This window comes from Somniosus microcephalus, chromosome 20 (genome assembly GCF_052327205.1).
Source record: "Somniosus microcephalus isolate GS21.2 chromosome 20, FLI_Smic_1.0, whole genome shotgun sequence".
Taxonomy (NCBI): domain Eukaryota; kingdom Metazoa; phylum Chordata; class Chondrichthyes; order Squaliformes; family Somniosidae; genus Somniosus; species Somniosus microcephalus.
This window is the reverse complement of record NC_141006.1, coordinates 18,482,692-18,554,780: the sequence shown is the minus strand read 5'-3', so window position 1 is coordinate 18,554,780 and position 72,089 is coordinate 18,482,692. Positions and strand designations below refer to the sequence as shown.

Sequence of the window (72,089 nt, the reverse complement as noted above, 5' to 3'; positions counted from 1 at the left end):
GTCAGGAGAGGGGGGTGGAAGGGATCAGGGGTCAGGAGAGGGGGGTGGAAGGGATCAGGGGTCAGGAGAGGGGGGTGGAATGGATCAGGGGTCAGGAGAGGGGGTGGAAGGGATCAGGGGTCAGGGGAGTGGGGTGGAATCAGGTGGGCATTGCTGGGTGGAGGGGCAGGGGGTAGAATCCGGTGGGCAGTGCTGGATGGAGGGGCAGGGGGTAGAATCCGGTGGGCAGGGCCGGATGGAGGGGCAAGGGGTAGAATCAGGTGGGCAGGGCCGGATGGAGGGGCAAGGGGTAGAATCATGTCAGCAGGGCTGGCTGGAGGGGGAGGGGGAGGGGCAGGGGGTAGAATCAGGTGGGCAGGGCTGGATGGAGGGGCAGGGGGTAGAATCCGGTGGGCAGTACTGGATGGAGTGGCAGGGGATAGAATCAGGTGGGCTGGGCTGGATGGAGGGGCAGGGGGTAGAATCAGGTGGGCTGGGCTGGATGGAGGGGCAGGGGGTAGAATCAGGTGGGCTGGGCTGGGTGGAGTGGCAGGGGGTAGAATCAGGTACACAGGGCTGGATGGAGGGGCAGGGGGTAGAATCAGGTCGGCAGGGCTGGATGGAGGGGCAGGAGGTAGAATCAGGTGGGCAGGGCTGGGTGGAGGGGCAGGGGGTAGAATCAGGTGGGCAGTGCTGGATGGAGGGGCAGGGGGTAGAATCAGGTCGGCAGGGCTGGATGGAGGGGCAGGGGGTAGAATCAGGTGGGCAGGGCTGGGTGGAGGGGCAGGGGGTAGAATCAGGTCGGCAGGGCTGGATGGATGGGCAGGAGGTAGAATCAGGTCGGCAGGGCTGGGCGGAGGGGCTCGAGGTAGAATCAGGTGGGCAGGGCTGATGGAGGGGCAGGAGGTAGAATCAGGTCGGCAGGGCTGGATGGAGGGGCAGGAGGTAGAATCAGGTCGGCAGGGCTGGATGGCGGGGCGTGAGGTAGAATCAGGTGGGCAGGGCTGATGGAGGGGCTCGAGGTGGAATCAGGTGGACAGGGCTGGATGGAGGGGCTCGAGGTAGAGTCAGGTCGGCAGTGCTGGGTGGAGGGGCTCGAGGTAGAATCAGGTGGGCAGGGCTGGATGGAGGGGCAGGAGGTAGAATCAGGTGGGCAGGGCTGGATGGAGGGGCAGGAGGTAGAATCAGGTCAGCAGGGCTGATGGAGGGGCTCGAGGTAGAGTCAGGTGGGCAGTGCTGGGTGGAGGGGCAGGAGGTAGAATCAGGTGGGCAGGGCTGGATGGAGGGGCTCGAGGTAGAATCAGGTGGGCAGGGCTGGGTGGAGGGGCTCGAGGTAGAATCAGGTCAGCAGGGCTGATGTAGGGGCTCGAGGTAGAATCAGGTCGGCAGGGCTGATGGAGGGGCTCGAGGTAGAATCAGGTGGGCAGGGCTGATGGAGGTGCTCGAGGTAGAGTCAGGTTGGCAGAGCTGGATGGAGGGGCTCGAGGTAGAGTCAGGTTGGCAGGGCTGGATGGAGGGGCTCGAGGTAGAGTCAGGTGGGCAGGGCTGATGGAGGGGCTCGAGGTAGAATCAGGTCAGCAGGGCTGATGGAGGGGCTCGAGGTAGAGTCAGGTTGGCAGTGCTGGGTGGAGGGGCTCGAGGTAAAATCAGGTGGGCAGGGCTGGATGGAGGGGCTCGAGGTAGAGTCAGGTTGGCAGGGCTGGATGGAGGGGCTCGCGGTAGAGTCAGGTGGGCAGGGCTGATGGAGGGGCTCGAGGTAGAATCAGGTCAGCAGGGCTGATGGAGGGGCTCGAGGTAGAGTCAGGTTGGCAGGGCTGATGGAGGGGCAGGAGCAGATCAGAAGAGTTGGGCTGCAGACAGCAGCTGTACTTGAGTTGAGTGGTCGGATGGAGCAGGCTGGGGAAGCTGAGTTTGAGGCAATGGTGGAGCTAGGGAGTCGGTAGAAGTTCGATGTAACTGAAATGCAACCAGTGTGTCGGGACGGTTCGTACATTCAGCCTGGGCTGTTCAATCATTTCAAATGGTCTGAAAATCATGGGAATATGCAAGAAAAAGATTTGTGCAGTGATATTTTATTCATTCAATTCTCCAGTTAAGGGAAAATGATTCTCTGTGGGAAACGCATTTAAATATGAGTTGAATGAAGTAAATTTAGGACTTACTCATCAAATGAACATAATGCCTGGTGCCTCATCAGCATCTCGTTTTAATTCACACTGCTCTTGTGTTGAATGTCCAAACTCACATTGAACAGGAGGGCGAGATGTGTAACAGGTGGGAGCCCATTCCCAGAGGGGCATTTGGCAGCAATAGTACAATTATCAGGGAGTGAAACTCTGGAAGCAGCCATTCCTTGGGAGGCTGAGGTTGCATAGACCACCTGTCACAGACCATAATAATCATATGGTCCATGATTCACGCCATATGTAACATCATGAGCTCCATACACACTGACTATTCACAACACAATGCCCAGTGGACATGTACTCCGCACGTCCCATCTGCTCTCTTCACAGACCTGGTGATCTTCAGCAATGCAGCCAAGGAGGGATAGTCACTGTTGCAGCATAAGAACATAAGAAGTAGGAGCAGGAGTAGGCCATACGGCCCCTCGGGCCTGCTCCGCCATTCAATAGGATCATGGCTGATCCGAATCTAGACTCACGTCCACTTCCCTGCCCTCTCCCCGTAACCCCTAATTCCCTTATCTGCTAGGAAACTGTCTATCTCCATTTTAAATCTATTTAATGTTGCAGCTTCCACAGCTCTCTGGGGTAGCAAATTCCATAGATTTACTACCCTCTCAGTGAAGAAGTTTCTCCTCATCTCAGTTTTGAAAGGGCAGCCCCTTATTCGTAGATTATGCCCCCTAGTTCTAGTCTCACCCATCAGTGGAAACATCCTCCCCGCATCCACCCGATCAAGCCCCCTCACAATCTTATATGTTTCGATAAGATCGCCTCTCATTCTTCTGAACTCCAATGAGCAGAGTCCCAACCTACTCAACCTTTCCTCATACGTCAACCCCCTCATCTCCGGAATCAACCGAGTGAACCTTCTCTGAACCGCCTCGAGAGCAAGTATATCTTTTCTTAAATATGGAAACCAAAACTGCACGCAGTATTCCAGGTGTGGCCTCACCAATACCCTGTATAACTGCAGCAAGACTTCCCTGTTTTTATACTCCATCCCCCTTGCAATAAAAGCCAAGATTCCATTGGCCTTCCTGATCACCTGCTGCACCTGCATACTAACTTTTTGTGTTTCATGCACCAGGACCCCCAGATCCCTTTGTACTGTAGCACTTTGCAGTTTCTCTCCATTTAGATAATAACTTGCTCTTTGATTTTTTCTGCCAAAGTGCATAACCTCACACTTTCCAACATTATATTGCATCTGCCAAATCTCTGCCCACTCACTTAGCCTGTCTATGTCCTTTTGCAGGTTTTTTATGTCATCCTCACTCATTGCTTTCCCTCCCATCTTTGTATCGTCGGCAAACTTGGATATGTTGCACTCGGTCCCTTCCTCCAAATCGTTAATATAGATTGTAAAGCAGCCATCATCATCCTCTCTTCCACATCAGTCCCCCGATACACACCCCACCCCCATGTCCATTATTTAGTGTTGAAGACGAGGCAGCACAGGGTGAAGTGCAGGTGATGATGGGTTCACAGAGGTTGTGACTAATGAGGGGGATTCAACAGGTATAGGGTGGAGGCCTGGCACACAGAATGCCCCTTGTGAGTTGCCACGGATACAGATTTTGGTGGGCCTGTTTTTGCAACTGAGGATGTTATGAAACATTGGGCAAAAACTTGGACCCGCCCCCATGGCACTGCATTTGATGGATGGCTGTTTGCCCCACAGGTTGATATGGTGCAGGCAACAACACCTGTGGCAGTTGAGGTTGTTGCCAAATATCCACAAGGCCAGTAGTGCCCTCCATGGCCTGCGATCCCTCCACAAAACCACTGCATACCTATGGGCCGCTGAGATGCTTGCAGCGGCCCGAATGTCCACCACTTACCATCGTGGCCTCCTCCCACAGCACCGTTCTTATCTGAATGAGGCCCAAGGCCCAATATCCAGGGCTCCTCGGACCCTAGCATTCATGCGCAGGCTAAGTAATCGGCACGCGGGGGGCGTTCGAAGTGGCGCTCCTGAATTTTTTTTATTCATTCACAGGGTGTGGGCATCACTGGCAAGGCCAGCATTTATTGGCCATCTCTAATTGCCCTTGAGAAGGTGGTGGTGAGTTGCCTTATACAACTGAGTGGCTTGCTAGGCCATTTCACAGGGCATTTAAGAGTCAACCACATTGCTGTGGGTCTGGAGTCACATATAGGCCAGATCAGGTAAGGACAGCAGATTTCCTTCCCTAAAGGACATTAGTGAACCTGATGGATTTTTACGACAACCCGGTAGTTTCATGGTTACTATTACTGACACTAGCTTTTTATTCCAGATTTATTTAATTAACTGAATTTCATTTCCCCAGTTGCCGTGGTGAAATTTGAACTCATGTCTCTGGAGCATTAGTCGAGGACTCCAGATTACTAGTCCAGTAACATAACCACTACGCTACTGTACCCTTTCTCGGCCATTAGCTGGTCATCTATCTCATCGTTGTTTGTGGGACCTTGGTAAATAAAGAACACCAGTGACTGCACTTCAAAAAGTAGTTCATTGGCTGTGAAGCGTTAAGGGTTGTCCTCAGAACGGGAAAGGCATTTTGTGGGCACAAGGGCTTTCGCTCCTCTATAATGATCGAGCCGCTGACAGAAGCTTGTGGGATCGAAGCGTGTGATGTCTGAAAATGTGATTTGTTTCATTAAAAGAGAAAATTCATTGCCCCCTTCATGTCTGAATGAAGCTCTGTTTAAACAAGCAGACATTAACACCGAGGCTCTTAGCAAGAGACCGTCGGATAATTTGAATAGTTCCCCTTCCTGCTTCCTTCATTTAACACTTCATTTGTTTAAAGTATTCACAGCGATGCTACAACAGGCCTAATCTACACATCTAGTTTGTGCGTCACTAATTTTAAATCCTTGGTGTGGGTCCCCCTGTACGACCTAGATCGACATTGAAACGGAGATGAATGCAGATTTGTCCTTTGTTAGCTGTGTAAACCAGAGCTGAACTCTGATATTAAACAACCAGCACTCAGGACCTGACTGGCTCTTCCCTTACCGGTCACAAGCTACTTTTGGAAATAAGATTTCCTTATTATTAACTCAATAACGACAATGGTTTCTGCTGAGAGTTGATCAGGAACACTGAGCAGAGTTTGCACCATTCATTTGGGGAGGTTGGGAGTGAGAGAGTGACACAAATACAAAACTAGGAGCAGGAGTCGGCCATTCGGCCCTTCGAGCCTGCTCCGCCATTCAATATGATCATGGCTGATCCTCTATCTCAATACCATATTCCCGCTCTCTCCCCATACCCCTTGATGCCTTTTGTGTCTGGAAATCTATTTATCTCCTTCTTAAATATATTCAGTGACTTGGCTTCCACAGCCTTCTGTGGTAGAGAATTCCACAGCTTCACCACCCTCTGAGTGAAGACATTTTTCCTCATCACAGTCCTAAATGTCCTACCCCGTATCCTGAGACTGTGACCCCTCATTCTAGACCCCCCAGCCAGGGGAAGCAACTTCGCTGCATCCAGTCTGTCTAGCCCTGTCAGAATTTTATAAATTTCCACAAGATTCCCTCTCATTCTTCTAAACTCTAGTGAATACAGGCCTAGTCAACCCAATCTCTCCTCATATGACAGTCCTGCCATCCCAGGAATCAGTCTGGTGAACCTTCGCTGCACTCCCTCTATGGCAAGTATATCCTTTCTTAGGTAAGGAGACCAAAACTGCACACAGCACTCCAGGTGTGGTCTCACCAAGGCCCTGTACAACTGTAGTAAGACATCCTTGCTCCTGTACTCAAATCCTCTTGCAATGAAGGCCAACATAGCATTTGCCTTCCTAACTGTTTGCTGCACCTGCATGTTTGCTTTCAGTGACTGGTGTACAAGAACACCCAGGTCCCTTTGTCCATCAACATTTCCCAATCAATCACCATTTAAATAATACTCTACCTTTCTGTTTTTCCTACCAAAGTGGATAACTTCACATTTATCCATGTTATACTGCATCTGCCATGTATTTGCCCACTCACTCAACTTGTCTAAATCACCTTGAAGCCTCTTTGAATCCTCCTCACAACTCACAATCCCACCTAGTTTCGTGTCGTCAGCAAACTTGAAAATCTTACATTTGGTTCCCTCATCCAAATCATTGATATATATTGTGAATAGCTGGGACCCAAGCACTGATCCCTGCGGTATCCCACTAGTCATCGCCTGCCACCCTGAAAAAGACCCATTTATTCCTACTCTCTGTTTCCTGTCTGTTAACCAATTTTCAATACATGCCAGTATATTACCCTCAATCCCATGTGCTTTAATTTTGCACACTAACCTCTTATGTGGGACTTTATCAAAGGCCTTCTGAAAATCCAAATACACCACATCCACTGGTTCTCCCTTATCTATTCTACCAGTTACATCCTCAAAAATCTCCAGTAGGTTTGTCAAACACGATTTCCCTTTCATAAATCCATGTTGACTTTGTCTAATCCCATTGATATTTTCTAAGTGTCCTGTTAACACATCCTTTAAAATAGACTCTAGCATTTTCCCTACTACTGATGTTAGGCTAACTGGTCGGTAGTTCCCTGTTTTCTCTCTCCCTCCTTTTTTAAATAGTGGGGTTACATTTGCCACCCTCCAATCTGCAGGAACTGTTCCATAATCTATAGAATTTTGGAAGATGACAACTAATGCATCCACTATTTCCATGGTTACCTCTTTTAGTACTCTGGGATGCAGATTATCAGGCCCTGGGGATTTATCGGCTTTCAGACGAAAGAGGCAGAGGAAACAGAGAGAGACCGAATGAAAATCAGAGGTGGGAAAGAGAAAGAAAAAGCGAAACAGAGAAAGAGATTGAAAGGCAGCAAGGGACAGCGAGAGAACAAGAGAAAAAAATACCCAAGAAGGTGCTTTGTCCTGACCCTCCATCGAGCACGCATTGGTGAACCAGCGCTGGTTGGAGGTTGAAGATGTTTGTGGGTAATTTCAAGGCACCATTGATATATCTTAAGCCAACGTTGTGGGAACAGGTTATTTAGTGGAATTAGTGATATTGCTGTGGTATATGATGGTCAGAGCACAGTATCACAGGCTCTATCCACCAGAGGAATGTGCACTGAGAAACTAGACCACCCCGAGGGCAGCACGTTGAGTAGGATTTAGAATCTTAGAATCTTACAGCACAGAAGGAGGCCATTCGGCCCTTCATGCCCATGACGGCTCTTTGAAAGAGCTGTCCAATTTAACTCCACATCCAGCATTTTTCCCATAACAATGCAGATTAGTCCTCTTCAAGCACATGTCTTTTGAAAGTTTCTATGGAATCTGATTCTTTCACCCTTTCAGGTAGTGTTTTCCAGATCTTAACAACACTCTGTGTAAAAATATTTCTCCTCATTTCCCCTTTAGTTCTTTTGCCGATTATTTTAAGTCTATGACATCTGGTTACTGACCCACTTGCGAGAGGAAACAGTTTCTTCCTACTTACTCTATCAAACACCTCATAATTTTGAACACCTCCAATAGGTCACCGCTCAACATTCCCTGCTCTAAGCAAAACAATCCCAGCTCCTCCAACCTCTCCACTAAACTGAAGTCCCTCATTCCTGGTAACATCCTGGTAAACCTCCTCTGTACTTTCTCCAATGCCTTAACATCCTTCCTAAAGTGTGGTGTCCAGAATTGTACACAATACTCCAGCTGAGGCCTAACCAGAGATTTGTAAAGGTTCAGCATGACTTCCTTATTTTTGTATTCAATGCCCCTATTTACAAAGCCAAGTATTCCATACGCTTTCTTAACCACCTTAATAACTTGCCCTGCCACCTTCACAGATTGTGAATATGCACCCCCAGGTCCTTCTGCTCTTGCACCACCCATCCTCAAAATAGTACCATTTAGATTATACTGCTTCTCCATGTTGTTCCTCCCAAAGTGCATCACTTCACACTTATCCACATTAAATTGTATCTGCCATGCGTCTGCCCATTTCATCAGTCTGCCAATATCATCCTGAGGTCTGCTACTCCTCCTCACTATTTAATACTTTGCCAAGTTTTGTATCCGTAAGTTTGGGGGGAATTTTTCGGGTGGTCAGCGGGCGCGTTCAGTGGCAGGTCGGGTTGGAATTTTTTTTTGATAGCGGGTAGAGAAGCTGCTGTCAACCCGCCCCCACGCACCTTTCCCAAATGTCGGGTCTGTCATCGCTGAACAGATCTGACACCAAGTGGCAGGGGAGGCAATTTAGGTGATTAAGAGCTTGTTAACAGCCTGTTAAAGAGAATTTTGAGCTCACCTTAACATCTTACGAGGTTGCCCACGGGTTCCCTGCTGCTCAGGGATCACTTCAGGTATGGGGTTCGGGCGTTGTGTCACCATGCACTGATCTCTTTACTTGACAGCTGCAAATGTGGTTTCAAAGCTCCCATCTCACAGCTGTTCACTTTCCAAGCTCAGAATCCATTGCTTACTGCAATTGGAAGACAGATTGAGCTTTATGCAGATTGCAAGTGTTTGGAATAAACTCTGGATCCAGTGTCACCTCATTGGAACAACCTCTCTCAATATTGACAGATTTGCTTCTGTCATCTCAACTTCACCTGCCAACTATTACATCAGCATCAGTGCCCTTGAAACTATCTCACCTTGGTCCTCGGAATTCCACCACGATCAGCCCCAACACCAGCAGCACCAGGCACACCAGCAACACCAACACCAACACCAACCTTCTCCGCAATCAACTGATGCTGCACAGGACACAGGGCATCTGCACCTGACTACATTGCTGCCTGAGACACCAGGGATGGCCTCACCATAGCCAGATTTACTTCACTTGATGCTGCACACCCTGACTGCCACATGAGAACACCAACACCATAAAGGATCCTTACAATGCCCAAGCCATTCCTTTCATACTCATCGCCATTGCTGGGAGTACCGTTGTCTCACCATTCACTGCAACTCACCAAGCCACTTCCAAAGGTGCACACAAATCTGTCCAAGAATGCAAAGTGTTCAAAATAAAGATTATAATGTTTGACAGCACATTAACAGAAACTTCACATGAACATTGGCTAAAACCCCCAAGTGCCTACCCTTGTGTGTTGTTAGTTGGTATGATTGGACTAGGATGAGGGTGAGTATGAGGGATGGTTAGTGAGATGGGGAAGTGATAATGTAGATAGAGAGGGATGGGTGGAGGTGCAAGGTGAGTTGGTGTGAGTCAGGATGTGCAGGAGTAGGGTAGGGAAGGCAGAGTGATGGGGATGTGATGAGTGGCACAGCAGGATGAGGTTGAGTGTGGCTTTGCAGTAACATTTCGTGATCTACTGAGATCATTGAAAGGTTTGCGCCACTGCAGCCTGGTCCTCTTGATGACATCCCTGCTTCTACCCTCTTGTGCAATGTGCAACCAGGCTGAGCTGATCTCCTGGGGAGGTCCCTTCCACCCATGGGAAGAGAAGAGAACCTCCCTGCGTGCTGTGGCTCCCTCCATAAGCATAGGGAGGGAGTCATGGGAGAGCCTGGGTGCAGCCGTGCACCTTTGTGCAGTGCTTTTCAGTATTTGCAGCACCTCAATGCTGCAGAACATTGACAGCACAACTGTTTATATCAATTTGTGCATGGTCCCTTTAAGGAAACTGGCTGATGACACATCATCAAATGACGTCATCAGACCCGCTTCCTTCAATTGGCCGGCAAATGTGCTGGATGGGTTTAACAAGCCCAATCAATGTAAAATCACTTTGGACAGCGGGCTGGAGCCAACAGCAGGGTCGCAACCCATCACCGACCCCACCGGACCCACCGAGGTTGGGGAAATCGCGGCCTTCGAAATTGTACTCCCTATACCCAAGTCCAGGTCCTTTATATATAACAAGAAAAGCAAAGGTCCTGATACCGACCCCTGGCGGACCACAATGTATGAATTGACTTGAATCATTGTGTTTATCAGTGCTGGGTTTTTATTGCAGAGAAGATGCACTCTCTCTCTGCTTGTGTTGATTTGCTGTTAGTTGTGTAACTCCATTCAGTTACAAATTGCAGTCTCAGTTTAGGAACATAGGAACATTTTTGTAGTGCAAGTTTCATAAAAACATAGGGTCATTAGGAACAGGAGTAACCCATTAACCCCTCCAGCCTGCTCCGCCATTCAATTAGATCATGGCTTCTCAGTAACTCAACTCCATTTACCCGCCTTTGTTCCAAATCCCTTGATACCCTTACCCAACAAAAATCTATCAATCTCAGTCTTCAAAGCTCCAACTGACCCCCAGCATCCACAGCCGGCTCTGAGAGTTCCAGATTTCCACTACCCTTTGTGTGAAAAAGTGCTTCCTGATTATGCTCCTGAATGGAATAATTTTAAGACTATGCCCCCTTGTTCTGGATTCCCCACCAGAGGAAATAGTTTCACCATATCTACCATATCAAATCCTTTCAACATTTTAACTCTGTCGATCATACCACCCCCCAATCTCCTATACTCAAGATACAAAATGATAGTCACATAATTATACTCACATAATGATAGTCACAGAGTGAAAGTCACAGTATGATACCCACACAATGATCCTCACACAATCATCTTCACAGAATGCGAGGAAGATGATTCTCACAGAATAATACACAAAGAACGATACAACAACAACAATTCGCATTTATAAAGTGCCTTTAAAGTATTAATATGTCCCAAGGTGCTGAACAGGAGCACCATCAAACTAAATATTATACTGGGCCACTTGGGGATATTAGGGCAGGTGAGCAAAAGCTTGATCAAAGAGGTAGGTTTTAAGGAGCGTCATAAAGGAAAAGAGAGGTAGCGAGGCGGAGAGGTTTAGGCAGGGAATTCCAGAGCTTAGGGCCCAGGCGGCTGAAAATCAGGAATGCGCAAGAGGTCAGAATTGGAGGAGCGCAGATATCTCATTGGGTTGTAGGACTGGATGAGGGTACAGAGATAGGGAAGGGTGAGGCCATGGAGGGATTTGAAAACAAGGATGAGAATTTCAAAATCGAGGTGTTGCCGGACCGGGAGCCAATATAGCTCAGCGAGTACAGGGGTGATGGGTGAACGGGACTTGGTGCGAGTTAGGACACGGGTAGGATACACACAGAATCATTTTCAGAATGATACCCACAGAATGATACTCACAGAATGGCACTGTTGGGCTTTTATCCTCGAATGGTGTTCATGGGATGATCCTCTCACAATGAAACTCATCATTAGTTGTGATGAAGGGACTTAATGGCCCAGAAATTCGGGTCTCCACAGGTGAGTACGCACAGGGTACTCACCTGTAGGCCCAATAGAAGTGCCGGTTTCCTGCATGCACTGCACATACGCGGGAAACCGGCACTTCCGTTCCCCTGAAAGAAGGGGTTCAGAGTTCGAACGCGTGCAGAGGAGAGGCTGCGCGTGCGCATCGAACTTCGGGTTTTTTTGCAGGTTTTCCCGGGAGGGTAAGTCTGCAGAATTTATACATGTAAAAAGCAGTCGTAAGGCCTGCTTTTTACAAGGTAAGTGGTGAATTAATTAAAATTAAAACATTTTTTCCACAGGTTTATTATTTTAAAATACTTTAAAGAAAGGTAAGTTTATTTTTAGCCCTGTTAGAAAATACATTTTTTTAAAAATTTAAATTATTGTTTAAAATAGTTATTTCATAATTTATAGTTTATTTTAAAAATGTGATGTTTTAAAACATTTATTTGAAGGTTTAGTGATGTTTTGGGGCCGTAGTATTTATAAGTTTTGACAGCTCTTCCTGTCAAACTTATGAATGGAGCATTCCCTGCTCCGATTGGCTCTCCATGGCCCACGTGATCCCAGGGGACACATCGAACTAACTGCGCCCCTGGGATACGCAAGCACTGCGCGCCGGCAGTTGGAGGAGGCCCCGGATCAGAATTCCATGCGGGCCCACAGCTCAACGGCCGGCGCGCAAGGTAAGTGCAGGTCGGGGGCTTCCACCCGCGGGAAGCCCCCGACCCGAATTTCTGGGCCATTATCCTGACGCAGTGATCTCGATAAAGATGATGTCTGAATGGGAAAGATATTGTTAAAAATAATATAAATCTGGAGTGATCAGCTTCTAAAAGTAAGGGGCAACTGGAATCGTTCATTAAAAATGGTCAAAGAAGTTACGATGCCTCCACATTAGAGGAGAGAAGAGAAGTGAAGAGTACTATCGTGTGAATATTGTTCGAAGATACACTGACTGGAAATGACCAGCTAACAATTCTGCAATGGAAGTGAACTAACCCTCAACAGTTCACAGTGGGGAGCTGGTTGACAAGAGAATAATGTCAAACTGTCACAGGCTTTGGAGCTGTCTGAAGAAATCCAACTGGTGTCTTGGCCTCTTACCAAGAATTCGACCCAGACATGAACCTGTGCAGTCAGGCAGTGAACTGGCAAAGCAGTGCCCACCGACTCCAAACTGCAAATCCCTTCTTATTCCCTCTATCTCCTCTTCTCACTGGGTGCAATCACACAGAGACCAGATGCCCTTTGGTACCTCACCCAAGTGCCTATTCTTTATGGGTGAGCCCGATGAATGTTGGCAAGCTATTCGACTAGAGGTGGAATCACGACTGAGTCTGCCCTGATTGTCACTCCACAGGGTGGATTTACCAACTGCACACTCCCAATGGGGAAGAATGAGCACCAGTTGGAGATAGAGCTGCAACACTGGGGCGCCAATTCTCTTAAAATCATAGAATGATACAGCAAAGAAGGAGGCCATTTGGCCCATCGTGCCTTTGGTAGAGCTATCCAATTAATCCCACTCCCCTGCTCTTTCCTCATAGCTCTGAAATTTTTTTCCCTTCAAGTATTTAAGCAATTCCCATTTTGAATGTTGCTATTGAATCTGCGTTCACCACCCTGTCTGGCAGTGCAATCCAGATCGTGACAACTCGCTGTGCAAATAAATGTTTACTCATCTCGCCTCTGGTTCTTTTGCCAATTATCTTAAATCTGTGTCCTCTGGTTACCAACCCTTCTGCCACTGGAAACAGTTTCTTCTTATTTACTCTGTCAAAACCATTCAGGATTTTAAAAACAGTTTCTATCTATCCTGTCCAGACCCCTCATGATTTTGAACACCTCTATCAAATCTCCCCTCAACCTTCTCTGCTCTAAGGAGAACAACCCCAGCTTCTCCAGTCTATCCACTTAACTGAAGTCCCTCATCCCTGGTACCATTCTAGTAAATCTCTAAGGCCTTAACATCCTTCCTAAAGTGTAGTACCCAGGATTGGCCACAATACTCCAGCTGAGATCTAAGCAGTGATTTATTAAGATTTACCATAACGACCATAACATGCATGAATGTCTATGTCGTCCTGCAGTCTGTTACGATCCTCAACAACAACAACAACAACAACTTGTATTTATATAACACCTTTAACATAGTAAAACAAGTCAAGGCACTTCACAGGAGCATTATTAAAAGAAAATTGATACCGATCCACATAAGGAGATATTAGGGCAGAGCTTGGTCAAAGAGATAGGGTTTAAGGAGCGTCTTAAAGGAGGAGATGGAGGTAGAGAGGAGGAGAGGTTTAGGAAGGGAATTCCAGAGCTTAGGGCTGTGGAATAGAAGGCACGGCCACCAATGGTTGAGTGATTATAATCAGGGATGCTCAGGAGGCTAGAATTGGAGGAGCGCAGATATCTCGGAGGGCTGTGGGGCTGGAGGAGATTACAGAGATAGGGAAGGGAGAGGCCATGGAGGGATTTGAAAACAAGGAAGAGAATTTTGAAATTGAGGCGTTGCTTAACCGGGAGCCACGGTAGGCCAGCGAGCACAGGGGTGATGGGTGAACAGGACTTGGTGCGAGTCAGGACACAGGCAGCCGAGTTTTGGATGACCTCAAGTTTACGGAGGATAGAACGTGGGAGGCTGGCCAGGAGTGCGTTGGAACAGTCAAGTCTAGAGGTAACTAAGGCATGAATAAGGGTTTCAGCAGCAGATGATCTGAGGCAGGGGCAGAGTCAGGTGACGGATGTGGAAGTAGGCAGTCTTAGTGATGGCGAGGATATGTGGTTGGAAGTTCATCTCGGGGCCAAGGTTGCGAACAGTCTGGTTCAGCCTCAGACAGTTGCCAAGGAGAGGGATTGATTCAGTGACTAGGGAAGGGAGTTTGTGGCAGGGACCAAAGACAATGGCTTCATTCACCCCAAGATTTATTTGGAGGAAATTTTTGCTCATCCAGTACTGAATGTTAGTCAAGCAATCTGACAATTTAGAGACAGTGGAGGGATTAAGAGAAGTGGTGGTGAGGTAGAGCTGGGTGTCGTCAGCGTACATGTGGAAACTGACGCTGTGTTTTCGGATGATGTCGCCAAGGGGCAGCATGTAGATGAGAAATAGGAGGGGACCAAGGATAGATCCTGGGGGGATACCAGAGGTAACATTGCGGGAGCAGGAGGAGAAGCCTTTGCAGGTGATTCTCTGGCTACGAAAGATAAGAATGGAACCAGGCGAGTGCAGTCCCATGCAGCTGGATGATGGTGGAGAGGCGTTGGAGGAGGATGGAATGGTCAACCATGTCAAAAGCTCCAGACAGGGCGAGAAAGATAAGAAGGGATAGTTTACCTTTGCCACAGCCACATAGGACGTCATTTACATAGGACTGTATAGGATATACGGCACAGAAACAGGCGATTCGGCCCAACTAGTTCATTCCGGCGTTTATGCTCCACTCGAGCCTCCTCCCGTCTTTCCTCATCTAAAACTATCAGCATAAACCTGTATTCCCTTCTCCCTCATATGCTTGTCTAGCCTCCCCTTAAATGCATCTGTACTTTTCGCTTCAACCACTCCCTGTGGTAGCGAGTTCCACATTCTCACCACTCTTTGGGTAAAGAAGTTTCTTCTGAATTCCCTATTGGATTCCTTAGTGACTAGTTTATATTGATGGCCTCTAGTTTTGCTCTTCCCTACAAGTGGAAACACTCTCTCTGTATCTACTCTATCAAAACCTTTCATAATTTTAAAGACCTCTATTAGTTCACCCCTCAGTCTTTTTTCAAGAGAAAAGAGACCCAGCCTGTTCATCCTTTCCTGATATGTATACCCTCGCATTTCTGGTATCATCCTTGTAAATCTTCTCGGCACCCTCTCCAGTGCCTCTATATCCTTTTTATAATATGGTGACCATAATTGTACACAGTGCTCTAAGTGTGGTCTAAGCAAGTTTCGATACAGGTTTAGCATAACTTCTCTACTTTTCAATTCTATCTCTCTAGAAATAAACCCTAGTGCTTTGTTTGCTTTTTTTATGGCCTTTTTTTGTGTCGCAACTTTTAGTGATTTGTGTATTTGTACTCCGAGATCCCTTTGTTCCTCTACCCCACCTAGACTCGCACCCTCCAAGTAATAAGTGACCTCCCTATTCTTCCTACCAAAATGTAATACCTCACATTTATCTGTGTTGAACTTCATTTGCCAATTATCATTTGTTTATTACATTTAATTGTTTACTACATTTCTGAGTTTCATTTCATATCTGCAAACTTTGAAATTATACCCTGTATACCCAAGTCCAGGTCATTAATATACACCATAAAGAGCAGTGGTCTTAATATCGACCCCTGGGGAACACCGCTGTATACCCCTCTCCAGTCTGAAAAACAACCATTCACCACTACTCTCTGCTTTCTGTCCCTTAGCCAATTTTGTATCCACGCTGCCAATGCCCCTTTAATTCCATGGGCTTTAATTTTGCTAACAGGTCTATGTGGTGCTCTATCAAATGCCTTTTGAAACTTCAAATACACATCAACCAAGCTATCCTCCTCAACCCTCCCTGTTACATCATCAAAGAACTAGATCAAGTTAGTTAAACTTGATTTTCCTTTAACAAATCAATGTGACTTTTATTTATTAACCCATAATTTTCCAAATGCCAATTAATTTTGTCCCAGATTATTGTCTCTAAAAGTTTTCCCACCACCGATGTTAGGCCGCCTGGCCTGTAGTTGTTGGGTTTATTCCTCTCCCCTTTTTGTAACATTTGCAATCACCAAGTCCTCTGGTACCACCTCCATATCCAAGGAGGATTGGAAGATTGGAGCCAGAGCCTCCACAATTTCCACCCTAACTTTCCTCAGTAACCTAAATGCATCCCTTCCGGACTGGGTGACTTTTGTACTTTGAGGTACGCATGAGCCTCGCTTGGGTTTGTTGAAATCTCTCTCTACAGGCACTCCTGGTGGTCTAGTGCTGGTATAGATAATTATCACTGTCAGTCTGATAGCACAATCTAATGTATCCATTGCTATGGTATAGGTAAGTGTCCTCTCCCCTCCCTCCGCTCCCCCCAGCCCATGGCCAAGTAACACTACGCAGAGATATCTCTGCCAGTATAGCATGGTGTAACCTCGACATTCTGAAGACCTAAACTTGGGGATCTACTAATGACTGGCTGAACACCAGTAACCATCGTGTGTGTATGTAACAGACATTTTTGCACAAGCTCCACCAAGGAAAACAACCACATTCGTTATTGCTAATCGATTTCCCTTCATGTTATTCATGGTACGTTGGATGATGTGCACTTTTACAAGGACTGGAGTGTTATAATATTTTGGTAAGGTGAAGCGATGTCCTTTTTAGGCTTCAAGATCTAACTACTGTTATGTAAACATAGGGTGATAACAATCAGAGTTTACTTGTTGCTTAACCAGGGAGTTTTGCAGATTGAAAGGTTTTGCAAATTTCAGGCTCCACATCAAAAGCTGCCAACATCAAGGGGTTGATTTTAACTCAGCTGTGAGGCAGACTTTGAGGCGTGTGGCGGGTTAAAATCGCAAAAACTGGGGGTCGGGAACCCCCCTGCCTGGTTCCCGACCCGGAGCCATTTTAACCCAGGCGCATCTGATGGTCCCGAATCAGTATCGCCTCCAACAGGCGGGAGTGGTCTTTAAGGCCCTTAATCAGCAATAATTGGCCTTTATAATCCCATTTTAACAGGCCCTTGCATTATTAACCCTTTTCCCACATGAAACACGCCTGGTGGGGATCACGCCTGTGAAACCTGGCATGAGCACTATTGGCTTGCTGACTATCAGCTGCAGGTCAACCATTAAAGAGGAGATTTGATCAGTCATCATTTGCAGGTGGCAGGACTTTGTTGTTTCAGGCCTGGGGCAACTTTTAGCAGGCTTAACCAAACCTGTGCAAGGTTGGAGCCTCACACACATCTCCAGTGTGACCTCCTGGGAAACCCCTCTCGCCACCCTCACTCAGCACTTCCTCAACGGAGGCATATACCAGAAGCATGGGAGCCATTTATTTCCTTCCCTTCTGGGGATTAGATGAGCTCTAACACCAGCCATGGCACCAGCAGAACCAGGAACAACAGCAGCAGCAACAGGAGCGCCAAGCTGCTGCTCACCCACCTGAAGCTGCACAGGCCAGAAGGGGCCAGCGCTTGGAAGTGACTTGAGAGCACCTTGCTGCACATCAGGGGGCCATGGGGACCCGTATCTGCACTGGCAGTCCTACTCAGAAGGACGTCCATGAAGGTCTGGTTTCTCTGTTCAATAGATGCCCATCGCTCCTCAAGAGATGTCATTCTATTGTGAACACTCACCATGTTTTCCATACTCTGGCGACTTATCTCCTCCATGGAGGTTGCCATCCTTTCCACGGTGATGCGTTCATGCGCCAATGACTCCACAAAGGCTCTGCTCATGTTCACTATGGACTCCTGCATTCGCTCCACACTCCCATCGACCCTGGAGACAAAACCTGCCAGAGACTCCTGCATCTGTTCTTGGAGTTCCAGCCCCGCTGATCTTATGGATGGACCCCGAGGCAGAGGGTCGACATGCAGCTGAGCCGAGCTGGCAGAGTCCTGCGCCCTCTGACTAGCACTCTCCGCTGCTGTCCCTGTCTCCACAATCTGCTGATGCTCACTTGTGAGTTGTGATACACCAGGTGGCAACACTACTCTATGTCCCGAAGATCCCACCGAGGTGTGAGTGTCTGCGCTGGTGCTGGGTGCGCTTAATTCTGCTGACGCTGCGCCCTCAGACATTGCAGATTCCTCTGAGGAGTCTGGAAGCTCAGGATCTTCCTCCTGGACAGTGGGGATGGGGGGCTCTCGATGGTCCTGTGGGGGAGTGAAGGAAAGAGTTAGAGATGTGAGGTCAAGGTTACATGCACATTGCATATTGCAGATGATCAAAGGTCCATCTGTTATAGCTTCAGAATCATTATCAGTGACTCATGCAATGTCAATGAGAGAGATGGAAAACTATTCTGTCACCAGCTTGCTGTGATGCACCCGTCTGTCTGTCCCCCACTTGCGCCTTTTCCTCCAGTCCTACCATCTCCAGGACCGCCTCCTCCCAGGGGGTGAGGTGGGCTACTGATGGTGGCCCTCCTCCTGTCCTCGCTCGTTCTCTTTATTGTGAGCTCTCTTTTCCTGCAATGAGGGAGACAAATGGAGTTTGAGTGAGAATGAAGGAGTGAGTGCAGAGAATCCATAGCATAGATGCTTAGAAGGAGACAAAGATGGAGTGAGGTGGCAAGACCAAGGGCCCTCCCTGTGTGTTGTCAGTTGTGTTCATGTAAGAAGTCACACAACACCAGGTTATAGTCCAACAGCTTTATTTGAAATCACAAGCTTTCGGAGCGCTGCTTCTTCGTCAGGTGAAGTGGAGAAATGCATAAAGACACAGCTTATATAGTCAGAGAATCATGTCAGATGTTTACAGGTAATGTTTCCAACTGCCATTTATCACACCTCGGCAGAGAGATAATCATAGCAATCAAAGGTGTGAATGGTGTCCAAACAGGTCAGTCAGGAAAACATTACATCAAAGAACAATGAGGTGGGGTCACAAGGGGTCAAATATTGCAGATGCTGGGGTCTGTATGAAAAACAAAAAAACAGATAAAAAACATTTTTTTTGCTGGAAATCACAGCAGGTCCGGCCGCATCTGTGTAGAGAGAACAAGCCAATGTCAACTTGAGTCTGGATGACCCTGCATCAGGTGTGGTTACATGTAGCGTGACATGAACCCAAGATCTCGGTTGAGGCCGTCCTCATGGGTGCGGAACTTGGCTATCAGTTTCTGCTCGACGATTTTGCGTTGTCGTGTGCCTCGAAGGCCACCTTGGAGAATGCTTAGCCGAAGATCGGAGGCTGAATGTCCTTGACTGCTGAAGTGTTCCCCGACTGGGAGGGAACACTCCTGCCTGGTGATTGTTGCGCGGTGTCTGTTCATCCGTTGTCACAGTGTCTGCATGGTCTCGCCGATGTACCATGCTCCGGGGTATCCTTTCCTGCAATGTATGAGGTAGACAAGGTTGGCCAAGTCACATGAGTATGTACCATGTACCTGGTGGGTGGTGTCCTCACGTGTGATGATGGTATCTGTGTTGATGATCTGGCATGTCTTGCAGAGGTTGCTGTGGCAGGGTTGTGTGGTGTCGTGGTCGCTGTTCTCCTGAAAGCTGGGTAATTTGCTGCGAACGATGGTCTGTTTGAGGTTAGGCGGCTGTTTGAAAGCGAGTAGTGGAGGCGTGGGGATGGCCTTAGCGAGGTGTTCATCGTCATCAATGACATGTTGAAGGCTGCAAAGAACATGGCGTAGTTTCTCCGCTCCGGGGAAGTACTGGATGACGAAGGGTACTCTGTTGGTTGTGTCCCATGTTTGTCTTCTGAGGAGGTCTATGCGATTTTTCGCTGTGGCCCGTCGGAACTGTCGATCGACGAGTCGAGCGGCATATCCCGTTCTTACAAGGGCGTCTTTCAGTGTCTGTAGGTGTCCATCGCATTCCTCCTTGTCTGAGCAGATCCTGTGTATTCGCAGGGCTTGTCCATAGGGGATGGCTTCTTTAACGTGGTTGGATGGAAGCTGGAGAAGTGACGCATCGTGAGGTTGTCCGTGGGCTTGCGGTAGAGTGAAGTGCTGAGGTGTCCATCTTTGATGGAGATTCATGTGTCCAGGAATGAAACCGATTCTGAGGAGTAGTCCATGGTGAGTTTGATGGTGGGATGGAACTTGTTGATGTTGTCGTGTAGTCTTTTCAGTGATTCTTCGCCGTGGGTCCATAGGAAGAAAATGTCGTCGATGTATCTGGTGTATAGCGTTGGTTGGAGATACTGTGCAGCGAAGAAGTCTTGCTCGAACTTGTGCATGAAGATGTTTGCGTATTGGGGTGCGAATTTGGTCCCCATGGCTGTTCCGTGTGTTTGGGTAAAGAACTGGTTGTCGAAGGTGAAGACATTGTGGTCAAGGATGAGTTGTAGGATGGCGTCTGGAGATTGGCTGTTGTTGGTGTTGAGTACTGAGGCTGTCGCAGCGATGCCGTCATCGTGGTGGATACTGGTGTAGAGTGCCGAGACATCCATCGTGGCGAGGAGTGTTCCTGGTTCAACTGGTCCGTGGGTGCTGAGTTTCTGTAAGAAGTCTGTAGTGTCGCGACAGAAGCTGGGGGTTCTCTGTACGATGGGTTTCAGGATGCCCTTGACATATCCAGAGAGGTTCTCACACAGGGTTCCGTTGCCTGATGCAATAGGATGTCCGAGTGTGTTGGCTTTGTGTATCTTTGGGAGGCAGTAGAAGTCTCCTACACGGGGAGTACGTGGGATGAGAGCATGTAGGATGCTTTGAAGGTCTGGATCGAATGTCTTGATCAGTCTGTTGAGTTGGCGGGTGTGTTCTTTGGTCGGATCTGCGGGTAACTGTCTGTAGTGTTCCTGGTTGTCCAGTTGTCGGTATACTTCTTTGCAATAGTCCGTTCTGTTCTGTATGACGATGGCGCCTCCTTTGTCTACTGGTTTGATGACGATGTTGCGGTTGGTCTTGAGAGCGTGGATGGCGTTGCGTTGTTCTCGGGTGACATTCTGGACTGTCTTGTGAGTGCGGCTGATGAATCTGGCGTTGATGCATCTCCTGACAGCTTGAGCATACATGTCAAGCTTAGGGCAGCGACCCTCCGGAGGGGTCCAATTTGACTCTTTCTTCTTCGGTTGCTGCACTGCGGATCCCTCTGTCTGCTGTTCCGGATCATTGATTGTCTCATTGGATTTGCTGCTGATTGAAATAAAGAATAGATTTGCCTTCCAAAGCTAGGCTTTATTAACTTTAAAATCTGCAGCACATCTTCCCATATCCAGTCCCAACCAAAGCTGGAAAAGAACTGAATTTAAGGTGGCCACAACACATCATGTGATCATCAACTACCAATGAGATTACAACATATATCCCAAGGCAGTTAACAAACAACCAATCACAATACTTTTACTAAACAAGGAATAATCACCACATTCACCCCTCCTTTTAAAATATACTCCAACCTAAATAACCTTTACAATTTATAATTAATTATTTACAACTAAAACTATGCACAACAAAAATAAAACTGTTCACATGACACAATACTAAATGAACAACAACAAATAGTAACATTGCACATAAGTATTAAGTATCTCTCAACTAAAACAATATACTATAATATTTCAACAATTTTAAAACATTACTATCAATTTAAAAGTCCATTTTCAATCAGTCGACCGGATATCTTGTTTGTGTCGACCTTCTTAACCTTGGTGAAATTCCTTGCCCTCCCACACCAGAAGGCACAGAAGTATCTTCAGCAGGAAGGCTATCCATATCCAGATTTTCAACGGTTTCCAGATTAGAAATCCCATCAGAAGGTAAACTGGGACAGTCATAAACATCTATCAAGGGCTGACTAATAGAAGTATAATTATCTGCAATCGGATTGGAAATATTCGTAGTATCTGTAACAGCATCCACCTTATCTGAATCATGACTATTGTTAATATCCTCAGAAGAGGGCTGGCCCCCACAAGGAGCCAAGTCTTTAATTGAAACAGTACTTTCTTTCCCATCTTGGAATCGAATATGAGTATATTGGGAATTTGCCTCCAACAGCTCCACCTCCTCCACCAAAGGATCATATTTTGACAATCTAACATGGTGTCGAAGCAGCACAGGTCCCTGCATAGTAAGCCATGAAGGTACCGAATATCCCGTAGTAGATCTCTGCGGATAGTTAAAGAGCCTTTCATGGGGGGTCACATTAGTAGCCGTTGAAAGCAATGATCTAATGGAATGCAGGGCATCAGGCAGTACCATTTCCCACTGTGTATTCTTAAGGTTCCGGGATGTCAAAGCCAACATAACTGCCTTCCAGATCACCCCATTGTATCGTTCGCACTGTCCATTACCCTGGGGATTATACGGGGTAGTTCTGCTAGTAGAAATTCTCCGACTCTGAAGGTATTCCTTCAACTGGGAAGACATAAAAGAACTTCCCTGATCCGAATGGATATACGCAGGCATCCCAAAGATGACAAAAAGTTGAGTCAGACATTTAATAACTGTAGCAGCTGATACATCTGCACAAGGAAAAGCAAAAGGGAACCTTGAAAACTCATCCACAACAGTAAATATATATCGGTTTTGAGTAGTTGCAGGAAGAGGCCCCTTAAAATCGACGCTCAAACGTTCAAAAGGAGAAGTAGCCTTTATAAGATGAGCTCGTTGAGGCTTAAAGAAATTCGGTTTACACCGAGCACAGATAGAACATGATGAAGTCATCCGCTTGACGTCTTCAACTGAAAAAGGCAAGTTCTTACTGCGTACAAAGTGTATCATCCTCGTAACCCCAGGATGACATAAGGCATTGTGAAGATTAATAAGCGTATCTCCGTGAATCACAGAACAATAAGCCCTCGACAGTGCATCAGCAGCAACATTATCCTTCCCCGGACGATAAACTATGTCAAAATGGTAACATGCCAACTCAATCCTCCATCTCATTATTTTATCATTTTTGATCTTTCCAAAATGTTTAACATCAAACATAAAGGACACAGATTTTTGATCAGTTACCAACGTGAAATGTCGCCCCGATAAATAATGTCTCCATTTACGCAATGCTTCTACTATTGCGTATGCCTCTTTCTCTATTGAAGAATGTCTTTTTTCACTATTGTTCAAAGTACGTGAGAAAAAGGCCACAGGTCTTCCATTTTGGTTCAGAGTAGCCCCAATTGCAAAATCCGAAGCATCCGTCTCGATCACAAAGGGAACCTGCTCATCAATAGAATGCACAACTGCTCCTAAAATATCCTTTTTAAAATTCTCAAAACATGTCCTGGCCTCCCATGATAGAGGATATGTCGTAACCCGAATAAGAGGCCGGATCTTCCGTGAAAAATTTGCAATCCAATTAGAATAATACGAAAATAGTCCAACAACTCGTTGCAAAGCCTTAGAATTAGTAGGACAAGGTAAATCAATCAATGGTCGCAGACGTTCTGGATCTGGTTTAATCTTGTTTCCCGAGATAATATACCCCAATAGATTTACCTCAGTAGTCGAAAAGATACATTTCTCTTTGTTAAAAGTTAAACCAACTTTTTCCGCAGCTTGAAGGAATCTTTTTAAATTAGAATCATGCTCCACCCTTGATTTGCCACACACTGTGATGTCATCTAAGTATGAAAAGGTGTCAGAGAGGGAGTTATCACTTATAAAAGCATCCATTGCCCGTTGAAAACAAGCAACACCATTAGTAACACCAAATGGTATTCGGCAAAACTGATACAGCTTTCCACCAGCCTCAAAGGCCGTATATGGTTGATTCTTCTTAACAATAGGAATCTGATGATAAGCACTCTTTAAATCAATAGTGCTAAAAACCTTACACTGAGATACTTTGTTGATAAGCTCATCAATCTTAGGCAAAGGGTACGCATCTAATTGAGTATACCTATTAATAGTTTGGGAATAGTCTATCACCATTCGTTTCTTGTGTCTCTCGTTAGTCGTGACAACTACCTGTGCTCGCCAAGGTGAACAACTAGGTTCAATGATTCCTTCCAATAAGAGATGTTGAACTTCAGAATTAATAAATTCTCTATCCTGACTACTATATCTTCTTGACTTGGTAGCAATTGGCTTACAATCCGACATCAAATTGGAAAAAAGTGACAATGGAGAAGTAGATAAAGAGGTTAATCCACAAATAGATAAAGGTGGCTTAGTCCCTCCAAATGAAAGACTAAGAGACTCGTGTAACTGAAGCACATCATGTCCAATCAAAATATCCGCACAGAGATTAGGCAAAACAGATAGGCGTATATCAGTATACGTATTACCTAGAAGAATCATTTTCACAAAGCAACAACCAGCTATTTGTGAAGTAAGGGTTGTCTGAGCCATACACACCTGATACGTAACAGGCAAAATTTTCAAATGCTTCTCCTTCGCAAACTGAAGACTTATAAAACTCTCAGTACTGCCCGTATCTATAAGGGCCTTCACTTCCAACCCATTAACTTGAGCCGTAACTATAGCTTTGTTTAGGTCATGAGCAATGCAGCAGAAATTGATGCAATAAACGCCCTATCTAAAGGCTGAATAGTCACAGAGGAGGTAGTGGAGGAGGGCCCTCCCACACCAGGAGAGGAGGAGGTAATTGAACCTGATGATTTGCACACGCGTGCATAATGACCTCTCTTGCCGCATTTACTACACACAGCCTCCCGAGCAGGACACTTCAGACGAGGGTGCCGGATATTCCCACAAAAATAACACTTCTGAATCCTAGAGGCAACAGCCGCCGAAGTAGAAACTGTTTCAGAATCTAGTAAACCACTCCCATTAAGTCCACATAATTCCTTTTCATCCGAAACTGCCAAAACCATAGTCGCAGGCCGATTAAAAAGAGCATAAGAATCCGAACTTCTCTGAGCCACATCCAATGTAGAAGCTTGCTCAAAAGCACTTTTAAGATCCAAAGTCTTATTTTCTAACAACCGCTGACGAATTGATCTAGACAGTAATCCATTAATAAAAGCATCCCGTACCGATTCTTCCTTATATTCTTCAGCCGTCACGGCCTTATAATTACAGTTAACACTAAGGCACCGAAGTGCTTGTAAATAAGTATCCAAAGATTCTCCCACCTGCTGCCTACGGGCAGATAGAAGGTGACGTGCAAATACCTCATTCTTTGGTTTAACAAAAATCTTTTCCAATGTAGAAATAGCCACTTCATAAGTTTTACAGTCCAAAATATATTTATATACATCCGGAGCAATGTAGTTGATCAGCATATTCAGCTTATTTAGAGACTCTTGATCCAACACGCCCAAAAAGTTTTTAAATGTACAATACCAATGTTTCCATTTATCATCCACTCCAGCAGAATTGAGGTCAGCCTTGAATCATTCTGGTTGAAGATATCGCTCCATTCTAACATAAAGTTAATAAATTGAAATAAAGAATAGATTTGCCTTCCAAAGCTAGGCTTTATTAACTTTAAAATCTGCAGCACATCTTCCCACATCCAGTCCCAACCAAAGCTGGAAAAGAACTGAATTTAAGGTGGCCACAACACATCATGTGATCATCAACTACCAATGAGATTACAACATATATCCCAAGGCAGTTAACAAACAACCAATCACAATACTTTTACTAAACAAGGAATATTCACCACACTGACATCTTGGGATTTGTGGAAGAATTCCCGGAGCCTCATTCTCCTAATGAATTCCTCTGTGTCTGCCGCGAGACCGATGGGGTCCATTTTGGTGGTGGGGCAAAAATTGAGCCCTCGGCTGAGAACTTCAATTTCCTCTGGTTGAAGGGTGTGGTCGGACAGGTTGACGATGGATTTCCCTGTGGTTTCAACCGTGGTACCAGGGGAGGCTTGGTTGCTGCTGCTGGTGATGCCGAGTTTCTCAAGCTTCCTGTTCTTGGTGTGCATGTAGGTAGCGTAGTTCCGTTGCCTTGTTTGTTTGGCGGTGTCTCGTAGCTGGTCTGCTGTGTCCTGAGCACAGGCTGAGAACATGGACTCCATCTCAGTTTCGAGGTTGCGGCGTCTGCTGTAGAGCTGGTGTACAAGATGGTTGAGGAGTGTGCGAGAGCTACGACGGCAGAGTTGTGATTTCCAGCAAAAAAAATGTTTTTTGTCTGTTTTTTTGTTTTTCATACAGACCCCAGCATCTGCAATATTTGTCCCCTTGTGACCCCACCTCATTGTCCTTTGATGTAATGTTTTCCTGACGGACCTGTTTGGACACCATTCACACCTTTGATTGCTGTGATTATCTCTCTGCCGAGGTGTGATAAATGGCAGTTGGAAACATTACCTGTAAACATCTGACATTATTCTCTGACTATATAAGCTGTGTCTTTATGCATTTCTCCACTTCACCTGATGAAGGAGCAGCGCTCCGAAAGCTTGTGATTTCAAATAAAGCTGTTGGACTATAACCTGGTGTTGTGTGACTTCTTACATTTGTCCACCCCAGTCCAACTCCGGCATCTCCACACCACAGTTGTTTTCATAGCATCAGAGTGATAGGGAGTGTGAGGGCTGCATAGTCGAAAAGTTAGCTGAATGTGAGCATAGAGAGAGAGGGAATGGGTAAGGGTGCATGGATGTCAGTGTCAAGTGGGATGTGGAGGAAGAGATTGCTAAAGCTGAGTGCTGGTGAGGAGAGGCAATGGAGATCAGATTGAGAGTGATGGGAACTTCATACTCACTTTTCCAGTGTGCTGAAGGTCATAAAATCTCTTCCTGCACTGTATCCAGGTTCTGCGGGTAGCCGATAAGGAGCTGACCTCCTCTGCCACTTGCAGCCACGCAGACTTTGTCTGCTGGGGAGGCATCTTCCTCCCTGATGAAGGGAATAGCACCTCCTTGTGAGCTCTTGCTCCCTCCACTAAAGCCTGCAGGGCAACGTCCTCAAAACGGGGTGCAGACCTCGGTCTTTCTCTTGCCATTCTGCTTCCAGCTCAGTGTATCAGCAAATGACAAAAGGTTGGCAGCCTGCAGAAGAAGCAAGGCTTGTTGCTGACCCTAAATGCAGCAGCAATAATGACGTCACATTATGCGACTTTCTGACTGAAAATATTCATTTGCCAAGGGTTCCCACACATTGGAAATCTATCGGCCAATTGAGTTAAAATTGAATCAATCTCACACACCCATTTAGATTCATGTGGGAAACACCAAATTCGGGGAACCTGACAATTCCCCGCACCTGAGTTAAAATCGAGCCACAAGTGTCTGGATTTATTTCGCTTTTTTAGGATAATTTTGCACTTGTAACAAAAGCTTACTGACAGAGTGTTACATCAGGTGTGTGACATCAGGAGCGTGACATGTGCATTGTTACATCAGGAGTGTGGTCAGCATGCACTACATGCAAGACATATATATGTACCAGCATTTATGAGGTGACAGGACGAGGTCGGGGGGGGTGGGGGGGGGGAATGATTACCTGTCACTTCTAACTGGAAAACTTGCTCTCATTTTTCTATTTTGACGAAGGATCTCCACCCAAAAGGTTTTTGTTTCAGGTGTGAGTGAATTTGTTATTTATTGGCAGAATGTACTGATGTTTTAGATTCTCCGTGAAAGGGCACGTGTTTGATTTTCCTGAAGTACCTCAATGCTAGGTATTAAATAGAGATCATGCATGTTCTCTCCCTCTTTGAGCCCATTCCACATTATGCAGCACATAAATAAAGAAGGACCAGCAGGTGACCTGTTGCCAGGTATCTCTCTGTCCCACTATGAACCTGTTGCCGGGCAACTCTCTGTCTCAGTATGAACTTGATTTCAGGTAATTCTCTGTCCCAGTGTGAATCTGTTGCCAGGTATCTCTGTCTCAGTATGAACCTGTTGATAGGTATCTCTCTGTCCCAGTATAAACATGTTGCCAGGTATCTCTCTGTCCAAGTATGAATCTGTTGCCAGGTATCTCTCTGTCCCAGTATGAACTTGTTGACAGGTATCTCTCTGTCCCACTAGGAACATGTTGACAGGTATCTCTCTGTCCCAGTATGAACCTGTTGCAAGGTATCTTTCTGTCCCAGTATGAACTTGTTGACAGGTAACTCTCTGTCCCAGTGTCAACCTGTTACCAGGTATCTCTGTTCCAGTATGAACCTGTTGCCAGGTAACGCTCTGCCAATGTATGAACTTGTTGCCAGGTATCTCTCCATCTCAGAATGGACCTGTTGCCAGGTCCCTCTCTGTCCCAGTATGAAGCCGTTGCCATGTATCTTTCTGTCCCAGTATGAACTTGTTGACAGGTATCTCTCTGTCCCACTAAAAACATGTTGACAGGTATCTCTCTGTGCCAGTATGAACCTGTTGCCAGGTATCTTTATGTCCCAGTATGAACTTGTTGACAGGTATCTCTCTGTCCCAGTATGAAACTGTTACCAGGTATCTCTGTCCCAGTATGAACCTGTTGCCAGGTAACTCTCTGCCAATGTATGAACTTGTTGCCAGGTATCTCTCCATCTCAGAATGAACATGTTGCCAGGTATGTCTCTGTCCCAGTATGAACCTGAATCCAGGTCCCTCTCTGTCCCAGTATGAAACTGTTGCCAGGTATCTCTCTGTCCCACTATGAACATGTTGACAGGTATCTCTCTGCCCAGTATGAACCTGTTGCCAGGTATCCCTCTATCCCAGTATGAACCTGTTGCCAGGTAACTCTTTGACCCGGTATGAACCTGTTGCCAGGGATCTCTCTGTCCCAGTGTGAAACTGTTGCCAGGTATCTCTCTGTCCGAGTATGAAACTGTTGCTATATATCTCTCTGTCCCTGTATGAAACTTTGCCAGGTAGCTTTCTGTCCCAGTATGAACCTGTTGCCATGTATATCTCTGTCCCAGTATGAACATGTTGCCAGGTATCTCACTGACCCAGTAAGAAACTGTTGCTATATATCTCTCTGTCCCTGTATGAACCTTTGCCAGGTAGCTCTCTGTCCCAGTATGAACCTGTTGCCATGTATCACTCTGTCCCAGCATGAACATGTTGCCAGGTATCGCTCTGTCCCGGTATGAACCTGTTGCTAGGTAACTCTCTGTACCAGAATGAATCTGTTGACAGGTATCTCTCTGTCCCAGTATGAACTTGTTGCCAGGGATCTCTCTGTCCCAGTATGAACTTGTTGCCAGGTATATCTCTGTCTCTGTATGAACCTGTTGACAGGTATCTCTCTGTCCCAGTATGAACTTGTTGCCAGGGATCTCTCTGTCCCAATGTGAACCGGTTGCCAGGTATATCTCTGTCTCTGTATGAACCTGTTGCCAGGAATCTCGCTGGCCCAGTATGAAGCTGTTGCCAGGTATCTCTCTGTCCCACTATGAAACTGTTGCCAGGTATATTTCTGTCCCAGTACAAACTTGTTTCCAGGTATCTCTCTGCCCCAGTCTGAACCTGATCCCAGGTAAATCTCTGCCCCAGTATGAACCTGTTGCCAGGTATCTCTCTGTCAATGTATGAACTTGTTGACAGGTAACTCTCTGTACCAGTATGAACGTGTTTACAGGTAACTCTGTCTCAGTATGAACCTGTTGCCAGGTATCTCTCTGTCCCAGTATGAACCTGTTGCCAGGTATCTCTCTGTCCCAGTATGAACCTGTTGCCAGGTATCTCTCTGTACAGTGTAAACCTGTTGCCAAGTATCTGTCTGTCAAAGTATGAACCTGTTGCCAGGTATCTCTCTGTCCCTGTATGAACCTGTTGCCAGGTATCTCTGTGTCCCAGTATGAGCCTGTTGCCTGGTATCTCTCTGTTCCACTATGAACCTATTGCCAAGTATCTCTCTGTCCCAGTATGAAACTGTTGCCAGGTATCCCTCTGTCCCAGTGTGAACCTGTTGCCAGGTATCTCACAGTCCCAGTGTGAAACTGTTGCCAGGTATCTCTCTGTCCCAGTATGAAACTGTTGCCAGGTATCTCTCTGTCCCAGTAGAACATGTTGCCAGGTATCTCTCTGTCTCAGTATGAAACTGTTGCCAGGTATCTCACAGTCCCAGTATGAAACTGTTGCCAGGTAGCTTTCTGTCCCAGTATGAACCTGTTGCCATGTATCTCTCTGTCCCAGTATGAACATGTTGCCAGGTATCTCACTGACCCAGTAAGAAACTGTTGCTATATATCTCTCTGTCCCTGTATGAACCTTTGCCAGGTAGCTCTCTGTCCCAGTATGAACCTGTTGCCATGTATCACTCTGTCCCAGCATGAACATGTTGCCAGGTATCGCTCTGTCCCGGTATGAACCTGTTGCCAGGTAACTCTCTGTACCAGAATGAATCTGTTCACAGGTATCTCAGGTTCCAGTAGGAACTTGTTGCCAGGTAACTCTCTGTCCAAGTATGAACCTGTTGACAGGTATCTCTCTGTCCCAGTATGAACTTGTTGCCAGGGATCTCTCTGTCCCAATGTGAACCGGTTGCCAGGTATATCTCTGTCTCTGTATGAACCTGTTGCCAGGAATCTCGCTGGCCCAGTATGAACCTGTTGCCAGGTATCTCTCTGTCCCACTATGAAACTGTTGCCAGGTATATTTCTGTCCCAGTACGAACTTGTTTCCAGGTATCTCTCTGCCCCAGTCTGAACCTGATCCCAGGTAAATCTCTGCCCCAGTATGAACCTGTTGCCAGGTATCTCTCTGTCAATGTATGAACTTGTTGACAGGTAACTCTCTGTACCAGTATGAACGTGTTTACAGGTAACTCGGTCTCAGTATGAACCTGTTGCCAGGTATCTCTCTGTCCCTGTATGAACCTGTTGCCAGGTATCTCTCTGTCCCAGTGTAAACCTGTTGCCAAGTATCTGTCTGTCAAAGTATGAACCTGTTACCAGGTATCTCTCTGTCCCTGTATGAACCTGTTGCCAGGTATCTCTGTGTCCCAGTATGAGCCTGTTGCCAGGTATCTCTCTGTTCCACTATGAACCTGTTGCCAAGTATCTCTCTGTCCCAGTATGAAACTGTTGCCAGGTATCTCTCTGTTCCACTATGAACCTGTTGCCAGGTATCTTACAGTCCCAGTATGAAACTGTTGCCAGGTATCTCTCTGACCCAGTATGAAACTGTTGCCAGGTATCTCTCTGTCCCAGTAGAAAATGTTGCCAGGTATCTCTCTGTCCCAGAATGAAACTTTTGCCATCTATCTCACTGACCCAGTAAGAACTTGTTGCCAGGTATCTCTCTGTCCAAGTATGAACCTGTTGACAGGTATCTCTCTGTCCCAGTGTGAACTTGTTGCCAGGGATCTCTCTGTCCCAATGTGAACCTGTTGCCAGGTATATCTCTGTCTCAGTATGAACCTGTTGCCAAGTATCTCTCTGTCTCAGCATGAACTTGTTGCCAGGTATCTCTCTGTCCCAGTATGAACCTGTTGCCAGGTATTTCTCTGTCTCAGTATGAACCTGTTGCCAAGTATCTCTCTGTCTCAGTGTGAACCTGTTGCCAGGTATATCTCTGTCTCAGTATGAACCTGTTGCCAAGTATCTCTCTGTCCCAGTATGAACCTGTTGCCAGGTATCTCTCTGTCTCAGTATGAACTTGTTGCCAGGGATCTCTTTGTCCCCATATGAACCTGTTGCCAGGTATCTCTCTGTCCCAGAATGAAACTGTTGACAGGTATTCTCTGTCCCAGTATGAACTTGTTGCCAGGGATCTCTCAGTCCCAATGTGAACCTTTTGCCAGGTATCTCTGTCCCAGTATGAACCTGAATCCAGATATCTCTCTGTCCCAGTATGAAGCTGTTGCCAGGTATCTCTCGGTCACAGTATGAACCTGTTGCCAGGTATCTCTCTGTCCCAGTATCGATCTGTTGCCAGGTGTCTCTTTGTCCCTGTATAAACCTGTTGCCAGGACATCTCTGTCCCAATATGAACTTGTTGCCAGGTATCTCTCTGTCCCAGCATGAACAGGTTGCCAGGTATCTCTCTGTCCCAGTATGAAACTGTTGCCAGATATCTCTCTGTCCCAGTATGAAACTGTTGCCAGATATATCTCTGTCCCAGTATGAAACTGTTGCCAGGTATCTCTCTGTCCCAGTATGAACCCGTTGACAGGTATCTCTCTGTCCCAGTATGAACCTGATGCCAGGTATCTCTCTGTCCCAATATGAACCTGTTGCCAGGTATCTCTCTGTCCCAGTATGAACCTGTTGCCAGGTAACTCTCTGTCTCAGTATGAACCTTTTGCCAAGTATCTCTCTGTCCCAGTATGAACATGTTGCCAGGTATCTCTCTGTCCCAGTATGAACCTGTTGCCAGGTATCTCTCTGTCCCAGTATGAACATGTTGCCAGGTATCTCTCTGTCCCAGTATGAACCTGTTGCCAGGTATCTCTCTGTCCCAGTATGAACCTGTTGCCAGGTATCTCTCTGTCCCAATATGAACCTGTTGCCAGGTATCTCTCTGTCCCAGTATGAACCTGTTGCCAGGTATCTCTCTGTTCCAGTATGAACTTGTTGCCAGGTATCGCTCTGTCCCAGTATGAACCTGTTGCCAGGTATCTCTCTGTCCCAGTATGAACCTGTTGCCAGGTATCTCTCTGTCCCAGTATGAACCTGTTGCCAGGTATCTCTCTGTCCCAGTATGAACTTGTTGCCAGGTATCTCTCTGTCCCAATATGAACCTGTTGCCAGGTATCTCTCTGTCCCAGTATGAACCTGTTGCCGGGTATCTCTCTGTCCCAGTATGAACATGTTGCCAGGTATCTCTCTGTCCCAGCATGAACTTGTTGCCAGGTATCTCTCTGTCCCAGTATGAACATGTTGCCAGGTATCTCTCTGTCCCAGCGTGAACATGTTGCCAGGTATCTCTCTGCCCCAGTATGAACCTGTTGCCAGATATCTCTCTGTCCCAGTATGAACCTGTTGCCAGGTATCTCTCTGTCCCAGTATGAACCTGTTGCCAGGTATCTCTCTGTCCCAGTATGTACCTGTTGCCAGGTATCTCTCTGTCCCAGTATGAACCTGTTGCCAGGTATCTCTCTGTCCCAATATGAACCTGTTGCCAGGTATCTCTCTGTCCCAGTATGAACCTGTTGCCAGGTATCTCTCTGTCTCAGTATGAACCTGTTGCCAGGTATCTCTCTGTCCCAGTATGAACCTGTTGCCAGGTATCTCTCTGTCCCAGTATGAACCTGTTGCCAGGTATCTCTCTGTCCCAGTATGAACCTGTTGCCAGGTATCTCTCTGTCCCAGTATGAACATGTTGCCAGGTATCTCTCTGTCCCAGTATGAACCTGATGCCAGGTATCTCTCTGTCCCAGTATGAACCTGTTGCCAGGTATCTCTCTGTCCCAGTATGAACCTGTTGCCAGGTATCTCTCTGTCCCAGTATGAACATGTTGCCAGGTATCTCTCTGTCCCAATATGAACCTGTTGCCAGGTATCTCTCTGTCCCAGTATGAACCTGTTGCCAGGTATCTCTCTGTCCCAGTATGAACTTGTTGCCAGGTATCGCTCTGTCCCAGTATGAACTTGTTGCCAGGTATCTATCTGTCCCAGTATGAACTTGTTGCCAGGTATCGCTCTGTCCCAGTATGAACCTGTTGCCAGGTATCTCTCTGTCCCAGTATGATCCTGTTGCCAGGTATCTCTCTTTCCCAGTATGAACCTGTTGCCAGGTATCTCTCTTTCCCAGTATGAACCTGTTGCCAGGTATCTCCCTGTCCCTGTATGACACTGTTGCCAGGTATCTCTCTGTCCTAGTATGAAAGCAGCAGTTAAGGGCAATGTTCCATCCCTCGTCTTTCCATTTCTTATGGTGGCCTCCGTCCCACAACTTTCAGTTTTGGTAGGGTCACCAAGGTGAAAATGCATGAGAAATCATTCAGAACAAGGCCATATGTCAGCCATTGCCTGGAGTGCCATCATGTCCCATGTTGCCTTTTAACTTGACTGCCTCAAATTACACCGTAAACAGACAGGAAAGATTGCTGTGAGTATGTAGACAAGATTTAAATTGCTGAGAGAAATGCCCGAAGCCTTCATTTATGTGCTCCGTTATTAATAGGTTTTGTCTGAGCTGCTCAGTCTTGGTATTTGTATTTTAGACACGTCACTTCTCATCTGACGTCAGGAATGTACACATTTAATCAGAGGATCTGAGTGATTGTTGTTAGAGGAGAAACACATAAGCCATTAATTCTAGATAGGTTTGCAATATCCCTCCCAGTAGCTGACCACCTATTTTGTACATAGTGTTTTTCCCCCTCCAAGTTTAACCCTGCTCTTCTGAAAGCACTAACTTCTTTCTAGGGTTTTGTTCTGCTGCACTGGCCTCACACCAGTACCTCCGCTAAGTGACCATTCTTCAATTAGAACCAACAGGCTATTTGACTGTGGGGGCATCAGAGCTAAGCTCAGTCCTATCCTCACCTGACATACATCCACACGCACGCGCACGCACATGCTCACCCTTACATTACACTGCTAACAGAGAATATAATATACCTGCAGTTCTTTGAGGCGCAGTGCATAAGGACTGTGCTTCTCGAGGAAGGCTGTCACAGACCCGTGCCACTTCCTGCAATAAGATGTACAACCGACTACCCCAGCTAGCACAGCATGGCCAGCTGCAGTCAAGGTCACTGCAAACCAAAACTTCTTAGCTCCGGCTCCTTCCAGGCCGCCACAGGGGATATCATTCATATCAGTCAATCTGTAATCCATGTTTATATTAAGCATGTGACTGAGGCCATGTTTGGTAAAGTAAACACTTTCATTACTTCCCCCATAGACAACTGGACACAGCAGGGTAGACTTTTATGATTTGCACAGATTGCAGGCTTCCCCCAAGTCGAGGGCCTCATTGATTGCACCATGTTGCACTGTGGGCTCCTTCAGATGACCCCACTACCTTCATGAATTACAAGATCTTCCATTCCATTAATGTGCAACTGTTCCAGCAGTGCATCATGCAGGTCCTGGCCTGCGACCCTGGCAGTTGCCATGACGCTTTAATATGGTGGTAAACATCCATTCCTCCCTCCACTCTCTGCCCCTGGACAGCAACTGAGAGGCTGGGTGTTTGGAAACAAGGGCTATCCCCTTCACAGTTATGACTCCTCGCAGGAACCCACTCCTGGAGTCCAAACTATACTACAATCAGATCCATGGCTCAACTTGAGTCCTCATCAAACAGACCATTGAAGTCCTCAAACAACAATTCTGTTGCCTGGGCAGGTCTGGTGGCTTCCTGCAATACAGCCCACAAAGAGTGTGCCTTATGATCGTGGTTTGCTCTATGGTTTGCTCTGCATGGAGCCACCACTGGATGAGGACCCTCAGCGTGATGACATAGAGGATGGTGAGGAAGCCATTGATGACATAGAGGATGGTGAGGAAGCAGGAGGGTCAAACACCAGCCTGCAGCCAGAGGTCCTCAGCAGCAGCTCATTGAAGAGCACTTCAGCTGAACAATCCCTGCTCCCCCACATTAACAGTCATGCTTAATATCTCTCCCAGTCCTTCCACCCTCCAATAAACGACATCGGCCCAAAGACCAATATTGATAATCCTGTCATGTGACATTGCAGAGTCACCAGCCACTACAGAAAGATTTCAAAAAGGATTATTATTTTATTGCCTTATATACATGCCTAACACTAATTATCGGCCTGTTGTGAGCCCCTAGTGCCTGTCTGAACTGTTCTCTTACCAGTTCCAGTACTCCTACAAGGTGTTCCCCAGTGGTTGGAGTATAAGAGGGTGATGTCTGCTGTGGCTCATTCAAGGGCTCTTGAGATACCCGTGGTCAGCAACACTTAGGAGCTTAGGTCTGAGAGGACCCGGGTGCAATCTGCAGCAACTTGGTGTCTGCTGGGGCAGTCTGGCCCAGCTGGCATCATGACGGGCACTGGGTGAGGGGTCCAGATGTGCTGTCATCCTAGGAGATGGCTGCATGTCCCATTTCCATTGTATGACCGGTTCTGCTATCAGCACTTTCACAGAGTAGACTGTAGGTCATCCATTATCCGTCTGAAGCCCCTATCTATTTTGTCTGCCAGCCTATCCAAGGTGGAGGAGATGGTTGAGCCTGCATGACCCCAGTATGAGATCTCTGAGATATTGCTGATGCCACAGACTTCTGCAGGGAGGGCCCAACTGCAGCTTCCATTGACGTGACCACATACATGCTCCAGGGTTGATTGTAGAGTGCCAGTGTCATGGTCCAGAACCCCACATAGGCTGGCAGTGGACTCCTCCACACTCTTTGACATAGGAGGCACAGTAAGTAGTGCAGATGGGAGCAGGAAGTTACAAAGGGACATAAAGAGATTAAATGAGTGGGCAAATCTGTTGCAAATGGTGTTCAACGTGGGGAAGTGTGAGGTCATCCACTTTGGACCCAAGAAAGACAAATCCGAGTATTTTCTAAATGGTGAGAGACTAGAAACTGTCGAGGAGAAAAAATGTTTTGGTTAGTCTGTTTTTGTTGGCGTTGGTTAAGGGTGGAATATTGGCCAGGACACTGGGAGACCTCCTGCTCTTCAAAATAGTGCCACAGGATCTTTAACATCCACCTGACAGGCAGACGGGGCCTCGGTTTAACAACTCATCTGAAAGACGGCACCTCCAGAGATGCAAAATTCCCTGACCCTGCTCAAACATTAAGGACAGAGCAGACAATCTGCCATCTTCTAGATAAGGAACCTGGGTTGGGAGACAGAGGGAAGAAAATCACCAGCAGTAGAAGGACAGACACCCGATAACACACCAACAGAGTGGGCAGGGGGAGAGGGCGGAGGGGGGAGAAAGAAGGATACCCAATAACCCAAAAAGCTCGTGCCACAATCAAAGTCATCAAGAATTTGACGATTAATTGAGAAGCTGTTACATGTCCCGTCTTAATTCTCATTTCACCGCCTTGCTTTTAAACATAGAGGCTGAAAAATGTGAAAATGAGATGAAGGATGACACGGCATTCCTTACTGAGCTGAGTGCTGCGTAACAAGTGGATGCTGTAATCCCCTCTAATCTCACCTCCAGGCTCCGCAGTCATGGAAGGAGTTTAATGAAGTGTAAAACTGGATACATTTTAATGACTGTCCCAAGAGGAGACTTCTAAGCCTCAGTACCTGAATGGAGCAATTATATTTCAGCAAAACGGAGAAGGCCCCGAGCTCGCTGTGCACACAGTAACTAAACTGCCCACCCCAGCTAAAGCAGGCTGGGAAGGTCGTTTTCACTGTAGCTCTTCAGCTGCACTTGATATTCAGGCAACGACTGATTCCCAAACTCCGTCTGCACAGACGGCCTGCCGAGGGGTGTGGTCAGTGGGCATTGTCTGGGGAAAATTCCCTGGCCAGTGGGCCTGGTCCCACCAGTTCCATTTGGGCAGGTGAGCACCGGGAAATTAATTGACCTGCTTGATTGGCACCCCATCCACCACCTTAAACATTCACTCCCTCCACCACTGGCGTACCGTGGCTGCAGTGTGTACCATCTACAAGATGTACTGCAGCAACTCGCCAAGGCTTCTTCGGCAGCACCTCTCAAACCTGCGAACTCTTCCACCTAGAAGGGCAAGGGCAGTAGGCGCATGGGAACACCACCACCTCCAAGTTCTCCTCCAAGTCACACACCATCCTGACGTGGAAGTATATCGCCGATCCTTCATCGTCGCTGGGTCAAAATCATGAAACTCCCTCCCTGACAGCACTGTGGGAGCACCTTCACCACACGGACTGCAGCGGTTCAAGACGGCAGCTCACCACCACCTTCTCAAGGGCAATTAGGAATGGGCAATAAATGCTGGCATTGCCAGCGACGCCCAGATCCCATAAACGAATAAAAAAAACATATATATATATATTTACCACTCAATCAACACCACTAAAACAGATGATCTGTTCATTAGCACGATGCTGTTTGTGGGATCTTGCTGTGTGCAAATTTTCTGGCGTGTTTCCTCCATTACAACAGTGACTACACTTCAAAAGTGCTTCATTGGCTGTAAAGCGCTTTGGGACAACAACAATATCAGCAACTTGTATTTATATAGCGCTTTTAATGTAGTAAAACATCGCAAGGTGCTTCACAGGAGTGTTATCAAACAAAATTTGACTTCCTGGAGTCATGAAAGGCACTATCACAGATCACAGATCACAGAAATCACAGAAACCCCACAGTGCAGATAAAGGCCATTTCGGCCCATCGAGCCTGCACCGACACATATCCCACCCGATCCCCATAACCCCACGTATGTAATCCCCCTAACACAAAGGGTCAATTTATCATAGCCAATCAACCTAACCCGCACATCTTTGGACTGTGGGGGGAAACCGGAGCACCCGGAGAAAACCCACGCAAACACGGGGAGAATGTGCAAACTCCACACAGACAGTCACCCAAGGCCGGATTCGAACCCGGGTCCCTGGCGCTGTGAGGCAACACTACCTAAAAGTTACTTCTTTCTTTTTACTTAAACTTACTGGGAAACGGTTAAAAGAAAATCTTTAGGGTTTCAGTCCCTGTCTCTCTCTCTTTCTTCCTCATGCCTTCAGAGAGATTGCTGGCAGTAAGCAGGGAGAGTCAATCCATGGGATTTAGAGTCGTGTCCAGAGGGGAATCAGTGCAAACACAGCAACATTCTGATAGAGAGACGGATGTGGATTGATGGAATTACTGTCATTTGTTCAGTATCACTGTGACTTTTATTTGTATCACAAAGCTGTTTAATTGATAAAAATATCTTTACTTAGTCTTGAGCTTCTCACACTTCAAAGTGTCAAAAGTACATAGAAAAGGGAAAAGGAAAGGCAGTTATTTCATGTTGACTTGTTCTGAGAAGGAGCTGGGAATTTACATTTGCAGTGTGCCTTTTTTTAATCATAGAAATACACAGCACAGAAGGAGGCCATTCAGCCCATCGTAAGAGCGATGCATGGGTGGCCAGTGTCCACATTGTTACAAAGGCCTGGGTGGGAATTACAGCAACATTAATATAAACACTGAAATGATCTGTCGCTGGCTACAGTACATGCTGTCATCTTAATCCAAATGGGTGTGGATCACTGAGAAAGCTTTTTGGCCATTTATCCTTGTGGTTGTAAGAGACATGTTGAAGTGATTGCTTTCGGGTGAGACGTTAAACCGAGGCCCCGTCTGTCGTCTCAGATAAATGCAAAAGATCCTATTGCACTATTTTGAAAAAGAGCTGTGGAGTTCTCCCCGGTGTCCTGGCCAATATTTATCCCTCAACCAACATCACTAAAACAAATGATCTGGACATTTATCTCATTGCTGTTTGTGGGATCTTGCTGTGTGCAAATTGGCTGCCACATTTCCCACGTTACAACAGTGACTACACCTCAAAAAGTATTTCCATCGCTCCACCATTGGCAGCCGTGCCTTCAGCTGCCGAGGCCCTTAGCTATGGCATTCTCTCCCTAAACATCTCTACCCCTGTCTCCTCCTTTAAGATGCTCCTTAAAACCAACCTCTTCCACCTGTCCTAATATCTCCTCTAGTGACTTGATGTCAAATTTTGTTCCATAACGTTCCTGTGAAGCACCTTGGGACAATTAACTACATTAAAGGCACAATATAAATGCAAGTTGTTGTTGCTGTTGTAAAGCACTTTGGGACATCCTGAGGTTCGGAAAGATGCGATATAAATGCAAGCCTGGAGTACTGTGTGCAGTTTTGGTCTCCTTACCTAAGGAAGGATATTCTTGCCATAGAGGGAGTGCAGCGAAGGTTCACCAGACTGATTCCTGGGATGGCAGGACTGTCGTATGAGGAGAGATTGGGCCGACTAGGCCTGTATTCACTAGAGTTTAGAAGAATGAGAGGGGTTCTCATTGAAACGTGTAAAATTTTGACAGGGCTAGACAGACTGGATGCAGGGAGGATGTTTCCCCTGGCTGGGGGGGCTCTAGAACGAGGGGTCACAGTCTCAGGATACGGGGTAGGACATTTAGGACTGAGATGAGGAGAAAGTTCTTCACTCAGAGGGTAGTGAACCTGTGGAATTCTCTACCACAGAAGGCTGTGGAGGCCAAGTCACTGAATGTATTTAAGAAGGAGATAGATAGATTTCTAGACACAAAAGGCATTAAGGGGTATGGGGAGTGAGCGGGAATATGGTATTGAGATAAAGGATCAGCCATGATCATATTGAAGGGCAGAACAGGCTCAAAGGGCTGAATGGCCTACTCATGCTCCTATTTTTCTATGTTTCTATGTTTCTAATCCTTTCTTTCTTTATAGCAGGGATAGCACGCCCTGAGAGCAAAGATTCCACTTCCATTTAGTTGAGACTTAATAAACATGGAGAAAAAGGGAACATCAAGCCTGCCCAATCCAGACAACAGTGCAACCTCATGTCCCATTGACCCACCCCTCTGGCTATGCAATCTCCATGCCTAGGCAACTGAAGGCCCAGTCAGCAATGGTGGGGTGAAGGTGTGGGGAAGCAACACAGGTCAGAGTAAAAGGAAAGGAGAGTTTGGGAGGGGTGAGAGGCGAAGGTCAGGGGGGCGGGGGGGGGTGGCGATGGAGGAGGTTACAGAGATAGGGAGGGGTGAGAGGTGAAGGGCAGGGGGGCGGAGGGGGGTGGCGATGTAGGAGGTTACAGAGATAGGGAGGGGTGAGAGGTGAAGGGCAGGGGGGCAGAGGGGGTGCGATGTAGGAGGTTACAGAAATAGGGAGGGGTGAGAGGTGAAGGGCAGGGGACCGGAAGGGCGATATAGGAGGTTACAGAGATAGGGAGGGGTGAGAGGTGAAGGTCAGGGGGGGTGATGTAGGAGGTTACAGAGATAGGGAGAGGTGAGAGGTGAAGGGTGGGGGGGGCGATATAGGAGGTTACATAGATAGGGAGGGGTGAGAGGTGAAGGGCAGGGGGGCGGAGGGGCGATATAGGGGGTTACAGAGATAGGGAGGGGTGAGAGGTGAAGGCCGGTGGGGGCGATGTAGGAGGTTACCGAGATAGGGAGAGGTGAGGCCAACATTGCCACAGCTGACTCTGCCACATCCTCATCCTCAGGGTCTAATCCTCAGTGTCTATAGCTGAAGGCACTGTCGTCACTTCAGAAGACGAGGAGAAGGAAAAGGAACAGAAGGTTGCTTTCCCTATTGGCTGAAGCATTGGGTGAAGGGGAGATGCACACAACCCCTGATGGATGGGGATTGGGGTCCATTCTGAGGGGCCTGTTATCGAGTCTCAGGAGAACATCTCTGCTAGAATCCTCCAACAAGTGCACTGAGATGTGAGCCGTATTAGCTGGTGAATCATACAGTAATGAAGCTGATTGAGGAAGAGTGCTACAAAACACCACAGGTGGACAAATCAGCCAAAGTTCCTGCTCCAAAGCCCCACTCGGCAGAGTTTCCGCCACCATAGTGGCCAATCAGATTCTGGACCTCAGACTGCCTTGAGATGCAAACTCCATGTGGGATTCTGGAAATGCTCACGAGCAGATTTCTGAATGTAGGAGTCTGTCTGTTTTAATCAGCTCATTCGCGAGACCCATAGTCAGTCTCAGTAGAAATCTTTGTTTTCAGTCTCCATCTCCTGAGCTACTAAAATCATCTCCCTCTCTCTCTATTTCTCTGTCTAAGTCTACCTCTCACTTTATTTTTTGAATTTATATAGCACCTTAGTAAAACATCCCAAGACACTTTCTATTTCTCTGTCTCCATCTGCCTCTCACCTTCTACTACCGTCTCTATCTCCCCCTCACATTCTATTTCTCTGTCTCCCTCAGTCTCTGTTTAGCTCTCTGTCTCTATGTGTGTCTCCCTCTCTCAAGCTATGTCTCTCTCTCTCTCTCTACTGGCTCCATCTGTCTCTCTTGTACCATTTCTCTGTCTCTGTTTCGCTCTCTGTAGGGTGAATTTTAACATAAGCACATAAGAAATAGGAGCAGGAGTTGGCCATTTGGCCCTTCGAGCCTGCTTCGCCATTCAATGAGGTCATGGCTGATCTTTTACCTCATCTCCACTTTCCTGCACTATCCCCATATCCCTTGATTCCCTTACAATCCAAAAATCTATCGATCTCTGTCTTAAATATACTCAATGACTGAGCCTCTACAGCCCTCTGGGGAAGAGAATTCCAAAGATTCACCACCCTCTGAGTGAAGAAATTTCTCCTCATCTCAGTCCTAAATGGCCGACACCTAATTCTGAGACTGTGACCCCTGGTTCTAGACTCCCCAGCCAGGGGAAACATCCTCCCTGCATCTACCCTGTCAAGCCCTGTAAGAATGTTGTATGTTTCAATGAGATCACCTCTCAGTCTTCTAAACTCTACTGAATATAGGCCAAGTCTACTCAATCTCTCCTCATAGGACAATCCCCCCATCCCAGGAACCAGACTGGTGAACCTTCATTGCACTCCCTCTATGGCAAGTATATTCTTCCTTAGATAAGGAGACCAAAATTTGTACACAATACTCCAGGTGTGGTCTCACCAGGGCCCTATATAATTGCAGTAAGACATCTTTACTCTTATACTCCAATCCTTTTCTAATAAAGGCCAACATACCATTTGCTTTCCTAATTGCTTGCTCTCTGTTTTCTGTCCATTAACCGATCCTCAATCCATGCTAGTATATTACCCCCAATCACGTGAGCCCTAATTTTGTTTAATAACCTCTTGTGTGGCACCTTATCAAATGCCTTCAAAAAACCCAAATACACCACATCCACTGGTTCCCCATTATGTATTCTACTAGTTACAATCTCAAAAAACTCGATTTGTCAAACATAATTTCCCTTTCATAAATCCATGTTGACTGCCCAATCCTGATGATTTTCTAAGTGCCCTGTTACCACGTCCTTAATAATAGATTGTAGCATTTTCCCTACTGCTGATATCAGGCTAACTGGACTGTAGTTCCCCGTTTTCTCTCTCCCTCCTTTCTTAAACAATTTCCTCAAGCTCCCCAACCATCAGATCCCACCACCCATACCATCTCCCCCTGGGCTCAGAACCCCCCCCAGGGTTGGAGATCGGACCGTCCTTCGGGATCAGACACCTCCCAGGTTGGGGATCAGAACACCCCTTTGGATTGGACCCCCCACCTCCCCCGTGGTTGGGAAACGGAACCCCCTGGGGATCGGACTCCACTTTGGATCGGACACCACCCCCTCCTCCCCAGGGTTGGGGATCGGGCCTACCTGGTCCTGCGGCCTCCGCCTTTCACTCAGGCGGACTTGCAGACGGGGAGCCTCCCAGGGCTTAAATCTGCACAGCGTGTGGGGAAATCCAGACTCCGGGTTTCCTGCACACTACCGGACCCCTCGCCCCCAGCTTCCAGCACATTGGGAAGTAAAAATTCCCTCCTGTGTTTCGGTCTCCATTTCTCCCCCTCTGTGTCTGTGCCACAGTAAGGATTGGTGACAGTGGTGCTTGGGATAGGGGAGCCAGCAATTTAACTTGTGTGCGGACAAAGTTTGTTTTCCCCATGTAGCAGCGAAAATTTTCTCCCACCAACATCGGACAAGATGCATCTACGTTGGACACTTGGTACCTGCATTCTACTTGGAGCAATAAATGAACAGCTGGCCAAAGCAGAAGGAAATGTATCAAGGAACAGCAAGGCAAATTAAATAAGGATGAAAAAAGGAGGGTGCTAACATTTTAATCTAAGAGAGACAGTCTTAATGATGTTTGAAGTAATTGTTGTGTATGTACCTTTAAGAGAGAACTGATTTTATACTGCAGTACCGGCAGTGACCACACCTGTATATAAAGCCATAGCAGGCTTCTGTACTTCAGTTTAAGCTTACCCTCTGTTCAGTAAATACCTGTTATTATTGTTCTCCTGCAGTCCGTGTATTATTGATACTCGGCACTACACTGGCGACGAGCAGGTTTGAACTCACCTGCAGTACTGCATCACCTCACGGGGATCTTTCCCTGAAAAGAAGCTTCTTGGAGGTTGAAGTCAGAGCAACGGGCGTCGACCGCGGGCAACCGCCCAGGGATCCATCGGAGTTCGTAGAATTGCAGGGGAGGCTGTGGAGAGCTGGGCTTGGCTCCCCAGTCAAGGTGTTCCAGCAAATCGTGCTGGTAGCAGGTAGTGCGCTGACCCTTCCGGACTGCGGTGGGCTCGAGCTCGATCGAGCGGCTCTGCAAAAGGGGCCGTGCAGCGTCGTCGGGAGGAAAAGAGAGAGAGAGAGGGTGGAGCGCACAGGGCGTGGTCGGTGCTCAAGTACCGGGCAGCATAGAGAAAATAAAATGAGGGGAAGGAAAAATGAGATGCGCCGAAGCTGCGGGTCACCGCCATTACCATGTAGAACGCTAGGAGCAGCGTGGCAGCAAGGGGAAGAAGGAAAAGCGCGGGAGGCGCCATTTTATTCCATTGGGGAAGAAGAAAAAGCGCGGGAGGTGCCATTTTAAACCACCCAAGATGCCGAAGATTGGCAGTATCACTGCTTTCGACAATGAGGTAGAAGACTGGACCACGTATGTGGAAAGAATTGAAGTGTACTGCAAGGCAAATGAGGTGGCCGATGGAAAGAAGGCGGCGGTATTATTAAATTTGATGGGCGCGAGAACGTACGGCCTATTGCGGAATTTAATTACCCCAGCTAAACCAATGGAGAAAAGTTTTGAAGAGATTGTTAATATCTTACAGGAACACCTAAACCCTACACCGCTGCTGATAGCAGAAAGATTCAAGTTCCATAAAAGAAACCAGCACAAGAATGAGAGCAATGCTGACTATCTTACGGAACTACGCAAGTTATCGAAGCACTGCCAGTTCGGAGAAGGACTGGCAGACACCTTAAGGGATAAGTTTGTCTGCGGGCTCCAGAGTGAAGGAACCCAGAAACGACTACTTTCGGAAAAGGACCTGACGCTAGAACAGGCTTTCAGTGTGGCAGTATCCTACGAAGCAGCAGCACGGAGAGCTGCAGAAATACAACAGAAACCACAAGAATACAGCGCTAATGAAATGGCATATGGAGCAGAAAAGTGCTATCGCTGCGGCAGAACAACCCATGATCAGAAGGACTGCTGGTTTAAGGACAAAGTATGCAGGCAATGTGGGAAAATGGGACACATAGTAAGAGTCTGCAGGTCGGGAAAGAAAACCAACACTAAAAGAACTACTAAGGAAAAGTACAAGAAAGTAAAAAAAATGACAGACAGTAGTTCGGAAGATCAGGAGAGTGATAATGACTCTGGGAGCAGGAGGCTAAGTTGTCTAAATTTACACAACGTGATCGCAAAGGAGGATCACCGAACCATTTGGGTCACCCTCATGATAGCAGGGTCCCAAGTAAAGATGGAATTGGACACAGAATCAGCCTTAACGGTCATGAATCGATGAGACTATGAGCGGCTATTCTCACACATACCCTTGAAGGACACGTCCATTGTATTGAAGACATACACGGGGCAAAAAGTCTACCCCAGAGGAAAAATAAGGGTGCCAGTTAAATACAACGGCAAGGAAACACAGAAACTGTATCTATATATACTACAAGATGGAGGACCACCATTATTGGGACGTGAATGGATCCAAAAAATACAATTGGATTGGCATTCCATTCAGGCGCTAACTGTGACTGACAAAAAGGATGACGACGTCACACCTGGTCGACTGTCAAAAATTCTAGCTGACGCGAAAGAGGTGTTCCAACAAGGACTTGGGACTCTAAAAGGAGTAACGGCAATGATAAAAATCGAAGATAACGCAAACCCAAAATTTTTTAAGGCCAGACCGGTACCGTACACGATCCGCCCAGCCGTTGAAGCAGAGCTGGAGAGTCTGGAGCGTTCGGGTGTGCTGTCCAAGGTGGACTGGAGCGAGTGGGCCACACCCATCGTTCCTGTAATGAAGAAATCATTGAGCAGCACGCCTGGGGAGCCGAAGAAGGTTCGCATCTGTGGGAACTTCAAGGTAACTGTGAACCCAGTCCTGCACACAGTACAATATCCACTTCCACGGATAGAAGATATTTTCGCCTCACTATCTGGAGGGAAACGCTTTACGAAGATTGATCTGGCCCAAGCATATCTACAAACGGAGGTGGAAGAAGCATCTAGGAAATACCTCATGACAAACACTCACAAAGGTCTTTACCAGTACAACCGACTGGTATTTGGGGTGGCATCAGCCCCGGCTATTTGGCAGAGGGCGATGGAACGGGTCCTGCAAGGGATCCCGGGGACCCAGTGTTATTTGGACGACATCCTGGTTACGGGCGAAAATGACAGTGAACACCTTGCCAAACTGGAGCAAGGTGGTTACAAGAATATGGGCTACGAGCCAACCGCCCCAAATGCGAGTTCTTCAGGAGACAAATCTCATATTGTGGCCACATGATTGATGAGGAAGGGTTGCATAAGTCCCCAGACAAGATTGAGGCAGTAGTCAAGGCTCCAGCACCGGAAAATGTGTCGCAACTGAGGTCGTTCCTCGGGTTGGTGAACTACAGGTAGACTATCCTTTATCCGAAAACCTCGGGACCAGCCGAGTTTCGGATAAAGGAGAATTTCGGATTTCGGAAGGTGGGTCGGGGGGGTCCGCGGGGGGGTCGGCGGGGGTCCGCGGGGGGGTCGGCGGGGGGTCGTGCGTACGACTTACGCTGACGCTCAGCGTAAGTCAGTCGGGGTCGGCGGGGGTCGGGGCCGGCGGGGTCCGCGGGGGGGTCGGCGGTTGTCGGGGCTGGCGGGGTCGGCGGTTGTCGGGGCCGGCGGGGTCCGCGGGGGGGTCGGCGGTTGTCGGGGCTGGCGGGGTCGGCGGTTGTCGGGGCCGGCGGGGTCCGCGGGGGGGTCGGCGGGTGGTCGTGCGCACGACTTACCCTTTATCCGAACTTCCGAAACCGGAGCCCTCTAAAAACCGAAGGTTTTTTCGTTCGTATGCACGACTTACGCTGAACGAAAAAACCTTCGGTTTTTAGAGGGTTTCGGTTTCCGGAAGTCCGGATAAAGGGTAGTCTACCTGTACTACCATAAGTTCTTGCCGAATTTATCTGCAATTCTGCACCTACTGAACGCCCTGCTGCAAACTGGAGTAACATGGAAATGGAGTGATGAGTGTAAGTGTGCCTTTCAGAAATGTAAATGCCTAATCACTTCAAAAGAAGTATTGGCCCACTACAATCCAACACTTCCGATTCGATTGGCATGTGATGCGTCTCCCTACGGCATTGGAGCGGTGCTGTCACACAAATTCCTTGACGGTTCAGAGAGGCCAATAGCCTTTGCGTCGCGCTCGTTAACCTCAGCCGAGCGTAACTACACCCAGATTGACAGGGAGGCCCTCAGCCTGGTGTGGGGGGTGAAGAAGTTCAATCACTATCTGCACGGGCAGAAATTCACCCTACTGACTGATCATCAGCCCCTGGTCTCCATTTTTAACCCAAAGAAGGGCGTTCCGGTGATGACGGCGCAACGGCTGCAAAGATGGTCACTTTTTCTAGGGGCACATCAGTACGACATAGAGTACAAGGGTATGAAACAGCATGGAAATGCTGATGGGCTGTCACGCCGACCGTTGCCTACGGTGGAGGAAGCACCTGCAGTGGACCCTGTTGAGATATTCCATTCGACCATAGTCGAATGTCTACCTGTTACAAACTCAAGTATAGAGAAGGAAACCCGAAATGACCCGACACTCTCTCGAGTCTATGATTTGACGGTGAAGGGATGGCCAGCACATGGCGACTCACTGTTGCCAGCATTCTCGCCAAGGAGTAAACAGCTGTCAGTGTGCCGGGGGACCTTGATGTGTGGATCCCGAGTGGTAATTCCACCCAAGTTGAGAGATAGAGTGCTCAATGAGCTTCATGAGGGTCATCTGGGAGGGGTAAAAATGAAAAGCCTAGCCAGGGCGTTTGTGTGGTGGCCGGGAATCGATAAAGAAATCGAGGATATGACCAAGAGATGCACAGGATGCCAGAAGGTCCAAAACGCTCCGCCACAGGCCCCGCTACATCCATGGGAGTGGCCCTCATCTCCATGGCAACGGGTACACATTGATTTTGCTGGTCCATTTATGGACTCAATGTTTTTAATCGCCGTGGATGCCCATTCGAAATGGCCAGAGGTCATCAAAATGTCCTCCACCACCACGGAGAAAACTATTGCAGTCCTACGGACCATCTTCGCCAGGAATGGCTTCCCCGAACAGATTTGCTCTGACAATGGACCACAGTTTGTGTCCGAGGATTTCCTGAGGTTTCTGAGGAATAATGGGGTGAAACATTACACATCTGCCCCATATCATCCAGCCACAAATGGATTGGCTGAGAGGTTTGTTCAGACCTTTAAAAAGGCAATAAAGGCAATGTATAACGACGACATACCACTACAACACATGGTGGATAATTTCTTGTTTGCTGACCGGAATGCGACACATGCAGTCACCAACCAAGCTCCAGCCATAATGTTCTTCAACCGAAGGCTAAAATGTCGCCTGGATTTGCTCAAACCAAACATAAGACGAGATGTTGAGGATAAGCAATTCCAGCACATAAATGAGAAGCCAACCAGGAGCTTCAAGATAGGGCAACCAGTCTTGGCCCACGACTACCGAACAGAAAAATGGCAGCCAGGAACGATATGCACACGGCAGGGGCCACTAATGTACACAGTGGATGTTGGGGAGAACATTGTGAGATGCCATGCTGACCAGATTCTAGAGTCACAGGAACAAGCCAAACCCATACCACGAGCATGTGCACCTGGTAATGAACCCGAAGTACAGATTTTGTCTACCTCAGAATCAGTGGTATTGGAAGCTGACGAACCAACCATTGACAATGAGCCAGAATCGAGTCCGCCGCAAGAACAGGATACTCGAGAAAGGCGCTATCCAGTCAGGATCAGGAAGCCTCCTCAAAGACTGAACTTATAAATGATTATTTCAGTTGCTGTATATAGTACAGTGAAAAGTGTAATTGTAATTAGTTATTATTTAGTTGTTAAATGAATGTTATGTACTGTTTATCTAAAAGGGGAGGAATTGTTGTGTATGTACCTTTAAGAGAGAACTGATTTTATACTGCAGTACCGGCAGTGACCACACCTGTATATAAAGCCATAGCAGGCTTCTGTACTTCAGTTTAAGCTTACCCTCTGTTCAGTAAATACCTGTTATTATTGTTCTCCTGCAGTCGGTGTATTATTGATACTCGGACACTACAGTAATGGCCTCTTGTACCTCCATCAGTTTCTCCACTGTGTAATTGCTGTGCAGACTCCACCTCGCAATGTGTCATTCATCTCAGGAAACTCCCATCATGTCATGCTGTGGGAAGCAGGGACAGATGTGCCATCCACCACACGCTACACAGTGGAATGCTTACCTTTCAGCACACAAACCGAACTGATCACAAATCAAGGATGTGATCCAGAGAATCAGTGGCTTGCTACACAAAACTGCTCACTGATCACAAACCGAACATGTGAGCGAACAGATGATTTCAAGTGACATCAATGAGTCTTACTGGGTTCGAGTTAAAGCGGTTACAGAAATAGATGAATCCAATTGGATTTCCTTGGATGTGTTACAACCACAGCAAGAGACAAAAATACGTCCATTTAATGTTCACCTGAATAGTGATGAGGAAGTTGGCTATGAGCATAATTCACTACCTTTTTAAAAATTTGTTTTATGGGATGTGGACATCGCTGGCAAGGCCAGCATTTATTGCCCATCCCTAATTGCCCTTGAGAAGGTGGTGGTGAGCCACCTTCTTGAACTGCTGCAGTCCGTGTGGTGAGGGTACTCCCACAGTGCTGTTAGGGAGGGAGTTCCAGGATTTTGACCCAGCGACGATGAAGGATCGGCGATATACTTCCAAGTCAGGATGGTGTGTGACTTGGAGGGGAACTTGGAGGTGGTGGTGTTCCCATGTGCCTGCTGCCCTTGTCCTTTCAGGTGGAAGAGGTCGTGGGTTTGGGAGGTGCTGCCGACAAGCCTTGGCGAGTTGCTGCAGTGTATCTTGTAGATGGTACACACTGCAGCCACGGTGCGCCGGTGGTGGAGGGAGTGAATGTTTAAGGTGGTGGATGGGGTGCCAATTAAGTGGGCTGCTTTGTCCTGGATGGTGTTGAGCTTCTTGAGTGTTGTTGGAGCTGCACTCATCCAGGCAAGTGGTGAGTATTCCATCACACTCCTTACTTGTGCCTTGCTGATGGTGGAAAGGCTTTGGGGATTCAGGAGGTGACTCACTCACCACAGAATACCCAGCCTCTGACCTGCTCTTGTTGCCACAGTATTTATATGGCTGGTCCAGTTAAGTTTCTGGTCAATGGTGACCCCCAGGATGTTGATGGTGGGGGATTCGGTGATGGTAATGCCGTTGAATATCAAGGGGTGGTGGTTAGACTCTCGCTTATTGGAGATAGTCATTGCCTGGCACTTCTGTGGCAAGAATGTTACCTGCCGCTTATCAGCTCAAGCCTGAACGTCATCCAGGTCTTGTTGCATGTGGGCATGGACTGTTTCATTATCTGAGGAGTTGTGAATGGCACTGAACACTGTGCATCAGCGAACATCCCCATTTCTGACCTTATGTTGGAGGGAAGTTCATTGATGAAGCAAATGAAGATGGTTGGGCCTAAGACACTGCCCTGAGGAACTCCTGCAGCGAAGTCCTGGGGCTGTGATGATTGACCTTCAACCACCACAACCATCTTCCTTTGTGCTAGGTATGACTCCAGACAATGGAGAGTTTTCCCCCCCCCGATTCCCAATGACTGCAGTTTTACTAGGGCTCCTTGATGCCACACTCGGTCAAATGCTGCCTTGATGTCAAGGGCAGTCACTCTCACCTCACCTCTGGAATTCAGCTCCTTTGTCCATGTTTGGACCAAGGTTGTAATGTGGTCGGGAGCGGAGTGGTTCCCCTGTACCTGTGCAGAACAGTGCTCAGAGTTCCAGTGCATTTTCTAAAGAAGGAACAGATGGATCTATATCTTGTGATGATCAACTTTGTGCTTCAGGACATGAACATTTTTTCACTAATCTCAATGACTGTCAGATGGCTCCAACACATGTAACGCAAAATCAATGTCCAGATCCTGAGACCATGAGCCAGATTAAGAAAATCCACAGCAGAAAGAGCAGTTCAGCTTCTGCAAACATTAATATTTTTAATTTCCCACTGTGCTCTGTACAAATCCAAGACCCAGATTGTTGTGTAGTAGACTTTGCAAATGATATTGCAGAAAGAAAGACTTGCATTTATATAGTGCCTTTCACAACCACCAGACGTCTCAAAGCGCTTTACAGCCAATGAAGTACTTTTGAAGTGGAGTCACTATTGTAATGTGGGAAACGCGGCAGCCAATTGGCGCACAGCAAGATCCCACAAAAAGCAGTGTGATAATGACCAGATAATCTGTTTTTGTTATGTTGGTTGAGGGATAAATATTGACCAGGACACTGGGGATAACTCCCCTATTCTTCTTCAAAATAGTGCCATGGGATGTTTTACGTCCACCTGAGAGAGCAGATGAGGCCTCGTTTTAACATCTCATCTGAAAGACGCCACCTCCGGCAGTGCAGCACTCCCTCAGTACTGCTCCTCCGACAGTGCAGCCCTCCCTCAGCACTGCACCTCCGACAGTGCAGCACTCCCTCAGCACTGCACCTCCGACAGTGCAGCACTCCCTCAGCACTGCACTGGAGTGTCAGCCTAGCTTTATGTGCTCAGTTCCCTGGAGTAGGACTTGAACCCACAAACCTTCTGACTCAGAGGCGAGCGGGTTACCCACTGAGCCATAGCTGGCACTGCTGATTTGAACGATTCTTTGATCTCTGAGGTTTGTGACAATGCTGTAATTTACTAATCCGAAGATCCCAGTCTGTGTGACGTACCAGGCCGCTCATCGCTTCTCCAGGCTTTGCATTCTGACTATATGAGACGCTGAAGAAGGTTTGCTTGAAACAAGAAGTGCCATTAAAACTGGTCAGAAGATCCTCAGAACTTTTAAGTGCAAAAACGCTGCCACTGAGTGCCTTTGACTCTTCACTTAACATAGTTCAGCTGAGGGAATTCTCCTTTCAGATCCTGCAGCAATCACTTTTAACTGTGCATCCTGCTGAGAGGATTTGAAATATCTAATTTAGCGTATCAAAAAATAAGCATGTTGGGGTTTACACAGTTACTTGTAACCTCATAGAACTTTGAGTAGAATTTTCAAAATTTGGATGGGAAGGGAAGTAAAATATTCAGCTTTGAGTGCTGGTATATTTTATCAAGGTGTGTTTCTGCTTTCAGTTTTTCTGCCAAAGTTGGGGGGGGGGCGGGGGAATAGTTAATTATGAGCAATTTGTCACGTGAGAGGGAAAGAGAAAATGACTTTGTTTTTGGGTAAGTCGACCAAATAATTAAAAGTATTAATGAGCTGGAAGTAAAACAAACTATTTGGACAATGAGCATAGGGACATAAGTGCAAAATTCAGAAGCTTCAAACAAGGTTCCCACTCCAAAGACTTGAGCTCAAAAATCTAGGCTGACACTCCAGTGCAGTGCTGAGGGAGTGCTGCAGTGTTGGAGGCGCTGTCTTTAGCATGAGATGTTAAACCGAGGCCATGTCTGCTCTCTCATAATAGATCCCATGACACTATTTCGAAGAAAAGCAGGGAAGTTATTACCAGTGTCTAATATTTATCCCTCAATCAGCATCATTAAAAACAAATTATCTGGTCATTATCACATTGCTGATTGTGGGAGCTTGCTGTGCTCAGATTGGCTGCTGCGTTTTCTACCTTACAACAGTACTTCATTGGCTGTAAAGTGCTTTGTGATGTCCTGAGGGTGTGAAAGGTGCTATAGAAATGCAAGTCTTTCTGTTTTCTTTCTATCTCTCTCACACTGGTTTTCCTTTATCTTAGTGTCAGCAACACTTGTGAACTCAGAATTCTGATGGTAATTCATTAGTTGTCTGCTTATTCACAGTTACATTAAAGATGTTATTTATTTGGTTGATAAATGTCATGTTTACCTGGGTCCTTATGACATGTTGTTGATTATATTACAGCAACAGAGACATTTGCCATTTGATTGATTCAAATTCACAGAGCAGCTTTAAGTGTCTGACGTGAACATAATATCAAAGACTGTTTAATGTGAATCATGCCACACTGACATAAGCCAAGACTGGGTTCACCCAGAATGTATTTATATATTCATTATCTTTATTATAACCTAATAAACGTATCAACTAAACAGTTGTTTACTAGATGGTATTAAGAATGACAAAGTTAGAAATGTCTATTTCTTCTCTCCTTGGTATTTAATCCTCTGTACACAGGAATGTGGCATTAAAGTGGAATGTGGGACTTGCCCGTTTCTCTGGGACTGTCACTCAGTGACCTAACTCTCCAATTAAATGCAGAACAGTGGATAAATATAGAGAAAGGTTCATCTGTGTACAGCAGCTCTCTGTGCACTCTGGGTAGCTGTGTACATTCAGGCTTGGGCTGATAAGTGGCAAGTAGCATTTGCGCCAAACAAGTGCCAGACAATGACCATCTCCAACAAGAGCGAGCCTAATCACCTCCCTTTGATATTCAACGGTATTACCATCACCGAATCCCCCACCATCAACATCCTGGGGGTTACTATTGACCAGAAACGTAACTGGACCAGCCACACAAATTCTGTGGCTACAAGAGCAGGTCAGAGGTTGGGTATTCTGTGGCGAGTGACTCACCTCCTGACTCCCCAAAGCCTTTCCACCATCGACAAGGCACAAGTAAGGAGTGTGATTGAATACTCTCCACTTGCCTGGCTGAGTGCAGCTCCAACAACACTCAAGAAGCTCGGCACTATCTCGGACAAAGCAGCCCACTTGATCGGCACCCCATCCAACACCTTAAACATTCATTCCCTCCACCACTGGAATACCGTGGCTGCAGTGTGCACCATCTACAAGATGCACTGCAGCAACTCACGAAGGCTTCTTCGGCAGCATCTCCCAAATCCGCGTCCTCTTCCACTTCAAAGGACAAGGGCAGCAGACGCATGAGAACACTGTGGTAAACCACTGTTTGTATTCCACTGTGTACATGCCTGGACATGCCTCGGCTGACTCCTCCCACAAGTCCTAGTATAAAGGTGACTGCTCCCTAGCCCTTTGTATTTCTGGACCGGTCGACCACTCGAGGCAGACCTTCATTCTTTTGTTAATAAAAGCCTTTAGTTACTCTCTTAACTCTCAGTCTTTTATGAGTAATTGATAGCGCATCAATTTTATTAACAAAATTTTTATAATGGAGAAGATCCTCACACCAGCATGCCTGGACTTAGATCATCGGGAGGCGGACTCATCCACCAAGTTTACTCACTGGCTTAAGTGTTTTGAAAAATTCCTGACCGCCTCCGCAGCAATCAAATCGGACGAGGACAAACTGGATGTCCTGACCTCCAAAGTGAACCACCGAGTGTACTCAGTCATCCAAGACGCGACCTCGTACGCGGACGCTATCAAGCTCCTCAAGGACCAGTACACGCGCCCAGTGAACGAAGTGTACGCCAGGCACCTTCTGGGGAGTCGTAAACAACAACCTGGGGAATCGACCGTGGAATACCTTCAGGCACTGTCTGTGCTTGGCCGGGCCTGTGGTTGTAAGGATGTAAAGGCCGCCGTGTACACAGAGGAACTTATCCGGGACGCTTTTGTAGCGGGCCACAGATCCAATTACACCCGACAGCGACTGTTGGAGCAGAGTGACCTCGACCTCAACAAGGCCTCTGAACTCGCACTATCATTGGATGCAGCCTACCGGGGCATGGATGCCTACTCCTCTGCACCGTGGACGCCGCGGGGAATGACAGCCTGGGACACGGTAGGACCGCCTCATAGCGCCGTGCCACCCCAGCCACACCCCAGCAATGGCCCAACTACCGCAGCAGTGTCCCAAGGCCAGACAGCAGTGCCCCAAGGCCAGAAATGCTACTTCTGTGGCCAGGCAAAACACCCCAGAGCGCGCTGCCCGGCGAAAAACGCGATCTGCTCGGGCTGCGGGAAGAAGGGACACTACGCTAGCGTCTGCAGGGCCAAAGCCACCCCGAACCCCAGCAGCGCCGCGTGTGGGCCATGCGGGCCGCCATCTTGGGCCTCCCCGGCCATGTGTGAACCACCGGTACAGCAGCCATTTTGGACGCCTCCAGCCACATGGGGATCATGGACGCCGCCATCTTGGACGACAGCCGGAACGCAGCAGGCCCCCAACACCGCCTCATCTGATACCCGCAGCGACACACCGACCCCTACGCTGGCATCCGTTACACTGGACCAAGCGAGACCGCACCAGCTGGCCAGTTCCACAATGGACATTAAGGTAAATGGTCACGATACAATCTGCCTTTTTGACTCTGGGAGCACGGAGAGCTTCATCCACCCCGACACGGTGCGGCGTTGCTCTCTCCCAGTCCTGCCTGCGCACCAGCGGATTTCTATGGCCTCCGAGTCCCAGTCGGCGGAGATCGGCGGCTACTGCGTGGTGACACTCGTAGTAGACGGGACTGTGTACGATCATTTTAAACTTCTGGTCCTGCCCGACCTCTGCGCTGCTGTCCTGCTGGGGTTAGATTTTCAGTGCCACCTTAAAAGTGTTACGATGGCGTATGGTGGACCCCTACCCCCACTCACAGTCCGCAGCCAGCAGCTTCCAAATTGCCCGCCGCGCACCAGGTGCAACCTCTCCACACTCAGAGTCACCCCCCCACCACTGTTTGCTAACCTCACCCCCGACTGTAAGCCCATCGCCACAAAGAGCAGCCGATACAGTGCCGGGGACAGGGTTTTCATTAAAACCGAAGTGGAGCGGCTCCTGAAGGAAGGGATTATTGAGGGCAGCACCAGCCCCTGGCGAGCCCAGGTTGTGGTCGTTAAGACCGGCGAGAAGCAGCGCCTGGTCATCGACTACAGCCAGACAATAAATCGCTACACCCTGCTGGACGCCTACCCACTCCCCCGCATAGCTGATATGGTCAACCAGATCGCGCAGTACCGCGTCTTCTCGACCATTGACCTGAAATCAGCGTACCACCAGCTCCCTATCCGCCCTGAGGACCGCCAGTATACTGCCTTTGAGGCAAACGGCCGCCTCTATCACTTCCTTAGGGTTCCCTTTGGTGTCACCAACGGGGTCTCCGTCTTCCAAAGGGAGATGGACCGGATGGTAGATCAAAATGCGTTGCAGGCCACTTTCCCATATCTGGACAATGTGACCATCTGCGGCCGTGACTTGCAGGACCATGACGCAAACCTCGAAAAATTCCTCCGCACCGCCCAACTCCTGAACCTGACATATAACAAGGAGAAGTGCATAGTCCGCACAAACCGCCTCGCCATCCTTGGCTGTGTTGTGGAACACGGAGTCATCGGCCCCGACCCCGACCGGATGCGTCCCCTTATGGAACTCCCACTGCCCCACTGCCTCAAGGCCCTGAAGAGGTGCCTAGGGTTTTTCTCCTATTACGCCCAGTGGGTCCCCTACTATGCGGACAAGGCCCGTCCGCTGATCAAGTCCACCTCTTTTCCCTTGACGGCAGAGGCCCGCTTAGCCTTCCACCGTATCAAGGAGGACATTGCCAAAGCCACCATGCACGCAGTGGACGAATCCATCCCCTTCCAGGTGGAAAGCGACGCGTCCGACTTTGCCCTGGCCGCTACCCTCAATCAGGCGGGGAGACCCGTGGCCTTCTTTTCACGAACCCTCCAAGGCCCGGAGACCAGACACTCCGCTGTTGAGAAGGAGGCCCAGGCGATTGTGGAGGCTGTGCGTCATTGGAGGCACTACCTGGCCGGAAAACGATTTACCCTGCTCACTGACCAGCGTTCAGTTGCTTTCATGTTTAACAACAAGCAGAGGGGCAAAATCAAAAATGACAAGATCTTGAGGTGGAGAATCGAACTTTCCACCTACAATTACGAGATCTTGTACCGGCCCGGGAAGCTCAATGAACCCCCGGATGCGCTATCGTGTGGCACCTGCGCCAGCGCGCAGATCGATAGACTGCGGGCCCTCCACAAAGACCTCTGCCACCCGGGGGTCACCAGGTTCTTCCACTTCATCAAGGCCCGCAACCTGCCTTACTCTATTGAGGAGGTCAGGACCATGACCAGGAACTGCCAAGTCTGCGCTGAGTGCAAACCGCACTTTTATAGACCAGACAGGGCCCACCTGATAAAAGCCACTCGCCCCTTCGAGCGCCTGAGCGTTGATTTTAAAGGGCCTCTCCCCTCCTCCGACCGCAATGTGTACTTCCTCAATATTATTGATGAGTACTCCCGTTTCCCGTTCGCCATCCCCTGCCCGGACATGACCAGTGCCACGGTCATTAAATGTCTGAACGACCTCTTCACCCTGTTCGGTTTCCCCAGCTATATCCATAGCGACCGGGGCTCATCGTTTATGAGCGACGAACTCCGTCAGTACCTGATAACTAGGGGTATTGCCACAAGCAGGACCACCAGTTACAACCCCCGGGGGAACGGACAGGTGGAAAGAGAAAATGCGACAGTTTGGAAGGCCGCCCTGCTAGCCTTAAAGTCTAGGGGCCTTCCAACCTCCCGCTGGCAGGATGTGCTCCCCGATGCGCTCCACTCTATTCGGTCACTGCTCTGTACTGCCACTAACGCCACCCCTCATGAGAAAATGTTTGTCTTCCCAAGGAAGTCCACATCGGGGACATCGCTACCGCCATGGCTGACGTCCCCAGGGCCGGTCCTACTGAGAAGACACGTGAGGACCCATAAAAAACGGACCCCCTGGTCGAGAGGGTCGACCTCCTCCACGCCAACCCCCAGTATGCTTACATTGCATACCCGGACGGGCGGGAGGACACAGTCTCCATAAGAGACCTTGCACCCTCGGGGGCCGCAGTAACCCACTACTCACTACCACCCCCCCCACGATCCGATATCCAGCCCCAGCAGACGGCAGGCCTGGGCCCCGCGACCCGCTCGACATCTACGAGGACGACACGCCTGTGCCACAGCCTACGCAGGACTCGACGCCGGAAGCTCCACTACCCCTGCCGTCGCCACGCCGATCACAGCGGCAGACAAGACCTCCGGAGAGACTCCAATACACTAACTTTTAATGCACTTCACCCCGCCAGACTCAATTTTAAACAAGGGGTGAATGTGGTAAACCACTGTTTGTATTCCACTGTGTACATGCCTGGACATGCCTCGGCTGACTCCTCCCACAAGTCCTAGTATAAAGGTGACTGCTCCCCAGCCCTTTGTATTTCTGGACCGGTCGACCACTCGAGGCAGACCTTCATTCTTTTGTTAATAAAAGCCTTTAGTTACTCTCTTAACTCTCAATCTTTTATGAGTAATTGATAGCGCATCAAACACCATCATCTCCAAGTTCCCCTCCAAGTCACACATCATCCTGACTTGGAAACATATCGTCATTCCTTCATTGTCGCTGGGTCAAAATCCTGGAACTCCCTCCCGAACAGCACTGTGGGAGTACCTTCACCACACGGTCTGCAGTGGTTCAAGAAGGTGGCTCACCACCATCTTCTCAAGGGCAATAAATGCTGGCCTTGCCAGCGGCGCCCACATCCCATGAATGAGTAAAGAACAGCACCTGTGTACCCTGCATATCACAAGGTCAGAAGATCATTACGAAAACAGGAAGCCGTTCAGGCCATCTTTATCCATCCAACCAGTGCCTCATTGTGTCATCTAGTTGGTTCATAAATGATTTGAGAGTTTTTGCCTCCACTGCTCTATCTGGGAGTCCTTTTGATGTGTTGAGCACTGTTTGTGTGAAGAATTCCCTGCCATTTGTCCTAAATTTGAACCTCTTACTGTGTTCTTACTGCCACAATTGAAGTTAAAGTAACATTCTGGGTTAACCTTTTCCATACCATTGACTATCTTACATACCTCCATAAGATTACTCCTCTGACACCTCCTTCCCAGGTTAGAAAACAAAAGTCCCTCCATTCTTTCCTCATAACTCAGACTTGTAGCATTGGGGGGTCAGCGGATCAGCCTTATGGCTCTTCTCTACTCTTCCTCCAGCAGTTGAATATCTCTCTTGTTTCTTGGCGATCGGAACTGGGCACAGTATTTTTAAGGTGCCATCTAACCAGAGTACAGTTTGATCATGACTTTCTGATTTGTATTCTGTTGATTTGGCCGTGTTGAAAACCTTTTTCTTACTACTGTTCGGACTTCGAGAATTACGAATAAGCGTAACAATGACAGACAAGTATGTGATCAATAAAATTGGTCTTTATTCACACTACAGTTCAAAATTCAAGTACACGTTGCAATCAAGATACGCCCAATTTACCCGTACATAAAAGTACTTCCCATCAATTTACACGCCAGCTCTGGGCGATTTATATTCCAAGTCAACTGTACATAAAAGTACCCTTTTAACAATATCTATGCTCTATGTCCAACTTTCATATTACTCCTTTATCTCTGGGTGATCGGTCCAGGGAGAGTTGTAAGTCGAAACATAGACTGGCCAGCTTTCTCTGTTCTTCTGTTCTTCCTCCTATGTTCCTTCTGTGTTCTGAATTTCCCGCCTATGGGTCACCCTTTATAGGGCCTTTCTGCTGGCCCCACTCGTATAGCACTGTCTGCCTACCTCTGTAGGTCAGTTTCACTCCAAACATCCCCTGATTGGAGTTCCTTCTGCATGACACATTCATGTTCCTGTGAGGTGCGTGGGGGCGGGACTTCCTTGATAACCCAGTGTCTCCTTCCTGTCCATGTAGCCTTACAAACAAAGGACCATGCTGACCACCAGGCAAAGAATCCCCTGCTGACTTCTGCCATTTTGTGTCTTCACAAACAAAGAACACATGCTGATTTCCACCATTTTGAATCCGCCTGTAACCATTTCACAATTCATTCGAACTTCGATCTCCTCACAGTAGCAGCGGTTTTATTACAATTTTTAGAATCTTAAAGTCTAATTCAACAAGCCATTGGCTTTGTTCAATGCTGCGCTGTATTGTAGCAAAATACTGCAGATGCTGGAAATCCGAAATAACAACAGAAAATGCTGGAAAAACTCAGCAAGCCAGGCAACATCCGTGGAGAGAAATTAGAGTTGACGTTTTGGGTCGAAACCCTTTTTCAAAACTGGAAAGCTGGAAAGGAAATAAAATAGATCGAAGGCAGGGCTGCGATAGAGCAAAAGAAGTAACAGAGACATTAAGAGGTATTCAAAACCAGACGAGATGGTAATAGGAGAAGTGGAGACAAAAGACGGCTAGGATTAGGTGTGAAGTGTACTGGCAGGATGAGACACAGCTGCCATGAGGGAGAGAGGAAAAAAAGGAAAGACGGGGGGGAAGGGAAGACCCAAAACAAAGGGGTAGAAACAAATATAAGGAAAATTGTAATGTGGGCCGAGGTTATGATCTGAAATTGTTGAACTCGATATTGAGTCCGGAAGGCTGCAAAGTGCCTAATCGGAAGATGAGGTGCTGTTCCTCAAGTTTACGTTGAGCTTCCATGGAACAATGCAAGAGGCCAAGGACGGTGAGGTCCGAGTGGGAATGGAGCGGTGAATTAAAATGACAGGCGACCGGAAGCTCGGGGTCACCCTTACGGACTGAACGGAGGTGTTCTGCAAAGCAGATTGGGTGACCACAACAGTGGTCTCAGCACCGAGCCCTGGGGCACCCCACTCAGGAGTCTAAATCAGCAGGCAATACCAAAATAGGAAGTATTGTAAATAATTCTGAGGACCAAAGGAAGGAGCAGGGGTATATTGAGAAGATCGTGGAATGAACAAAAATGGAAGTTGGAATTTAATGTCAGTAAATGTGAGCTGGTACATTTTGGTAAAATAAAATATAAAAATTCTGCACGGATCAGGAGTTGGCAGTGTCCAGAGGCACCTCCCCTGCCAGATTGCAGGGAACTGGTTTTCCCAAAGCATGTGCAGCATCACAGAACTTTCCACTCAACATCAGCTACAAGTTGGTCAATAACCACGGGGAGCGAAGGACAGCTTGAGCTCCTACCCAGGTCTCGCTGTTCTTCTAACTCTCACGCACCGTATCTAAGTCGCTGGGAATTTTTGAAGATAATCATGCAAGAATCTTGGTTCTCCAAATGCTTCCTTTGTCCTAAAAAAATGAATAGATTAGGGTATTAACAGAAATGTTTCAATTCAACGGAAATATTCACCTATTGAGAATTGATTTGAGCAGGATAGACTGCACTGGGCTGTTTTAATGATCTGTTATACATCCAGCTTGTGGAATTTCAGGTTAATCAACCACAAATGATTTCTTGATAAACTGACGGCAGTAAATTTGCAATAATTATTCCTTCAGTGTTAACATCCTCATGCATCAGTGACAGAGCACCGATGCATCAATGGGATATCAGGGCCTCTCCCTGGTAAAAATATTCTGTGGAGCTTTGTCAATGGTTTGCGATTAGATGTTGGATTCATATAAAAGGAAAGAAAGAACTTGTATTGACATAGCACCTTGCACAACCTCAGGACGTCCCAAAGCGCTTTACAGCCAATGAAGTATTTTTGAAGTGCAGTCATTGTTGTAATGTATGTTGTGTGTGTACCTTTAAGGGAATAACTGGTCTTAGACTGCAGTACCGGCAGTGACCACCCCTGTATAAAAGGCCCTAGCAGGCTTCTGTAGTTTCAGTTTCAAGCTGCCTCTTGTTCAGTAAAGTACCTGTTAAACTGTTCTCCTGAAGTCCGTGTATTATTGAGGCGCGGACTTTACAGTGGCAACGAGTAAGTTCGAACTCACCTGCAGTGTGGCATCATCTCACGGGGATCTCGCCTGAAAGAAAGGTCCTGGAAGGTCGTAGTCTGAGCAACGGGTGTCGACCGAGGGCAACCGGTAGCAGGTAGTGCGCTGACCCTTCCGGACTGCGGCGGGCTCAAGCTCGATCGAGCGGCTCTACAAATCGGGCCGCGCAACGTCGCCGGGAAAAGAAAACAAGAGAGAGAGGGTGGAGCACACAGGGCGCGGTTGGTGCTCGAGAACAGGACAGCGGAGAGAAACTAAACGGGGGGGAAGGAAAGCGAGACGCGCTGAAGCTGCGGGTCGCCGCCATTACCCCGTAGAACGCTAGGAGCAGCGTGGCAGTAAGGGGAAGAAGCAAAAGCGCGGGAGGCGCCATTTTATCCCGTTGGGGAAGAAGCAAAAGCGCGGGAGGCGCCATTTTATTCCATTGGGGAAGAAGCAAAAGCGCGGGAGGCGCCATTTTAAATCGCCCAAGATGCTGAAAAGTGGCAGTATCACTGCTTTCGACAACGAGGTAGAAGACTGGACCATGAATGTGGAAAGAATTGAAGTGTACTGCAAGGCAAATGAGGTGGCTGATGGAAAGAGGGCGTCGGTATTATTAAATCTGATGGGTGCGAGTACGTACGGCCTATTGCAGAATGTAATTACCCCAGCTAAACCAATGGAGAAAAGTTTTGAGGAGATTGTTCATATCTTACAGGAACATCTAAGCCCTACACCACTGCTGATAGCAGAAAGATTCAAGTTCCATAAAAGAAACCAGCACAAAGATGAGAGCAATGCTGGCTATCTTACAGAACTACGCAAGTTATCGAAGCACTGCCAGTTCGGAGCAGGACTGGCAGACACCTTACGGGATAAGTTTGTCTGCGGGATCCAGAGTGAAGGAACCCAGAAACGACTATTTCAAAAAAGGACCTGACGCTAGAACAGGCTTTCAGCGTGGCAGCATCCTACGAAGCAGCAGCACGGGGAGCTGCGGAAATACAACAGAAACCACAAGAATACAGCGCTAACAAAATGGCGTATGGAGCCAAAAAGTGCTATCGCTGCGGCAGAACAACCCATGAGCAGAAGGACTGCTGGTTTAAAGACAAAATATGCAGGCAATGCAGGAAAATGGGACATATAGCAAGAGTCTGCTGGTCGGGAAAGAAGACCAACATGACAAGAACTACTAAGGATCAGTACAGGAAAGTAAAGAAACTGACAGATAGTAGTTCAGAAGATCAGGAGAGTGATAAGGACTCCGGGAGCAGGCGACTAAGTTGTTTAAAGTTATACAACGTGATCGCAAAAGAAGATCACCGAACCATTTGGGTCACCCTCATGATAGCAGGGTCCCCAGTGAAGATGGAATTGGACACAGGATCAGCCCTAACTGTCATGAATCGACGAGACTATGAGCGGCTATTTTCACACATACCCTTAAAGGACACGTCCATTGTATTGAAGACATACACGGGGCAAAAGGTCTACCCCAGAGGAAAAATAAGGGTGCCAGTTGAATATAACGGAAAGGAAACACAGAAACTATACATGTATATACTACGAGATGGAGGACCACCATTATTGGGACGTGAATGGATCCGAAGACTACAATTGGATTGGCATTTTATTCTGGCACTAACTGTGACTGACAAAAGAGATGATGACGTCGCACCTGGACGTCTGTCACAAATTCTATCTGACGCGGAAGAGGTGTTCCAACAAGGACTTGGGACTCTAAAAGGAGTAAAGGCAACCATAAAGATTGAGGATCACGCAACCCCAAAATTTTTCAAGGCCAGACCGGTGCCATACGCGATACGCCCAGCTGTGGAAGCTGAACTGGAGAGTCTGGAGCGTTCGGGGGTGCTGTCTAAGGTGGACTGGAGCGAGTGGGCCACACCCATCATTCCTGTAATGAAGAAAGCATTGAGCAGCATGCCTGGGGAGCCAAGGAAGGTTCGCATCTGTGCGGACATCAAGGTGACTGTGAACCCAGTCCTGCACACAGTACAGTAGCTGCTTCCGCAGATAAAAGATATTTTCACCTCGCTATCTGGAGGGAAACGTTTTACAAAGATTGACCTGGCTCAAGCGTATCTACAAATGGAGGTGGAAGAAGCATCCAGGAAATACCTCACGATAAACACTCACAAAGGGCTTTACCAGTACAATTGACTGGTATTTGGGGTAGCATCGGCCCCGGCTATGTGGCAGAGGGCAATGGAACAAGTCCTGCAAGGGATCCCGGGGACCCAGTGTTATTTGGACGACATCCTGGTTGCGGGCGAAAATGACAATGAACACCTTGCCAACCTGGAACAGGTGCTCATGAGATTGCAGGAATATGGGCTACGAGCCAACCGTCCCAAATGCGAGTTCTTCAGGAGACAAATCTCGTATTGTGGCCACATGATTAATGAGGAAGGGTTGCATAAGTCGCCGGACAAGATTGAGGCTGTAGTCAAGGCTCCAGCACCAGAAAATGTGTCGCAACTGAGGTCGTTCCTCGGGTTGGTGAACTACTACCATAAGTTCTTGCCGAATTTATCTACAATTCTGCACCCACTGAACGCCCTCCTTCAAACTGGTGTAACATGGAAATGGAGTGATGAGTGTAAGCGTGCCTTTCAGGAATGTAAATGCCAAATCACTTCAAAAGAAGTATTGGCCCACTACAACCCAACACTACCGATTCGGTTGGCATGTGATGCGTCACCTTACGGCATTGGAGCGGTGCTGTCACACAAATTCTGTGACGGTTCAGAGAGGCCAATAGCCTTTGCATCGTGCTCGCTAACCTCAGCCGAGCGTAACTATGCCCAGATTGACAGGGAGGCCCTCAGCCTGGTGTGGGGGGTGAAGTAGTTCAATCACTATCTGCACGGGCAGAAATTCACCCTACTGACTGATCATCAACCCCTGGTCTCAATTTTTAACCCAAAGAAGGGCGTTCCGGTGATGACGGCGCAACGGCTGCAAAGATGGTCACTTTTTCTAGGGGCACATCAGTATGACATAGAGTACAAAGGTATGAAACAACATGGAAACGCTGATGGGCTGTCGCGCTTACCGTTACCTATGGCAGAAGAAGCACCTGCAGTGGACCCTGTGGAGATATTCCATGTGACCATAGTCGAATGTTTACAAACGCAAGTATTGAGAAGGAAACCCGAAAAATGACCCGACACTCTCTCGGGTCTATGATTTGACGGTGAAGGGATGGCCAGCATATGGCGACTCACTGTTGCCAGCATTCTCGCCAAGGAGGGAACAGCTGTCAGTGTGCCGGGGAACCTTGCTGTGTGGATCCCGAGTGGTAATTCCACCCAAGTTGAGAGATAGAGTACTCAATGAGCTTCACGAGGGTCACCTGGGAGGGGTAAAAATGAAGAGCCTAGCCAGGGCGTTTGTGTGGTGGCCGGGAATCGATAAAGAAATCAAGGATATGACCAAGAGATGCATAGGATGCCAGAAGGTCCAAAACGCTCCACCACAGGCCCCGCTACATCCATGGGAGTGGCCCTCATCTCCATGGCAACGGGTACACATTGATTTTGCTGGTCCATTTATGGACTCAATGTTCCTAATTGCTGTGGACGCCCATTCGAAATGGCCAGAGGTCATTAAAATGTCCTCCACCACCACGGAGAAAACTATTGCAGTCCTAAGAACCATCTTCGCCAGGAATGGGTTGCCAGAACAGATCTGTTCCGACAATGGCCCACAGTTTGTGTCTGAGGATTTCCGGAGGTTCCTGAAGAATAATGGGGTGAAACATTACACATCTGCCCCATATCATCCAGCCACAAATGGATTGGCTGAGAGGTTTGTTCAGACCTTTAAAAAGGCCATAAAGGCAATGTATAATGACGACATACCACTACAACACAAGGTGGATAACTTCCTGTTTGCTTTCCGGAATGCAACACATGCAGTAACCAACCAAACTCCAGCCGTACTGTTTTTTAACCGGAGACTAAGATGCCGCTTGGATTTGCTCAAACCAAACATAAGACGAGATTTTGAGGATAAGCAGTTCCAGCACATAAATGAGAAGCCAACCAGGAGCTTCAAGATAGGGCAACCAGTCTTGGCCCGCGACTACCGAACAGAAAAATGGCAGCCAGGCATGATGTGCACACAGCAGGGACCACTAATGTACACAGTGGACGTTGGAGAGAGCATCGTGAGATGCCATGCTGACCAGATTCTAGAGTCACAGGAACAAGCCAAACCTGTACCACAAGCATGTGCACCTGGTAATGAGCCCGTAGTACAGATTGCGTCTACCTCAGAAGTAGGGGTATTGGAAGCTGACGAACCAACCAATGACAATGAGCCAGAATTGACTCCACCGCCAGAACAGGATACTCGAGAAAGGCGCTATCCAGTCCGGATCAGGAAGCCTCCTCAAAGACTGAACTTATAAATGACTATTTCAGTTGATATATATATTACTGAGAAAATTGTAATTGTAATTGTAATTAGTTATTATTTAGTTGTTAAATGAATGTTATGTACTGTTTATCTAAAAGGGGAGGAATTGTTGTGTATGTACCTTTAAGGGAATAACTGGTCTTAGACTGCAGTACCGGCAGTGACCACCCCTGTATAAAAGGCCCTAGCAGGCTTCTGTAGTTTCAGTTTCAAGCTGCCTCTTGTTCAGTAAAGTACCTGTTAAACTGTTCTCCCGAAGTCCATGTATTATTGAGGCGCGGACTTTACAATGTAGGAAACGCAGTAGCCAATTTACACTCAGCAAGCTCCCACAAACAGAAATGAGGTAATGACCAGATCATCTGTTTTTAGTCATGTTGGTTGAGGGATAAGTATTGGCCAGGACACCAGAGAGAACTCCCCTGCTCTTCTTCAAATAGTGCCATGGGATCTGTTACATCCACCTGCGAGGGCAGACGGGGGCCTCGGCTTAACATCTATTCTGAAAGACGGCACCTCCAATAGTGCTGCACTCCCTCAGCACTGCACTAGATTGCCAGCCTAGATTTTGTGCTTAAGCCTCTGGAGTGGGCCTATGAACCCATGACTGTCTGACTCAGAGGCGAAAGTGCTACCCACTGAGCCATGGCTGACATGTAGAGGGTATCTTTGGCGGCCGTGCCTTCTGTTGCCGAGGCCCTAAGCTCTGGAATTCCCTGCCTAAACCTGTCTGCCTCGCTACCTCTCTTTCCTCCTTTAAGATGCTCCTTAAAACCTACCTCTTTGACCAAACATTCGGTCACCTGCCCTAATTTATCCTTATGTGGCTCGGTGTAAGATTCGCAAAATTCCCACATTCCCCCAAGGTTATTAATAAAAGGGACCCTGCATGGACATTTTAAAAAGGGTACCCAAAAGATGGCGTCTGCACCTCGTGACCAAAAGCCTGTAAGATTTTAAAAGCTTGGACTCTGCAGCAGCACAGGCAGCTTTGGGAAATCGAAACTTAAAATGCATTTCTGTGAAAAGGACTTTGTGTTTGAAAGCCAGACAGCTAGGCAAACACTGAATATGCATTACGTCAGATCGAAGACAGATCAAACCCAGTAAGGCCTAAACATGAGGCCATTAGTTTGTCCGCATAAATAATCGGAAACAGCTCAAGGGAGCCACCAAGGCTGGACAGGTCGATTAAAATGCATTAATGACAATACAATCTGGACATTGAGGCCATCAGGTGCGATAAACGGCCATCTAAAACCAGTTGACTTAGACTGGTATAATCATTTAGTACAGCCCGCCAAAAGTTAAACAATGGACTGACCTGATTTGGCGCACAGATAGGAGATGAAGTAACGGGTATAATTGTAGGCCCTCTGTAGCTATTGCGATCATACTCTTGCCCCTTACTCTTGCTCTCGTGGCTCCGGCCTCTTGGGGCTGCTGTCGCTCGTACTCGTGCCCTGGCCTCGTGGCGGGTTCTCTTCTTGCTCCCCGCATTGTGTGAGCAACCAAGGACATCCATATCAACTACAGAGAGGGGAACGAGACCCAAGTCCAAAGTCATACAGGACACACGGGCCAGGAAAAAGGGCGAGACGAAACGAGACAAGACGAGGAGAGACGAAGAGGAAGGTAACAACCCGATAAGAGCAGAGAAGGGCAGTGAAAGACGCATTGATAAAAACCAGGCGCCTAGTTATAAGCTGGCGCTTGGGGAAGAAATGTATGGACAGTAAGAATAAGTTGACAATTGAACACTGCGAGTAAGCTGGCGTTAAACGCAGGTGTCCACGCCACAATGAATATACTGGCGTAAAGACTGCCAACCGTCCCATAAACGCAATGTTACCGCCGACGACCGCCCGAGGGAGAAGAAGAAGAGAACCCATCGCGACGAGACGACGACGGTTGCTGAGGAGAGGGAAGGTGAGTCACAGCAGCAGCTCCAGCTCCGCACCCTGAGACCACGTGGCGATGGAGTACCCAAAAGGACAGAAGACCAAACCTCAAAACTCGCATCTGTTAAAGCAACAGGCTTTGGATTGGTGAGCATGAATTCTGGCCCCTCATAGCTTAATCTAGTTAGGTATAGGGGGTGGGATAAGGGTAAGGGGATTGTTAATGTAGTTGTTTTTCCCTCGATGTGCCGTGTGTTCCCCATTCCCTGTATAAGTATAATAATTTTTGTATTTGCCTGTATTTTATACTCGTGACTTCTCATAAGACTGTGTTTTATTTCTGTTTTAATAAAATCTTGGTTTTCTTACACCAAACCACTTGTCTACTCAAGTCTTTCTGTATCGCCGCCTATACCTAAGTCCGGTGTCTAGAACCCAGGGGCGTGGGAGCGATTCGAACCGCTCACAGACAGTCAGGGGCATAACTGACTGGGTGCATGCACCACCTGCCACCCCCTACACTTGGTGTCAAATATTTTGTCTTAAAATACTCCTGTGAAGCGCCTTGGGATGTTTTACTACGTTAAAGGTGCTATATAAATACAAATTGTTGTTGTTGTAGCATGTGCAGAGCAAGAGTGTGTTGTGCTTCTGGGGAGCTTTTACTGCCAGGTTCAAGTCATTGAGGCCACAGCTCCCTTGGTGCAGGCCCGCTCTCTGGCAGGGTCGAGTGCCCTTGGGGAGGGACGACCATCTGCTGCAAGGCCTTCTGGCTGCTATCCAAAAGCTGAAGAGGGAAGGCCCTTTTGCATCAAGTATATTGTCTAGAATCTGAACGAAGAAACAGTAAATCCCCTTTTTCCTGCTCTATCCTCTTGCTGCTTGACTCCTCTCAAATCCCCTGACCAGAGCAGGGCTGAGCATGCTGCCTAAGTCCCAGCTCACCTCAGTGCCGCTGGGAGCGGGTGACCGCCTGGCACCATGAGCGCGAATGAGTCAGGAGCCGCCTGCAAGATCCCTTGAGTCGGATCGCCGCGCTTGTACCTCCTGTATGCGGAAGCACTGTGTCCCCCAGCAGCAACAGGGGAGCCCCAGATATTCCAAGGCAATGCCAGGGGTGGGGGGGTTGGGGTGGAGACTTCAGGCTGGATTTTGATACTGGAGGCGTGTAGGAGGCGGGACTACAACTTTCGGGGTTGTAGACCCGCCTCCATCGAGTTGTGGCCAACCCACGCAATTTTCACTTGATTGACCTTGTTGAGCCCACCCAGTGGGCTCAGCAGGCCAATTAAGGGCCACCTGGCAACAGGTGACATCACAGATTGACGTTTCATCTGTCAAGAGCTTTTGACAGATGAAATATCAGCGTTTGACAGCTCTGTGAAGCTGTCAAACACTGACAATCTGTACTCTAAGTTAATTCCTTCCTCTCAGGCTGATTTAGAGATCTCTCCAGAACAGAAACCTGAATGCTGCAACTTTTGACAGCTTGCGGCCATTCTGCTTTCTGTGCCGGTGAGATGAGGGACTCCCGAGACCTGAAGGAAGGAAGGCTGTAAAGGTAAGTAAAGGTAATTAAACTTCTTTAAACACTTTACACACACCAAACACACTTACCTCTGCACTCATGCACCGATCACTCACCTGAACACCAGACATCTCGAACCCTCCAAGCCCTTCAGCCCGACGGCCCGCCTCACTAACTTGGCGTGGTTTGGAGCCGTCGGGAATCCCACACTTCAGGGATAATAATAGGGATTAGGCTAAAAACTGCCTGTTAGCTACCTGTTAACATGCAGTTAATTTGCACTAATCCCCTTCCCGCCTCGGGGAGGCGGGTCCCAGCACAGGTCGGGTATCTGCCTCCTTTGAAAGTGGCATGGAGGCGGGTTGGGGGCGGGATGGTTTCGTGCCCCCCGATTTTGAGACTTTAACCCCCCATATGCCTCCAATCCGGCCTCCACGGCCTAATGAAAATCCTGCCCTTAGCGTCACGGCAAACTGCCCACCCCACCGTCGCCCCTCCACTTTATGCCCAGGAACTGAGTATTGCCTGGCACAAAGCAGAGGTTAATTTGCCCCGGGAACGATGGCTGCTTCAACTCTCAGGAGAACTGCAGCTTCTCTGTTGCTGCCTTAACAGAACAGGCCAAGGGAGCATCGAATGGAGCAGAGCACTGGACATGCTCGAAGCAGAGCATTTACTTACCAGCCTGTGCTCCCCAAAGATGCTGCTCCTTTAAGTTGCTGTGGGCTTTTAAACTCTGCAGTAAAATAATTCCACCTGCGCCACCACCCCGCAATAAACTTCTCAGTAGCTATATGAATTAATAGCACAGATAGAAATTAATAGAAAAAGAGAATATATTGCAGATACTGGAAATCTGAAATAAAAACAGAAAATACTGGAAATATTCAGCAGGTCAGGCAGCATCTGTGGAGAGAGAAACAGAGTTAACGTTTCAGGTCAATGACCTTTTGTCAGAACTGGAAAAAAGCAGGAAATGGAACAGATTTTTAAACAAGTGTAGTGGCTGGGAAATGGGGGAGGGGATGAAAGAACAAAAGGGAAGGCCTGTGATAGGATAGAGGGCAGGAGAGATTAAGAGACATTGAGAGACATTAAGAGATATTCAGGCAAGAGGAGATGGTAATGGGTCAGGTTAAGAAACAAAGGATGGCTCTAGATGAAGTGTAAATTGCGCTGGCAGAATGGAAGACAGCTGCCCTGTGGGAGAGAAGAACAGAACAAAAGTGCGGATAAAAAATATATATATGATAGGGGCCGAGGTTATGATCTGAAATTGTTGAACTCTATGTTGAGTCCGGAAGGCTGTAAAGTGCCTAATCGGAAGATGAGATGCTGTTCCTCGAGTTTACGCTGAGTTTCCGTGGAACAATGCAAGAGGCCGAGGACGGTGAGGTCTGAGTGGGAGTGGAGCGGTGAATTAAAGTGACAGGCGACCGGAAGCTCGGGGTCCCCCTTACAGACTGAACGGAGGTGTTCTGCAAAGCGTTCACCCAATCTGCATTTGGTCTCCCCAATGCAGAGGAGACCACATCGTGAGCAGCGAATACAGTATACCAAATTGCAAGAAGTACAAGTAAATCGCTGTTTCACCTGGAAGGGGTGTTTGGGGCCCTAGACAGTGGGAAGTGGGGAGGTATAAGGGCAGGTGTTGCATCTCCTGCGCTTGCACGGGAAGCTGCCGGGCGAAGGGGAAGGGGTGCTGGGGTTGATAGAGGAGTGGACTAGGGTGTCTCAGAGGGAGCGGTCCCTATGGAATGCTGAAAGGGGAGGTGAGGGGAAGATGCGTTTGGTGGTGGGATCATGTTGGAGGTGGCCGAAATGGCGGCGGATGATCCGTTGAATGTGGAGGCTGGTGGAGTGAAAGGTGAGGACAAGGTGAACTCTATCGTGGTTCCGGGAGGGAGGGGCAGGGGTGAGGACAGAAGTGCGGGAGATAGAACGGACAAGGTTAAGGGCCATGTCAACCACTGTAGAGGGGAATACTCGGTTGAAGAAAAAGGAATACTGTCGGAAGCTTTGGTATGGAAGGTGGCATCGTCACAGCAGATGCGGCGGAGATGGAGAAACTGGGAGAATGGAATAGAGTCCTTACAGGAGGCGGGGTGGGAGGAAGTGTAGTCTAGGTAGCTGTGAGAGTCAGTGGGCTTGTAGTGAATGTTTGTCAATAACCTATCCCCAGAGATGGAGACGGAGAAGTCGAGGAAGGGAAGGCAAGAGTCGGAGATGGACCATGTGAAGGTGAGGGAAGGGTAGAAATTGGAAGCAAAGTGAATGAAATTATCTAGTTCAGGGCGAGTAGTTGTAATGTAGGGCAGAGTATACATCAGGAAATTAGAGGCGTATGCAACAAGGGTAATACAGTAATCATGGGGGACTTTAATTTACATATAGACCAGGCAAACCAAATTTGCAGTAATAGTGTGGAGGACGAATTCATGGAATATATGCAAGATAGTTTTCTAGATCAGTATGTTGATCTATTTTAGATCTAGTATTGTGCAACAAGAAAGGGTTAATTAATAACCTTGTAGTAAAGGGCCTGAAGTA

At 47.7% G+C, this 72,089-nt stretch overlaps 1 pseudogene; it reads left to right on the top strand.

Annotated features, from left to right (window-relative positions):
- Positions 1 to 35,237: 35,237 nt before the first annotated feature.
- LOC147103068 (uncharacterized) lies at positions 35,238 to 51,825 on the top strand (annotated as a pseudogene).
- Positions 51,826 to 72,089: the final 20,264 nt, after the last annotated feature.